The sequence below is a fragment of the Bos mutus genome, chromosome 6 (assembly GCF_027580195.1).
Source record: "Bos mutus isolate GX-2022 chromosome 6, NWIPB_WYAK_1.1, whole genome shotgun sequence".
Classification (NCBI taxonomy): Eukaryota; Metazoa; Chordata; class Mammalia; order Artiodactyla; family Bovidae; genus Bos; species Bos mutus.
In genome coordinates this window covers 25699352-25771440 of record NC_091622.1, presented here as the reverse complement: position 1 = coordinate 25771440, position 72089 = coordinate 25699352, and the positions used below count along the sequence as shown (strand labels likewise).

The 72089-nt window shown below is 36.8% G+C and overlaps 1 protein-coding gene across 1 annotated transcript; it reads right to left on the bottom strand.

Moving 5' to 3' along the window:
• Positions 1 to 28709: 28709 nt before the first annotated feature.
• Positions 28710 to 69632, bottom strand: EIF4E (eukaryotic translation initiation factor 4E). The gene is made up of 7 exons (XM_005898806.3): positions 69510 to 69632; positions 45637 to 45743; positions 39869 to 39964; positions 37017 to 37080; positions 36229 to 36342; positions 34008 to 34147; positions 28710 to 31961 (listed from the first exon to the last, which is right to left on the bottom strand). Exons 1-7 carry the CDS (start codon positions 69525 to 69527, stop codon positions 31847 to 31849), a joined length of 654 nt encoding a protein of 217 aa, XP_005898868.1. The 5' UTR covers positions 69528 to 69632; the 3' UTR covers positions 28710 to 31846.
• Positions 69633 to 72089: the final 2457 nt, after the last annotated feature.

Below are 72089 nucleotides of genomic sequence, written 5' to 3'. Positions count from 1 at the left end.
TTCTTGCCTGGAGAATCCCAGGGACGGGGGAGCCTGGTAGGCTGCCGTCTATGGGGCTGCACAGAGTCAGACATGACTGAAGCGACTTAGCAGCAGCAGCAGCAGCAACCTAATCACATGAGCCATATAAAAACATAGAATTTTCTTCAGCTGGTAATATAAATGGGAGTCAGAGAGATTCCAAATGTGTGAAGGATTGGACATGAGTTTCCTGCCTTTGAAAATGGAGTGGACCATGTGGTTAGGAATATGAACAGTCTCTGGAAGCTGAGAGCAGCCCCCAGCTGATAGCCAGCAAAGAAATGGGAATCAGTTCTATAACCGCAAGGAGCAGAATGTTGCCAACAACCTGAAAAGGATGAAAGAGGATTCCTCTCCAGAACCTCTAAGATAAAGCCCAATCCAGCCTATACATGAGTTCTTTTATAAGATGTTAAGAAAATCTCTACCAATCTCTTATGCTGTTAGCGTACTTTTAATCAATAATAGATGTCAAATTTTATAAAAATGCCTGTATATATCTGCAGAGGTACTCCTACGACTTCTCTCCTTTATTAATCTGTTTAGTTATTATTGTTGTTTTAGTGACTTTCCTTGCATTCCTGGTATGAACCCAGTGAGGGCATAGACTATCACTGCTTTATCGTGCTGTGCTTAGTCACTCAGTCACGGCTGATTCTTTGTGACCTCCCATGGACTGTAGCCTGCCAGGCTCCCTTGTCCATGGGAATTCTCCAGGCAAGAATACTGGAGTGGGTTGCCATGCCCTCCTCTAGGGGATGTTCCCAACCCAGGGATTGAACCCAAGTCTCCCACATTTCAGGAGGGTTCTTTACCGTCTGAGCCACCAGGGAAGCCCACATTATTGTGGTACGGTTTCCAGTTGTCCTATAAGAGACAACTTGGGTAATCTTGAGGAGAAGAGAAGGCTCATATCACTTCAGTCTCCTATAGGAAAACTCTAAAGGCACAGACAAGTTGCTGAGGTTATTTTATCATTGTTTTGTGTTTTTCTACTGTTCAGTTCAGTCGCTCAGTCATGTCTGACTCTTTGTGACCCCATGGACTGCAGCACGCCAGGCTCCCCTGTCCGTCACCAATTCTTGGAGTTTACTCAAACTCATGTCCATCGAGTCGGTGATGCCATACAACCATCTCACCCTTTGTCGTTCCCTCCTCCTCCTGCCTTCAATCTTTCCCAGCATCAGGGTCTTTTCAGATGCATCAGTTCTTCGCATCAGGTGCCCAAAGTATAGGACTTTCAGCTTCAGTATCAGTCCTTCCAAAGACTATTCAGGACTGATTTCCTTTAGGATGGACTGTTGGATTTCCTTGCAGTCCAAGGGACTCTCAAGAGTCTTTTCCAACACCACAGTTCAAAAGCATCAATTCTTCAGTGCTCAGCTTTCTTTATAGTCCAAGTCTCACATCCATACATGATTACTGGAAAAACCAGAGCTTTGACTAGACAGACCTTTGTTGGCAAAATAATGTCTCTGCTTTTGAATATGCTGTCTAGGTAGGTCATAACTTTTCTTCAAGGAGCAAGTATCTTTTAATTTCATGGCTGCAGTCACCATCTGCAGTGATTTTGGAGCCCCCCCAGATAAAGTCTGTCACTGTTTCCACTGTTTCCCCATCTATTTGCCATGAAGAGATGGGACAGATGCCATGATCTTAGTTTTCTGAATGTTGAGCTTTAAGCTAACTTTTTCACTCTCCTCTTTCACTTTCATCAAGAGGCTTTTTAGTTCCTCTTCACTTTCTGCCATAAGGGTGGTGTCATCTGCATATCTGGTTATTAATATTTCTCCCGGAAATCTTGATTCCAGCTTATGTTCTTCCAGCCCAGTGTTTCTCATGATGTACTCCGCATATAAGTTAAATAAGCGGGGTGACAATATACAGCCTTGACATACTCCTTTTCCTATTTGGAACCAGTCTGTTGTTCCATGTCCAGTTCTAACTGTTGCTTCCTGACCTGCATACAGATTTCTCAAGAGGCAGGTCAGGTGGTCTGGTATTTCCATCTATTTCAGAATTTTCCAGTTTGTTATGGTCCACACACTCAAAGGCTTTGGCATAGTCAATAAAGCAGATGTTTTTCTGAAACTGTCTTGCTTTTTCGATGATCCAGCGGATGTTGGCAATTTGATCTCTGGTTCCTCTGCCTTTTCTACCTCTCTAAATCCAGCTTGAACATCCAACATTCATGTACTGTTGAAGACTGCCTTGGAGAATTTTGAGCCTTACTTTACTAGTGTGTGAGATGAGTGCAATTGTGCGGTAGTATGAGCATTCTTTGGCATTGCCTTTCTTTGAGATTAGGATGAAAACTGACCTTTTCCAGTCCTGTGGCCACTGCTGAGTTTTCCAAATTTGCTGGCATATTGAGTGCAGCACTTTCACAGCATCATCTTTCAGGATTTGAAATAGCTCAAGTGGAATTCCATTACCACCACTAGCTTTATTCATAGTGATGCTTCCGAAGGCCCACTGACTTCACATTCCAGGATGTCTGGCTCTAGGTGAGTGATCACACCATTGTGATTATCTAGGTCATGAAGATCTTTTTTATATAGTTCTTCTGTATATTGTTGCCACCTCTTCTTAATATCTTTTGCTTCTTTTAGGTCCATATCTTTTCTGTCCTTTATTGAGCGTATCTTTGCATGAAATGTTCCCTTGGTATCTCTAATTTTCTTGAAGAGATCTCTAGTCTTTCCCATTGTATTGTTTTCTGCTATTTCTTTGCATTTATTACTGAGGAAGTATTTCTTATCTCTCCTTGCTATTCTTTGGAACTCTGCATGCACTTGGGTATATCTTTCCTTTTCTCCTTTACCTTTCACTTCCCTTCTATTCACAGCTGTTTGTAAGACTTCCTCAGACAACCATTTGGCCTTTTTGCACTTCTTTTCCTTGGGGATGGTCTTCATCCCTGCCTCCTGTACTATATCACGAACCTCCGTCCATAGTTCTTCAGGCATTCTGTCTATCAGATCTAATCCCTTGAATCTATTTGTCACTTCCACTGTATAATCATAAGGGATTTGATTTAGGTCATACCTGAATGGTCTAGTGATTTTCCCTACTTTCTTCATTTTAAGTCTGAATTTGGCAATTAAGAGTTCATGTCTGAGTCACAGTCAGCTCCCATTCTTGTTTTTGCTGACTGTATAGAACTTCTCCATCTTTGGCTGCAAAGAATATAATCAATCTGATTTCAGTAATGACCATCTGGTGACGTCCATGTGTAGAGTCTTCTCTTGTGTTGTTGGAAGTGGATGTTTGCTATGACCAGTGCATTCTCTTGGCAAAATTCTATTAGCCTTTGCCCTGCTTCATTCTGTACTCCAAGGCCAAATTTGCCTGTTACTCCAGGTAATTCTTGACTTCCTACTTTTGCATTCCAGTCCCCTATAATGAAAAGGACATCGTTTGGGGTGTTAGTTCTGGAAAGTTTTGTAGGTCTTCATAGAACTGTTCAACTTCAGCTTCTTAAGCATTACTGGTCAGGGCATAGACTTGGATTAATGCGATATTGAATGGTTGCCTTGGAAATGAACAGAGATCTTCTGTCATTTTTGGGATCGCATCCAAGTGCTGCATTTCAGACTCTTTTGTTGACTATGATGGCTACTCCATTTCTTCTAAGGGATTCTTGCCCACAGTAGTAGATATAATGGTCATCTGAGTTAATTCACCTATTTCAGTCCATTTTAGTTCACTGATTCCTAAATTGTTGATGTTCACTCTTGCCATCTCCTGTTTGACCACTTCAAATTTGGCTTGATTGATGGATCTAATATTCCAGGTTCCTATGCAATATTGCTCTTTATAGCATTGGACTTTTTTTTTTTTATATATATTTTTTTTAATTTTTAAAACTTTACAAAATTGTATTAGTTTTGCCAAATATAAAAATGAATCCGCCACAGGTATACTTGTGTTCCCCATCCTGAACCCTCCTCCCTCCTCCCTCCCCATACCATCCCTCTGGGTCGTCCCAGTGCACTAGCCCCAAGCATCCAGTATCATGCATTGAACCTGGACTGGCAACTCGTCTCTTACATGATATTATACATGTTTCAATGCCATTCTCCCAAATCTTCCCACCCTCTCCCTCTCCCACAGAGTCCATAAGACTGTTCTATACATCAGTGTCTCTTTTGCTGTCTCGTACACAGGGTTATTGTTACCATCTTTCTAAATTCCATATATGTGCGTTAGTATACTGTATTGGTGTTTTTCTTTCTGGCTTACTTCACTCTGTATAATAGGCTCCAGTTTCATCCACCTCATTAGAACTGATTCAAATGTATTCTTTTTAATGGCTGAGTAATACTCCATTGTGTATATGTACCACTGCTTTCTTATCCATTCATCTGCTGATGGACATCTAGGTTGCTTCCATGTCCTGGCTATTGTAAACAGTGCTGCGATGAACATTGGGGTACACGTGTCTCTTTCCCTTCTGGTTTCCTCAGTGTGTATGCCCAGCAGTGGGATTGCTGGATCATAAGGCAGTTCTATTTCCAGTTTTTTAAGGAATCTCCACACTGTTCTCCATAGTGGCTGTACTAGTTTGCATTCCCACCAACAGTGTAAGAGGGTTCCCTTTTCTCCACACCCTCTCCAGCATTTATTATTTGTAGACTTTTGGATCGCAGCCATTCTGACTGGTGTGAAATGGTACCTCATAGTCGTTTTGATTTGCATTTTTCTAATAATGAGTGATGTTGAGCATCTTTTCATGTGTTTGTTAGCCATCTGTATGTCTTCTTTGGAGAAATGTCTATTTAGTTCTTTGGCCCATTTTTTGATTGGGTCATTTATTTTTCTGGAGTTGAGCTGTAGAAGTTGCTTGTATATTTTTGAGATTAGTTATTTGTCAGTTGCTTCAATTCCATCACCAGTCACATCCGCAACTGGGTGTTGTTTTTGCTTTGGCTCCATTTCTTCAGTCTTTCTGGAGTTATTTCTCCACTGATCTCCAGTCGCATATTGGGCACCTACTGACCTGGGGTGTAGGTCAGTGTCCTATCAGTGTCCTATCTTTTTGCCTTTTCATACTGTCCATGGACTTTTCAGGGCAAGAATAGTGAAGTGGTTTGCCTTTCCCTTCTCCAGTGGACCACGTTTTGTTAGAACTCTCTGCCATGACTCGTCCGTCTTGGGTGGCCCTACATGGCATGGTTCATAGTTTCACTGAGTTAGACAAGGCTGTGGTCCATGTGATCAGATTGGTTAGTTCCCTGTAATTGTGGTTTTCAGTCTGTCTGCCCTCTGATGGAGAAGGATAAGAGGCTTATGGAAGCTTCCTGATGGTAGAGACTGACTGAGGGGAAACTGGTCTTCTTCTGATGGGAGGATAACCATAAGATATTGCAAAAAGTAAGAGGGCAGATTTCTAAGCCTAAGTCATGAGAGATGTTGTAGTTGCAGGCAGCCATGTTTTGAGGTCACACAAGCAGCTCAATGGAGAGGCTTACGTGGTGAAGAATTACTGTGTTGGAAATCTCCTGCCAACAGGCATGGGAATGAATCATCTTGGCAATGGATCCTCCAACCTCAGTGAAATTTCAGATGACCACAACTACAGCCAATATTTTGCCTGCAACCTCATAAGACATCTCAAGCTAAACCACCAATTAAGCCACTCCTTTACTCCTAACCCATAGAAACAATGCAATAATAAATGTTTGTTTTTTATGTCAATAAGTTTTAGAGTCCTTTTTTTACTCAACAGATAACTAATACCAAGTTTCATATACTTTGCTCCCAACACAATTGCTGAGAGGCACCTCTCCAAAACATTTCTCTCCCCATCATGGATCTTTTTTACTGCATGCTCAGTTTCTTCAGTAGTGTCTGACTTTTTGTGACTCTATGGACTATAGCCTGCCAGGCTCTTCTGTCCATGGAATTCTCCAGGCCAGAATACTGGAGTGGGTAGCCCTTCCCTTCTCCAGGGGATCTTTCCAACCCAGGGATTGGACCCAGGTCTCCTGCATTGCAGGTGGATTCTTTACTACTGAGCCACCAGGGAAGCCCCATCTTTTCATTAGTTTAACCATAAGATCATTGCCTCTTACCCAGACTCTGAAAGTTTTCATTTCTCTTCCTGAACGATGGTCTGCCCTCACCACTTGCCTAATGACTATTTTCCCAAATAATACCCATCCAGTGGGAAAAGCCCTGGCTCAGGAAAAATCATCCAGAAACCTAAATTTTAGAGTACTTATCATACTCCCCATGTGTTGCTGTGCTGAGTCACTCAGACTCTTTGCAACCCCATGGAGTGTAGTCTGCCAGGCTCCTCTGTCCATGGGGATTCTCCAGGCAAGAATATTGGAGTGGGTTGCCATGCCCTCCTCCAGGGGATCTTCCCAACCTAGGGATTGAACCCAGGTCTCCTATATTGCAGGTGGATTCTTTACCATCTGAGCCATGAGGGGTGGTCTCTTTTTTCCTCTCTATCAAGATATAAGTATAATGTGAATAAATTGTTAAAGAACAAATGTGCCATTATCCTTGGTTCTGGTACATAATTATACTTTAAAACATTTATCCCAATTGTTCTGAATAACCTAGAGTTTTATAAAATATAGGTCCTACGCCATACCCTAATGGTTCTGATTCAGTACATCTGAAGTGAGACCAAGATCAGTGGGGTTTTTTCAATTGCTATTCTAGAGCTCCAATACTCTGGCCACCTGATGCGAAGTGTCGACTCATTGGAAAAGACTCTGATGCTGGGAAAGGTTGAAGGCAGGAGGAGAAGGGGATGTCAGAGAATGAGACAGTTGGATGGCATCACTGACTCGATGGACGTGAGTTTGAGCAAGCTCCGGGAGATGGTGAAGGACAGGGAAGCCTGGTGTGCTGTAGTCCATGGGATCACAGAGAATCAGACACAACTGAGCAACTGAACAACAACAGTTATTCTGATGATCATCCACTGTTCGTTTTTTTTTAAACCATATGATTTCCTTATGTTTATCTTGTCTCCTCCCTCTGAAATATAAGCTATATGAAGTAAGATATCTTTGTTCCTTTTGTTCACTGATATATCCCCAGCAATTGCTACTATGCCTGGCACACAGTAGGTGATCAATAAATGTTGAATAAGTAAGCAACAATTTTAGTTGCTGAGCACTATGGAAAGAAATAGAACTGGAAATGCAACACAGAGTACTGAACGTACAGAATCGAGGATGGCAGTAGAGAGATAAGTCAGAACGTAAGCTGAGCCTTATTATTTATTTTGGTCACACCAAGTGGCATGTGGGATCCCAGCTCCCTGATCAGGGATCAAACCCATGCCCTCTGCAATGTAACTGTGGAGTCCTAATCATTAGACTTCCAGGGAAGTCCAGGCTGAGTCTTACTGAAGTGACTTCAGGAAAAATTTGAAGAAATAAATTGGATACAGTGAGGAAACACAACCTTTCTGAGCTTTGCTGAAAAGGGGAACAGAGAATGATTCAAGCAGAAGTTTTATGTTTTAAGTTGGTAGACATTATAGTGTCGTAATTATGTTGCTGTTATTCAGTCCCTCAGTTGTGTCCGACTCTTTGAGACCCCATAGACTGCAGCACACCAGGCTTCCCTGTCCTTCACCATCTCCCGGAACTTGCTCAAACTCATGTCCAGTGAGTCAGTGATGCTATCCAGCAATATTGTTCTCTGTTGTCCCCTTCTCTTCCTGCCTTCAATCTTTGCCAGCATCAGGGGCTTTTCTAATGAGTTGGCTTTTTACATCAGGTGGACAAAGTATTGGAGCTTCAGCATCAGTACTTCCAATGAATATTCAGGACTGACTTCCTTTAGGGATTGAGTGGCTTGATCTTGCAGTCCAAAGGACTCTCAGGAGTCTTCTCCAACACCACAGTTGAAAGGCATCAATTCTTCAGTGCTAGGTCTTCTTTATGGCCTAGCTCTCACATCTATACATGACTACTGGAAAAACCATAGCTTTGACTAGACAGACCTTTGTCATACTTTGCTGACAAAGGTTGTATTTATATGCTAATATAAATGACCCAATAGAAGAGAAAAAGTGCATTGGTGGTTCCAAAACCTGGGATTCTAAACTCTAGGACAGAGAAGTAAGCAGTGAAAGAGAAGAAGCAGAAGAGCAGGAAAAATTTGTGACTGTTAAAAAGCAGTATGTAGACATGTAGTCTCTGGCTTCAAATTGTGGCTATCAAAAAAACCCATTTCTCTCTGAATACCTGAGAGTAAGGCAGCATATCTCCATCCCCTTCCAAGAAACAATTATGTCAGAAGAGAACAGTTATCCACCAAGGCGCAAGACAGTTTGTCAACTTTAATCTCCATGGTTGTGTTGGGGTTGGGGGATGCTATGACCCCCCTAGTTCACATTACTGCCATTTCCTCCTTCAGTTCTTGATTTTAATTCTCCAGTTAACTGGATGTGATTTATCTTAACATTTAAATCCTACCTCTCCACCCTTCTGCAGCATATTCGCTAATCAAGGTACACACTGCCTGATTGCTGTCTTTATTTGCATATACCATAGCAGAGTTAAATGGGTGAGGTACTGACTCAAAGATCTTTCTTTTGGAGAAAGATGTGACCATCCAGATCAGGGGTTCCGAGTCTCTGCAGGCTGACAGTTTTTGGCTGGATAATCCTTTGTTGTCTGGTGCAGTTGTTCTTACATTCTTGGCCAGGACCCACTAGAAGTCAGAAGCACCTTCCTCTCCCTCCCACTTCCTGCTCCAATCATGACCAAAAGAATGTTTCTAGACATTGTCAGACATCCCCCAGGAGGTAAAAATCACTCCTTAGTTGAGAACCTCTGGTATAAATGTAAAGTTTCTCAATACATTATTTAATAAATCCTTTTGTGGTGTCAATTATAATACATGGGATAAAGCTGGGAACTTGTTACCTATATCTTTATTCTGTGCTTTTATCATAGTTAATCATTCTTAACCCTTCTTTTCTTACCACTAGTCTCAAAATGAACATCAAGGATCCAGTATAAAGTGATAACTTTACCCTCACTGTAAAACCTGGTACATTTCTATACATCATAGGAATGGGGAGTAGGAAGGAATGAGAACATATGTACTATGGAAACCTAAAATACTAGTGGTGAGATTTTGCCATCTAAAGTTTTTCAAAATATTTGCTCAAGCACCATATAGGGATTTTTTTCTATCAACTGATTGCTAATAACCTAAATGGGGTCTTATCCACATTGGGTGCATAAATATGTATTACTTTAAGGTATCAAAAAAATCAGAACCAGAAGAGCCCAGTTAAGCTTGAAAACAACATATTTAAATTCAAGAACTAGAACAAAGTTATAGTAGTTAAGATAGTGTGGGACTGGCACAAGATATACAAACAGACCAATGGAACAGAATAGTCAGAAGAAGACCTACGTTAATTAGGGCAGGTCTATGAGGAAATGATTTTTCCACTGGTCACGTATGGATGTGAGAGTTGGACTGTGAAGAAAGCTGAGTGCCGAAGAATTGATGCTTTTGAACTGTGGTGTTGGAGAAGACTCTTGAGAGTCCCATGGACTGCAAGGAGATCCAACCAGTCCATTCTAAAGGAGATCAGTCCTGGGTGTTCATTGGAAGGACTGATGCTGAGGCTGAAACTCCAATACTTTGGCCACCTGATGCAAAGAGTTGACTCATTGGAAAAGACCCTGATGCTGGGAGGGATTGGGGGCGGGAGGAGAAGGGGACGACAGAGGGTGAGATGGCTGGATGGCATCACCGACTCGATGGGCATGAGTTTGAGTGAACTCCAGGAGTTGGTGATGGACAGGGAGGCCTGGCGTGCTGCGATTCATGGGGTTGCAGAGTCGGACACAACCGAGAGGCTGAGCTGAGCTGAGCTAAGCTGATGAGGAAATGAATGGTTTCTCAGTAAGGGGTATTGGAACATTTGGTATTTTACAGACCAAAACAGAACTTGATCCCTATGAAACGTGACATATAAAATTTAATTTGAGATACATCACAATTGTAAATTGGTAAAACAATAAAGCCTTTAGACTAAAACAAGAAAGTTTTCTCATGACAGTCTTAAGTAGAATACAAAAAACACTAACTATAAAAGACTGACTTCATTAAAATTAATAACTATACTCATTAAAAGACAAAATTAAGCAGGGAAAAAAAGGCAAATCACAGACACAGAGATCTTCATGACATAAATTCAACATATCTAAATCAGTAAGAAAATGACCATAACTCAATTTTTTTTAAATAGGTAAAAGTCCTGAAGAGGTCTGTCACAAAAGAGGCCATTCAAAAGGCCAACAAGCATATGAAATGGTGTTTAATTACTTGTCACAGAAATAATAGAGTATAATGAGAGTGACTAAAATTTAAAGGACTATTACTGTCAAATATTATAAGGATAAAAAGCAATAGTTGGAACTCTCATATATTACTGATGGGCAGGTAAATTATTTCAAACACTTTGGAAAATAGGCAATAGAAAAATTAATGATACTTTGTAGTAAAATGAAACATACACCTACCCTCAAAGTAGCTACCCACAAAAAATGAGTGCACCTTTCTATCAGAATATATTTTTAAGAATGTTCACAGCAGCATTATTCAAAATAGTCAAAATAGAAGCCACCCATATGTCCATCAATAGAAGAATGAATCAAATATGGTAGAGTCTCACATGGAATACTACATAATAATTTAATTTAAAAACCCCAAATCTATTGATATTTGCAACAAAACAAATGAAGACTATATTGTATTAAGTGAAAGTAGTCACAACAGTACATACTGATGATGCATTTATATGAAGTTTAAGATTAGGCAAAGCAAATAACAATAGAAGTCAAAATATTGATTACCTTTTGAGGATGTGTTGAGTAGGAACAGGCATGAGTAAACCTTCTGGAGAGATGAAGTATTCCATAAATTTATATGGGTCCTATGGAACATACAGATAATTCTTTCGAGTTTTGCTGCCAAGCAGAGAATCAAGGCAGTATGTAGCAGAGAAAGTGGGATTAGAAATTTCTTAAAGGACAGGGAAATAATATATATATATATATATATATATATATATATATATATCATTGTCCTAAGCTACTGAGTTATTCCTTTGCTGAAAGGAATAACTCAGTAGCGAGGGACAATGATACAGAGAAAATGCTGGAGTAATGTCCTATGCGAGGTGGGATAAGATCTGATGAGAGCCTAGGAAGTTCTTTTCTGATTGTTTCCATCTTCTCAGAGAATTAGGAAGTGAAACTGGCAGAGTGAGGATACAGGAAGTGATTTGGAAGTAGGGGAAAAGAGAAGTGTGAAATAATCAGAAGGGTAGTACAGTGAATGGACCAAGGAGCTGTAGGTACTTCAACCGTGAGGTATGACTGAGGCCCATTTAAGGTTGGGGTGATGCATTCAGTTAGTGTGGTGTGTTCTCCACTTATGCAGGCACCTAGAGTAGAGCACTAAATTAACCAGCTTTAGTTTTCCCACAGAATGTCAGTTTTATGAATGAGATCATATATACCTGGGAATCTTATTTTACCAGTTGGAGTAACACTAGTTTTATTTTCTTTCCATGGGCAAAACTAGGAAATAATTCTTAAATATTTTAAAATGACTTCATAATAGTATTTATCATCATATTTGATATTATAGGGACTTTCTGGACTTTTGGGTTTATCTTTGTGTATCTTTTCTCTGGCAGTGAAAATCTGGGGTCTATTATTATCAGCAGTAAAATTACCTAGTGAAATTTCAAAATTTATCTGTGGTTCTTTTTGTCCTTAGAATATATCCCTTTTGTTGTTGTTGTTTAGTCACTTACTTGTGTCAGACTCTTTTGTGACCCCATGGACTGTAGCTCAACACATTCCTTTGTCCATGGATTTCCCAGGGATTCCCAAACACTGGTCTGGATTGCCATTTCCTTCTTCAGGGATATGTTCCATTAAGCATGTACAAATAGAGTATTAGATTCAACATTCACCTGGAATACTTATCTTTCTCTGTGTAGATTCTACCAAAATAAAAACAGGCCTTTTGATTGCTCAAGTTACATTTGGATGTTTGCATTTTATATTTCTTCTAAATGTAATGTTTACTATATGACACATTTGTAAGAGAAAATAAAAACTATATAAAAAGGTACTCATATATACATATGTATAACCGAATCACTTTGCTGTACACCTGAAACTAATATATTGCAAATTAACTATACTTTAACTTTTTAATGGCTTTTTAAAAAGGGGAAAAAAAAGTTATACTCAGAGAAGTCTTACTTCTGTCCTTCTCCTGTTCCTATGCCCCCTTCATCCATTATAGGTAACAATTTTTTCACTCTGTAAAGAATTAAACATTTATCCTGCCTTTGGGGAAGAACTATAACTTATATTTTGTTGACGAGGGAAAATTCTTCTTTACAGGAGAATGTCAGTTAATAAATGTAGAAGGAATTGTTTAACTGGAAAATCTTTCTGCAATTCTTAGTGAAATAATTAATTCAGACAAGATGTTAAAACCACTGGGTAAAAGGTTGTTGAAGATGATATTGGCACAGAATCAAGTATCACCCCACAGACTACTTGCTTATTGAAAAGGAAAAATGTATCTTACAACTGATTGAGCTGGCATTATCATCTCAGCCAAGTGACAAACTTGACATTATGTGCTCACTGATGGGATGCAATATTAAGTACACAACATTAACCATGAAGCATTCTTGCCAAAATACAAAAAGTTTAATGTGTTTCTAGCCAAACCTTTGAGCTAACCCTCCAGTTAATAGGAATGTGGGAGTTAAAGGATTAAGTTAAACAATCAGAGCAATCCAGAATATGCGACATCCTAGAAGACAAATGATCTGGTTTTGTCTAATGGCAATCTCAAGGAGGAAAACTGACAAAGGTGTTCTAGGTTAAGGGACTAAATAAGAATAGATTTTAAAATAACAATGATTCACAAATAGTAAGGCATTCACACCAGGTACATAAAGTTCAACACTTTGCAATATTAAACAACTTATTATTACTGTTACATTTCTGTATAAGTAGTTGTAGAAATAATAAATAACATGTAAAGTGTGTTACTGATTTTTTACATGAGCAACAAGATGGACATTGAACATTAGAATTGCAAGGAGTTTTATTTATAAAACTATTTAATTACATTTCATTACAGTTTCTAAAAGTTGTTATTTAAATTTTTATTTAAAATTGAGATAATTGTATTCATATTTGCCTAATTTTAATATTTTGAATATTTTAAGACTTTTTAAAATATAAAAATAATTTTAATATTTAATTTCCTTTTGATGAAATATTTAAATATTATATACCTAGAATACATTTTTTATACTTTACTGCCAATAGACATTGTGAGTAAATTCTTATAAGAATATAATCAATGATTTCATTAGAATTAAAGTAAGAAAAAAGGGAAAATTTTTTTAATTTGGAAAGATGAGAAAAAACAACGAATGAATATCTAAATATGTAGAGAATAGAATCAAAATAAGCAGTGTCCCTAAAGGAGAATACCAAAACAGAATCATTATTTAAAGGCATATGTCTTTATTACTAACCCAAACACTGCTGTTAAACACTCAGATATGTGCAATAATGAAATTCAGTCATCTTTGATATTTTACACTTTGTCATATAAAAACCATAGCATTGCACATCTTTTTCTATTTTATTATAATAATACTTTATCTGCCAAGGTAAGAGGATATTTTAAGTTTGTTATGATTCAAACATTTAAAATATTAGACATACGGATCTCCATTCAAACTCTTCCCTTGGGTCCTATAAACATCAGCGGTGGGCCTGACCGTAATTTCAAATACCAAGAATAATTAAGCAGTATCTATAAAGTGTTCAGAGAAAACTGCAATTCTAGAATTGCAATTCTAGCCATTTATATATATTCAAGTTTCCTTTAACATGTAAAAAGAAACCAAAAGATCATTTCAGATATGCAAAGACTGAGAAAATGTATCATGACTCCTTCTTCGAAAAGGTACATAAAGAGATGTCTAACAAGTAACCCAAAATTAAGAGTTCAAGACTGGGAAATTTCTGGGAAGACGGCAGTGTTAATGTATTTCCTACTGCTCAACTCTTTAAACTGCAGCCCAAATACCAACTACTTCTACCAAGTGGGCAGGTTGTGTGCATAAGTTAGATCTCAAATTTCCTTAGATCTCTTCTGAAGACAGTGAAGTCTGGACTTACCCTTTCAGGCCTGACAAAACCTGGGAGTCTTGTAGAAAGAGAAAGAGCCTTGGAGTAAGGACTGAAAAGTCACTGATACATGATCATGTACATGACCTGATCACGTACATGACCTGATACATGACCAGGTCTCAGTCCTTTCACATGTTTGGCTCTTAGGGATAAATGGGGAAATGACTCACTGACTGAATCCTTTCTGCCCCCAGAATCTGAGGATTCAGGCAAGCAGAGAGTTCTAAGTAGGGGATAAACAACCCTCTGGCTTGAGTGCCAGCAGACTGCAAGATAGAAAACCCACTGCCTCTCAGAACTAGTAGAGCTGCAGGTACATCAGCAGCAGGACTTGAACCCCAAGCAAGGGTGGAAGCCTACAGAGGCAAAAGGAACTAACAAGGCCCCTAATTAAGCAGCCAGAGTGAGGAAGAACAGAGCCACTGGAGGGCAAAGAAGTGACCTGAAACATACAAAATGAAAATGCTTAAGAAAATCTGATTACAGACCACAAACCATGGATTTAAATTTAAAAAAAATTTTTAATAGAGAAAAGTCACTGTTTAGACCTCAATTAATTAAAGGTCAGGTCAGAAGCCTATCTCAAAACATTAGCAAGCGTGCAAAAAATGGGACTCCAGAGAAAAGATGACAACTGAGCTGGACAGATCCAAAGGCATCTCTCATAAAAAAAAATCATGGAGTACCAGGAGAAATTAAGGAAATATAGATGAAGGAAAGGCAATAATTAACATGAGCGGCTTCATGGGGAATTCCCTGGCAGTTCAATGGTTAGCGCTCCACACTCTCACTGCCAAGGGCCCAGCCAGGTTCAGTCCCTTATAGGGGATCTAAGATCCCACAAGCCACAAGGTAAGGCAAAAAAAAAAAAAACCAAAAAAATAGTAAAAGAAAATGTAAACCTGTAGATTAAAGGGGTTAGGAGCCCCAGTTAAGGCTGTTTGAGAAAATCTACACACCTAGATTAGCTTCATAAAACTTGATTATTTCAAGGATAAAATCATACAAGCTTCTAGGATAAAAGGAAAAAAGATTGAGAGAAAGAAAAAGAATCATCTTCGCATCCCACCCCTTGAAAAAGATCAGTGTTAGATTTTCCTTTCCTAACAATACAAAATAAAATTAGTTTAGCTTCTTTCTTAGTTAAGTTTTAGTCTTTTCTTGAGTATTTTGCTAAGATGGTGTAGATGGCTGGTAGAGTTTCTGAATATTTCCCTATCTGGGATTTTTTTTTTCCACTAAAAAAATGAAGGATGACAGACACTTGTATAATACATAGTGTGCCAGACACTGTTCTACATAAAAGCATTAATTCTTTTAATGCTTACAACTCCATGAGGTAGATGCTATTATAATCCTTATTTTATAGATGAGGAAAGAAAGCAGAGAGGTTTGTCCAAAGTCACAAGCTGGTAAGTGGTGAAACCTTTTCTCTCTACTCACATCAGCCAATGTACAATATAATATTAAAAGTTCTAAGCAGGGACTTGCTCAGTGGTCTAGTGGTTAAGACTCTGTGCTTCCACTGAAGGGGGCACAGATTCAGTCCCTGGTCGGGGAACTAAGATCCTGCATGCTGCAAGATGTGGCTGAAAAATTTAAAAATAAATTAAAAAAAATTTTTTAAGTCATAAGCAAAATAAAAAGACACATTATAGAAAAAGCAACTAGTACAATGATCATAAATCTGTAAGCTCCAACAACACAAATAGCTGTGTCTTGAAAAAAGTTTACCTCAACTCCAGAAAAATAAACGACCCAATCAAAAAATGGGCCAAAGAACTAAAGAGACATTTCTCCAAAGAAGACATACAGATGGCTAACAAACACATGAAAAGATGCTCAACATCACTCATTATCAGAGAAATGCAAATCAAAACGACTATGAGGTACCATTTCACACCAGTCAGAATGGCTGCGATCCAAAAGTCTACAAATAATAAATGCTGGAGAGGGTGTGGAGAAAAGGGAACCCTCTTACACTGTTGGTGGGAATGCAAACTAGTACAGCCACTATGGAGAACAGTGTGGAGATTCCTTAAAAAACTGGAAATAGAACTGCCTTATGATCCAGCAATCCCACTGCTGGGCATACACACTGAGGAAAAACCAGAAGGGAAAGAGACACGTGTACCCCAATGTTCATCGCAGCACTGTTTATAATAGCCAGGACATGGAAGCAACCTAGATGTCCATCAGCAGATGAATGGATAAGAAAGCAGTGGTACATATACACAATGGAGTATTACTCAGCCATTAAAAAGAATACATTTGAATCAGTTCTAATGAGGTGGATGAAACTGGAGCCTATTATACAGAGTGAAGTAAGCCAGAAGGAAAAACATAAATACAGTATACTAACGCATATATATGGAATTTAGAAAGATGGTAACAATAACCCGGTGTACGAGACAGCAAAAGAGACACTGATGTATAGAACAGTCTTATGGACTCTGTGGGAGAGGGAGAGGGAGGGAAGATTTGGGAGAATGACATTGAAACATGTAAAATATCATGTAAGAAACGAGTTGCCAGTCCAGGTTCGATACATGATACTGGATGCTTGGGGCTAGTGCACTGGGATGACCCAGAGGGATGGTATGGGGAGGGAGGAGGGAGGAGGGTTCAGGATGGGGAACACATGTATACCTGTGGCGGATTCATTTTTATATTTGGCAAAACTAATACAATTATGTAAAGTTTAAAAATAAAATAAAATTAAAGAAAAAAAAAGTTTACAACTTGTGGATGAGAAAATATAGTACTTATAAAAGTATTTATAATGCAAAACAAGTAAGTTCATAGAAAACAACAGTAAAAAGCAACTTGACAGGAAAGTGGACTATAAATATAAATATGCAGAAGAGTAAATGTTAATAGGCAGATGAGTCAATCCAGACACCTAAGAAAATATTTTCAAAACACTAATATACAGAGAAATAAAGATGTATTACATCTATCAAACTGTCAAGAATTATGAGCCTCAGTTAACACCTTACGCAAGGTCTTCCTATGGCTGACTGGCTCGTGCTCAGTTGTGTTTGACTCTTCGCGACTCTATGGGCCTGTAATTCACCAGGCTCCTCTGTCCATGAGATTTTCCAGGCAAGAATATTGGAGTGGGTTGCCATTTCCTCCTGCAGGTGGATTATGTACCACTGAGCTATCAAAGAAGCCCCTATGACTGACCAGGCCTAACTTAGTCTAGACTGCCCCTTCTGACCTCTCTGCTTTCTTCTCTATCACTCAGCCACTGTCCAGCTTCAAATACATCTTCAAATGTAAAAAAACATTGCTCCTTCTGCCTAAACACTCACTCCTTAGATATTATCATGGCTTTCTCCTTCACTTACATCAGGTCTTTGCTCCAAAGTCAACTGCTCAGAAATGTGCCCTTATCACTTAACACAGAATCCCCCTCCCACAAAGCTTCCTCCGCTTATCTTACTCTATTCTTCCTTACATTTATCAGTTACCTAGTGTAACTGATTGTCTTATCGCATTTGTGCAATATTTATAGAATTGTATTAGTCGTTGTAATGTACTTGCTTATTGCTTCTCTTTCTCAGTAGACTTTAGACTCCAGGAAAGCAGAAACTTTTTTTCAATCTAGTGTCTAGAATAATGCCAGACACACGGCAGAAATATTCAAAAATTTGTTGGTGGAATGAACAAACATACAATGAACAACCACGAGTAAAGGTGCTAAGAAAATGGAACTCTTCTAAAGAAGGACATATGGATTCACACATTTTAAAATGTATATAAAATTATGCACATGTATGACAATATCTCCTTTTAACCTTTAATGGGTCAGCATCCATATAATCTAAGTAAAGTTTCAAAATTTAAGGACATATACATAAAAAGGATGTGTGTAATGATACTATTTGTAGAGGAGAAAAACTGGAGACAAGAAAAAAATGCTCACCAATAAGGATATGGCTGGATACAACATGGTACATAGACAGCAGAGACCATGTAAGCTTTAAAATAGCTGAAATTAGATCTGTGCCTATTGACAGGAGGATTTGTATTAAATAGTAATCAAGAAAAGCAATATTCAGATAAATGTATACAATGTGAGCTCATTTTACAAACCAATGAAACCTCCTCTCTGTATCTGTGTGCATAAATAGGCATGATGAAGGCTGAGGTGATAGATTTTAAATAATGGTTATGTGGGGTTTGAGTTTGGTAAGGAAAACAAGAATTCTTTTGAAAAAATGTCCACACCAAAATAAACACAAGATATGGCCACCTTATAAAGTTACAGATATGACAGATATCATTGGCTGTCCATCCAACAGCCCTCCCCTTTCATTCTTTCTTGCTATCTTTCTACCTGTCAATAGAGAAGCAGAAAACGCCAGAAGCACTCTTTCCCAGCCTCTCTTGAGGGTGAGGCATGGCCATGTACTCTGATCAATGTAAAGTAAAATTCTGCTAGGGTCTCCTAGGAAAGATTTCTTTTCTCCTTGAAAAGAGGGATAGGAGGAGAAACAGCTTATTTCCTGCTGTTGAACATAGTTATCTGAGGAAGTTACGGCTGGAGCTGTGAGAGCCATCTTGTGACTATGAAAGGAAAGCCAAGAAAATCAAGTCCATACAAAGTCTTGACTTTGGTAAACTGCTCTAAATCCTATAACCACCAACCTCTAGCTTTCGTACTATGTTATATTTAATTAATAAACCTCTATAGTTAGTATTACTTTTAGCAAAATATTTGAGTCAACTGTAGCCCTGTATCTTAACTAGCTCTGTGCTTATGTGGGTATTTATGAATACATGAAAATTTGACCATCAAAACATTAACATAGTTCTCATAATTATATAAATTGTTTAAATTGTTTGAATCTTTAATAAGCAAATATTTATATAGTCAGATCAAAATAATAAAGCTGATTTCACTATTTTTAAAAGTGATAACTTCAGGGTCAGAGATAAACATTAAAAATTGTAAGTGTGATTATGTAACAGTATAAATTATTAAAATTATTACTCATTGAGAAAATGCAGTGTAAAAATAATCTCACTAGCCTCTTAAAAAACTGAAAATTGTAAAACTTTAAGCATTATCTTAAATAAGAAGGGCTAAAAATATTACATGTCATGGAATATTTAACATTTGCAAAGAACACAAGAATGCTTTGAAAACAGAATATCCACTGCAAGAAGCAAAAATAAAATATACATTTTATAAAGACAAAAGCAAAGAAAACAGTTTAAAATAAACACTGAAAAAAGAAGTAGCAATCAAATATTGGGGAGAATTTTTATTTTTTGGCTGTAACAAAAAAATCTTGAGTGTGCACTATAAAGCTCTTACAATAAGAAGCCAACTAATGAATACAGAGATGACGGAAGTAGAAAAATCACCACTTGCCAATCGTAACTGAAAGTGAGACCATCAATGAGCATCAAAACTTTGAGGATATTTATGGAGAAACAGTTAAATCTGCTACAAGAGATTTAACTACTACAAAGGAAAATTCACAAGTTTATAATAGAGATACCCACAGATATCACCTTAATCAAGCAGTCAAAGTTACTACCACCAGTAATCGAACAAACTGATATCATGTGTTCCTTGGTTAAGATGCCCTGAGAAACGTATTTACTCTATACTTGCCCTAAGTTCATCGCCTGATTCTAATCATGAGCAAACATTCAAACCCAGAAAGAGATATTCTACAAGATACTGGCACATACTTTTCAAAAATGTTATCTTCTTAAACATAGAGGACTGAGGACTTGTTTCAAATAAAGAGACTAAAGGAATATTGATAGCTGAATGCAGGGTATAAATGGAGGCTTTCATTTGGTATCAAGGAAACTGTCCAGTAAAATGGTAAAATTTGAATAAAATTTATAGATTATATTACTGTGATAACCCTTATTTCCTGATTTGACATTGCATTATGGTTATGTAAGAAAATGTTCTTGTTTTTAGAAAATATACACCAAAACTTTTAGGAAACACACTGATGTGTTTAGGACAGAGTGGGACATCAGCTTATCCTCAAGTGGTTTAGAAACATATTTTAAATAAGTGGCAGGAATTCCCTAGCAGTGACTCTGTGCTCCCACTGCATGGGGTATGGGTTCCATCCCTGACTGGGGAACTAAGATCCCACATGCACCGTGGTATGGCGAAAAAAATCAAAATAAGATAAAATGGATAAAATGTTAACATCTGATGAATCTGGGTGAAGGGTATACGGAAATTCTTTATATTATTCTTGCAATTTTTCTATAACTTTGAAATTGTGTCAAAATTAAAAGTTTTAAAATGCTTATCTGTAGTTCATACATAGATAACTTTTATTGGTCTGAAATGAAATCTATTCATTTAAGAGTCAGATCTAAAGCTAAGTGGACCTCAGGGAGTAGAGAGAAGCAACAGTTCCTAGAAGCAAAAGGTTCTGGGCAGGTAACATCAGCGATGTCTACTGCAATGGAAAAATAGCCATTTCCCTTACAATAAAGCACAACGAAAACTGTCATCTTTGAGCATCAAGTAACATTGCATTGAACTGTACAAAGCAAAAACCGTTAGAAATGCATGTAGAAAATGAACATATCTACAAATCTATTATTAGAGCAAAAGCATCATTAGGGGAAGAGATTTTTGTTCTGTTAGTATAAACTAGTCTGGCATATAGCAACCATTTAGTAAGTGTACTTTCACACATTTACATAAACTCATGGATTATGATCATCATTAGGGTAGAATCATGTCTATTTTGTTCTCATGTCTATTCAACAGCAATGGCTGGCACATAATAGATGCTCAATCAATATTTGTTGAACAACTAAATACTGAATCTGCACTTTCATACTTGTGGGACATGGAGTAGTATCTTTAATAGATTAGAATTACAGTATGATAATCTAATGCACATATTCTCTCCACCTTCTAATTTTTAATTTAAGAAGCTGGTACTACACTTGGGTAAGACTAATACAGGCTCTTTTGCTATACAAAGTAAGTATCCATGTTGTTGCAAATGATTGGTTTACCAGTCATGAACCATGTGATCTTAAATAGCTGTCTTACAATGTAATTATTGTCTCACCATGTACTCTGAAGAAAATCCACATCCCACAGAGTACCTATCAGCACAAAACCATCATTACTTTGGAGAATGTCTAAACTATTTAACTGATTAAGAGTTAACAACGCCAAGTGGCAAGATAACTCATTCAGCCATCTAGGAATGTATTTTGTACTTGACTCTAATTAAAAATTAAATTAACCAAGTGTAAACCATCAATGGAGGATTTAGACTTTTTTTTAATGCCAACTGATATAAACTGCTTCATAAATTTAAAGGTTCACATTACTAGGGATACTTTTCATGGTATTTTTTCAAACTGCAGATTGTGAATATCTGAAAAGGACCGAGACCAAAATTTTAAAATAGACTAGCGTAGAAAAATCTCAAGATGCCTTCATTCCCTATGGTAGAATACAGCTGAGTGAAACTTTTGGTATATACATATATAAACAAAGCCACAACATAAAATGTTATTGTAGGCAACAGTAAGAAGTATACTGAAAAATGCTGTTCGATGCTTTAGAACAATCTCTCAGTAGAGCTAGACCCATCTGCAGATTTGATGACATTCCATTCAGGCATGTCTTTATCAAGCTCAACCTTCACAAGAAAAATATGAAACTCTGCTTCTAAAGTATATTTACTGTTGCTGTTGATCAGTCGCTAAGCTGTGTCCAAGTTTTTGAGAGCTCATGGACTGCAGCATACCAGGCTCCCCTGTCCTCCACTGTTTTCTGGAGTTTGCTCAAATTCATGTCCACTGAATCAGTGACGCTATCTAACTAACTATCTCATCCTCTGCTGCCCTCTTCTTTTACCTTCAATCTTTCCCAGTATTGGAGTGTTTTCCAATGAGCAAGCTCTTTGTTGGCAAAGTAATGTCTCTGCTTTTTAATATGCTGCCTAGGTTTGTCATAGCTTTCCTTCTTTCATCCTAATCAACAAGACTTTTTAGCTCCTCTTCGCTGTCATTAGAGTGGTACCATCTGCATTACCTGAGGCTGTTGATATTTCTCACGGCTATCTTTACTCCAGCCTGTGATTCATCTAGCCTGGCATTTCGAATGACATACTCTGCATGTATATTAAACAAGCAGGGTGACAGTATTCAGTCTTGTTATACTCCTTCCCCAATTTTGAACCAGTCAGTAGTTTCATGTCCAATTCTAACAGTTGCTTCTTGAGCCACACACAGGTTTCTTAGGAGACAGGTAAGACAGGTCTGGTATTCCCATCTCTAACAATTTTCCAGTTTGTTGTGATGTACACAAAGAGTTTAGCCCAGTCAATGAAGCAGCAGATGTTTTCTGGAATTCCCTTGCTTTCTCTATGATTCAATGAAGGTGAGGAATTTGATCTCTGGTTCCTCTCTTTTCTAAACTCAACTTGGGTATCTGTAAGTTCTTGGTTCATGTTACTATTGAAGCCTAACTTGAAGGATCTTGAGCATAACCTTCCTATCATGTGAAATAAGCACAACTGTATGGTAGCTTGAACATTCTTTGGCAATGCCCTTCTTTGGGACTGGAATAGAAATTGAACTTTTTCAGTCCTATGGCCACACTGCTGAGTTTTTCAAATTAGCTGACATATTGAGTATAGCACTTTAGTTCTTCAGATACCTGCCCGAAAGTAAAACTCACTGCTATTTGAAACTTGTTAAAGCAATGACAAAATGCCCAATATCTGAGCTATTGTTTTGAACACTGTAGATATAGATGTCATACAGTATGGTCCCTGGGTCACATTAATCACAAGATCCACTTACAAAATTTCTTAGAAATGTAGAATTAAGGCCTGACTCCAGCAATAATCTTTCAGACTGACCATCTGATTCATGCACACAATGCAATTTGAAAAGGATCGGTTCTCAAGGGACACAGGACCACTGACTACCATAACCAATAGAAATTTATGGGACACTTGCATTGTAACAATTATGGGTGAGGCACATCTGGAATTATTAGGGATGAGCAATACACAGATGTACACACCTAAGAGCTGGTATCCCAAATGACATTCAAACACCCTGCCAGCCATTCATGTAAAAGATTTTAAAGTCTACTTCTAATACTGAAATTTGAATCTAACTGTATTACCTAACATGTAACACCAAGTAATCTTTGCACAATTTTAATACACTGAATTTTCCAGAAATATTTTGTATAAGATGAAAAAAGGCATACTACCATTTCAGAGTAATTTGCTAACTTGCATTTAGAGTTATGTTCACACTGATACTGGGTATGTGTTCAAATATCTGATTACCTTCCTTAAATAATTACATTTGAGCTAAAATTATTTTCCTAAAAGCTTCCCTTTAATTTCCCGTCTTATTCTATTACTAGCTCTGTTATTCTAGATAGGGAATTTTTTCTTAAGTAAGTAGTAAGCTTCCCTGGTGGCTCAGAAGTTAAAGCGTCTGCCTGCAGTGCAGGAGACCTGGGTTCGATCCCTGTGTCGGGAAGATCCCCTGGAGAAGGAGAACCCACTCCAGTATTCTTGCCTGGAGAATCCCATGGACGGTGGAGCCTGGTGGGCTAGTCCATGGGGTCGCAAAGAGTCGGATACGACTGAGTGACTTAAGTTATATTAACTATGAATTTCACTTGAGGATAATGAGTATGCAATATATAACTGGTTTAAGAAATTACGCAGCCCCTACCATTCCCCTACTTCAGGGGTCCTTGATATGAGAATACAAGGACATTCAGCCCAAGGAAACCATAGTGGCTTCACAACAATAGAAATTCTAAATAATACAGCTTGATAACATACATCTAGCCATCCTGAGGGGTTAACACATAACTCTGTTCCACCCAAAACTGTTAAGATTAACAACTACTACATCACACCCTGAAACTATATACAATGGGCTGGATTATAAACTTGGATCTCAAAATGTGGTGAGGCCCCACACCCAATTTCATTTATGGAATTGCAATTTGCATCATTTTACCAGCCTACACTGGCTATTAAAAAACAATCCCATAAAAGCTAGAATTACTATAGAGTGTCAGTCACTGCATGATGTACACTACAGGAGTTTTTTTAAGGAAGACCTACAGAAAACTAAAATTCATTACAGATTTGCTCTGCACCAAGCACTGAACTATATACAACCAATCTTGTCTCACGACTGCCCTCTGATACAGGTTATCACTCATTTCAGAGATGACAAAAACCAGCTTAGAAATCTCAACCAACTTGACTAGGTCCATACATCAAATAGACTGCAGAACTAGAATGTGAACTGAGGCTACTGCTACTGCTGCTAAGTCGCTTCAGTCGTGTCCGACTCCGTGCGACCCCACAGACAGCAGCCCACCAGGCTCCCCTGTCCCTGGGATTCTCCAGGCAAGAACACTGGAGTGGGTTGCCATTTCCTTCTCCAATGCATGAAAGTGAAAAGTAAAAGTGAAGTCGCTCAGTCGTGTCCAACCCTCAGCGACCCTATGGACTGCAGCCTTCCAGGCTCCTCCGTCCATGGGATTTTCCAGGCAGGAGTACTGGAGTGGGGTGCCATTGCCTTTTCCGAACTGAGGCTATTGGACACCAAAGCATGTGTGTGTTTTCCAGAGCAGGTTGCCATGTAGTCTTCACCTCTACTGTAGAGCATCTACTGAACCCTGTCTTTGACTATCTAGCCAGCTGGATACTTAACACAAAAACTGTGTCCCACAAAAGGCAATGCCCAAGCATGACAGCATCACTGAAGGACTTGCTTCTCCATTTTATTTGGTTATTAGAATGGGCTTTATGGAATGCACTTTGGATGCTAACCTCACTTCTGGCTTAATTTTTTCTCACATTCTATCTTCATTTTTTCACTTCCTATAATAAAGCAAGAAACAAAGAAGCATAGCACATGCTGCTTTAGGTAATACAAAAAAATGTATTATTAAGACAGTCCTAATAGAGTACAAGCTTTGCTAAATGATGTAGAAACTACCGTGCAATCACTTTTATAGTTAAAATCCCAATTATCATTCTGAGAATAAGTACATAAGCTCCAGTATTTCCCAGTTACAGACCTCTGGTTACCTTGGCTGCTTTTCAGAAAGTAAAAGAAACCTTAACATACAGATAAACAATGAGCATTTGAGGATGTGAAAAAAGTAAAACAGGGCTCAGTGGCATGTCTTTAAGCTAAGAACCCAGACAATACCACGGACAATCAAGAGAAACTGCAGTGGACTCAAGGACAAGCAGAGAGGAAAAAACTAGATATCGAGGCAAATCACACTTTGTTAACTAAGGTCATCAGGTGGGAATGGGGTTAGGGGCCTGCTGGAAGTGCAAAGGAAATGAAAACAGGTTAAGACATTTAGATTTACTGACACCAAAAAACATTTAGAGTAAGGATCAGCAAACTTCTACAAAGGTCCCGAGAGTTGTATCTTACACTTTGCATGCCTGTCTTAGTCACAACTAGTCAACTCTGTCATTATAGAACACACATCAAAGGGGAAAAAAAAAAAAACCACACGTGAACAAATGGGCAAGTCCATGTTTTAATAAAACTTTACAGTAATTACAAAACAGAATGTATACCAAATATGACCTATGAGGTGTCATTTGCTGCCCTGACAAGAGGTTCAGCAGGCACGAAGAAACATGGATCTGAAACACAAGAGGGAGGTCGTGGCTAAGGACAGAGGTTTGGAAGCCACTGTCACAAAGTGACAGTAAGGATAACCTAAGAATAGTAAAGATGGAAGATATGAACATTTAAAGGCAGAATTCTTATAAAATAGCAACACTTGAAAAAAGCATGAAGAGAAGGTAAATGATTTTCTGAAAGGAGAAAAAATGTGTGAAATGGGAACTTATGAAAAACAAACATCCTTAAAATCAAGTGCCAAAAGAAACTTTTTATGACAATATAAAGATGCATCTGGGAAATATACTCAATTAAAAAAAAACTGCAAAGTTAAATTCAGTCTGAGGCTTGAAAACAAAACTAGGTCCTGTTATCAGTGCTGATTCAAGCTTTTTAAACGTTTACAAGCCTAAAACAGAATTAACAACTTAATGCTTATCCTTTGGAAAAAGTTTAATCTAGAGAACTATTTTACTTGTATTTTAAAACAATACTGGCTCATTAGAAAAAAATAAAACAGAATCGATCATAAAAATATCATGAGGACCAAAACTGAAAAACTTGCTAAGCAGCATTCTGTAGAACACAACTAGAACACTGAAGATGATCCTTTTATGTACATTAGAACAGTCTGGGTTTGGAATGCATAGAGACTAAGGGCCATTTAGTGCTAAAGAAAAGGGATTCCTAAGTCGCTCAGTGGTAGAGAATCTACCTGGCCAGGAGGACACACAGGTTTGATCCCTGGTCTCAGAAGACCCCTGGAGTAGGAAATGGCAACCCACTCCACTATTCTTGCCTGGGAAATCCCGTGGACAGAGGAGCCTGGCTGGCTTCAGCCCACAGACTTGCAAAGACTTGGACACGACTTAGCAGCTAAACAACAAAAAAAAAAGGAAACTGCTTTTATATCAAAAAAATTATACTATGCAAAGGTAAGACTACAACTTACACTGGGAAAACGTAAAGACAAAAATTTCAAGCAAGCAAGGAAGGAACCCAGTCCTTCAATAAGACATACATTCATATAATCAATCACTAGAATATAAAAGCTTTATATGTGTTATGACATGTAAAACTGAACTTTCCAAGATTATTAAATGAGAAAACAATGCTGAATGATTTGGGTCCAAAGAAAAAAGTCACACGTACCTACTGTATGCACAGAAAATTCTTGGACATATATAAGAAATTTGAGTGGTACCTTGAAAAAGAAAAGTACGATTGAAGATAGGCAATTGTCACCTTGTGTAGAAAGACTACCTTTCTGTAGTCAAAATAGGTATGTGTTCTGTCTGGTCAAACACTGAAAAAAAAACAAGTGACTAAATGGAGAATTGCTATCTACAAAACCACATCAAAGCAAACATAATCACATTTAAAATGCTTCAACAAATTCAAAAGTACGCTAAAACGACGAAGCTTTTTAAAAGCACAATCTCATAACTGAAAAAGAGCCACACCCACAAAACCACTTGGACAGTCATACAGATTTCAGCAATGTAAAGTAGAAGTTGTCTTGCAAAAGCTGTAATTTACACACGAGGGTTTGGTCCAGTCCTCCTATGTAGTGTGATCCATTTCGACTCACTCTAAGTTAGTGTTGAAAGGGTGTTTTATATTTACCTCTAGACTACTAATCCCTAGTAACAGAAACTCTAGTTCTATTACAATAATATAAGCTATTTGCAGAAACTGTGGAAAGATAGAATTATTTTGAATAGATATCCGCTTTTAAAAGTTTAGAGCAGGGACCAGTCTATTTTGTTTTCTTCTGTACATCCAGCATCTACAGCACAATAAACTGAGGTACTCAAAATGTGTTTTTTGGAGAAAAAGTAGGGGCATAACTTCTGTGCAAAACTATTACGAATTTATAAGCTCAGAAGTAAAAGAAAAAGGGGCAAGATTAAAAACACGGAATCTGGTTCCTGTGAATTGGGAAAGGCATAGCACATTTCATCTCACACCCAGTTTCAATTTTTTTGCTTCTGGCAGTAAAACAATCACATGAGTATTAAAACATGAAACTATCCAAGGTGTTAGGATGACTACCTCATGTCTACTTTGAAATTCACAGTAAGCAAGATATAACAAAGTATTATTGAAAGATGCCACAGACTGGGGCCGAAACTTCCACAATAAGTCAGTTAGTTGTGAGATGAGAAGTAGAGATAATAAAACTGGCTGGTTTTAGCAATTGATGGGCAAATGAGCTGATCCTGACTACTGAAGACAACCTAAGAGTGGTGTCTCTCCAACTGTATGTGACAAAGGAGCAGGTTTAAACCCCAAAATGCACACTCCTGTCACAAATATATATTGTATATATATATCACATACTTCTTCCCGAGTGGTGCTAGAGGGAAAGAACCCACTTGCCAATGCAGGAGACACGAGAGACATGGGCGTGATCCGTGGGTCGGAAGAACCCCTGGAGGAGGGCATGGCAACCCACTTCCAGTATTCTTGCTTGGAGAATTCCACAGACAGAGGAGCCTGGCAGGCTACAGTCAGATACAACTGAAGCAACTTCCACACACACAATGTCACAGCAATATCTGATTTCTGTAGAAGTTTCTAGATCCTCAATTTCTATACTGGTCTAGAGAGACACCTACTAGCACTACCTAGGGTTTTGTTTCTTAACGTCAATTTGATCTGAAACCTTGTATTTATCCGGGTCTAACTCTTGAGTGAGAAAATTCAGCTCTTTTTTCCTTCTACTCAGTAGATGAAGACCATCCAATCCAACAATTAGATAAAAAGTAGCACAGAGACTTGTCATTAACTTGTTTTAATTTTAAAATGTAAAACATCACATTATCACACTGCCTTAGTAAATTAAAATTATCCTTTTGAATGCAAACTTCAGCATGTAAGAATCTCAACTTGAAACCTTCACTTTATTTTGCCATTTATCTTAGAAGTTAACAGGACATAGATACTTAAAACCAGATATGAAAATATTCACTTGATCTATGTACCTCTAAACTCCTGTACCTTTGTTTCCATGTTCTCAGGAAAAAAAGCCGAATGATTGAGTGTGAACAGAGTACCCTCAGGGGATTCCCTATCTCTTATATGTTTCATTATCAAATGAAGTAAAATTTAAAATGTTCTGACCTATATACACTGACTACAATCTGGTACAATGTACTGTAGCCCATGAGGTAGGCTCCATACCTCTGAATCTGTATCATGTGCTTTACAGAATTTCTGGAACAAAATTTCCAGGACTCAAATCCATACTAAGTGACTTAAATTCTCACTGTTTCTGTTTCTTCATCTGTAAAAAGGGGATAAGAGCACCTACATCAAAGGGTTATTGTGCAGGTTAAAGTGCATGTGAAGTGCTTAGAACACTGCCTGGCATATAGTAAGTACTAAGTAAGGATTTTAACTTTTTGATTCTTTCATAGTATAACTCAAATCCTCTGAAGAACTAGAATTTTAACAATTAAATTGGTTAAATGAAATATGGCATATCCTTATGATGAAATACTAATTATCCATTAAAGATTATTTTAATAATCTATTATGAAAATATATTTAAGCTATAATATCCTGTTGAACAGAAAGGAAAAAGTAAATTAGAAAATCATGTACAATCTAATCTTATATTTAGAAAAGATGCTAATAGTTATAAAATTTGCAAGTTATTGTGATATTTAAGTGATATTTGCCAAAAGACACTCAGAATCATTCTACCCACACTGGAAAAAAAAGACTTAAAACCAATTGTGATTCTCAGCTGATAATGAGGAGGAGAATAAAATGCCGTAAATTAGGATTCTTCACAATTTAGAACTGTGTACATTTAATGCATTATTTCTTCTCGACTCTCAAAGGCTGATGCTTCTTAAAATGGACTGCATGCTAGAATTAATAAAGCACTGATTTCTGATACATTCCTCCAATGCCACCCACTGCCAACATACTAACACTACCACTGTTACTTTTAAGCAAGCTCTTGAAGTGCTCACAAACTACATATACCAAAAGACAATAAGTCACCTTAGCCAATCACCCAAATTTAAACAAGATATTATTAGGTACATATATTGAGATTATAAATATAAAAGACACAGTATTTATAGAATACTGAACAAGGGGTGTTGGTGGTATTGAGAGTACTCAGATGGTAGCTTGTGGTACCCTCTAAGCTGTTTTAAATTCTTCAATAAAATCAGTATTATTAATTTCACATTTTACATAGGATTCTTGTCAAACTTATCAGTTTTAAATGATTAATTCATAATCACCATCTAGAGACAAAATTTCCTCTCAACTAATGATTATTCTACCTACAGTTCAGCTCACTCTGTCTACAATAGTTATATTTCATTTTATCAAATCTGAAATATACAATTATGCATTACAGACAAGCTGTTTTCAAATTTGCTTAAAGAGTAGATCATGTTTTCAATTTTACATAAAGCCATACACCAGTTTATCATTAAAAATATGAGTCTTCATAACCTGTTTATTCCAATTCTCTTTAGACAGCAACACTAACAAAATTCTTAATGCATACACCCCCATCACCTACAAGTCTTTCCCTATGTTATTATTTTGACACTTAAAGAAGAACATCTCAATTAACAACCAAGTTTTATAACTACTATCCCTACCAATCAAATGGTGATGCATCTAGGTGGCAATTTTCATGAGTTTTAACATATTAAGAGTACATTATTTACCTAAGCCTAAAGGTAGCGCCTTATTAAAAAAAAAAAAGCCACATCAATTTAATTTCATATATATGATGCTACCTATTCAATTTATTAAAAATTAAAATAAACAAAATAACCAAACTAATGCTCCAAACTTATGCTGTTCATGTGGAAGACACTACAAGATATGACACAAGAGAGACTGCCTTGCAATAAGAAATACAAATTCCTTCTACAGAGATGGAGAAATAAAAGGACAATTCTAGTTGTCTAAAAGACAATTCACTGTACACATTTTATTTACAGTTTTGTACACTGTCTTAATACGAATGGGACCGCTTTTCTACTTGAGCCAATTTTTTAACCAAAGCAAAATAACCTAAGTAATACAAAGTGTTAAAATACAGCATAAAGATACAAAAACAGACATACTAATTCTAATTAGGAATGTAATTATGATGTTACATTTTTTATAATCCACAATTAAGTTTAGGAAATCACACATAGATCACTGATTTGAATGAAATGCATAAATTTGTAGCAAAGCATTGTAGTTTTAAGTTATAAAAAAAAAATTACCAAAGAATGCACAAAATTAATGTTTATTCCACCTTTGTGTCATATTCCTGGATCCTTCACCAATGTTACATGAGAAAGAAAAACTAAGCAAAACAAATGAAAAACTGAAATCAGAATCACTAATGTTATCAAGTAGGGAAACAAATAAATTAAAATCTAGCAGCCATCAGCAAGAGTACAGCACAGATAATGCTGTAAAAAGAAACAAAGAAAATTGCCAGAAAACTGTATGCATCATACTCTTTCAAACCAGCAAAATATGCTCCTGCATACAATGGAACGTAAACAAAATCATTCTCTTGTAAGGTATAGAAATACAAGTTCTTTTTTTTAATATTGCAGATGGGTCAAATGTGTTTGTAATGGTTATTTCTATTAAGCTATTACAGAGTGGGCCAGGAACACATGGATTCTGGGGATGATGTGTACTGTAATTCTTTGATTGAGATAATGGACACTCTAGCCAAAAAAAAAAAAAAAAAAAAAATACGAACACAGAAGTACAAGACAAAGGCGAATGAGACTTCTCTTATATCTTAGCAACATTTAGATGGAAATCAAATTTAAATGCAGTCCACTCTGCTTTTGAAGAGGCTTTGGTTCAGCTCCCAAATCTCGATTGCTTGACGCAGTCTCCTATAAGAATACTCAGAAGGTGTCTTCTTAAACAACAAACCTATTTTTAGTGGTGGAGCCGCTCTTAGTAGCTGTGTCTGCATGGGACTGATAACCAATCACTATCTTTGGAGGAAGTCCTAACCTTTCCTTGTATACCCTCCTATAGGAAGAAAAAGAAAAGTAGCCATTAATTTTTATTCAAACATACACCCCAAATCCAGCATTACTATTCTTTATTTAAAAAAAAAAAACTAGAGAGTGAAATAAGAAACTGCACATTTTCTTTTTAGCAAAATATACTCTTCCTTTTCACTACAATCTTGGTTAATCACTTAACCAATATTTGAGAATCTACTATGTACCAGGTACTGTGGTAATTATCAATAAATTAATAATAAACAAAGCAAGGACAGTCCCTGGGGTTATGGTATTTACAGTTTAGACTATTTGATTATTTACAAACAAATAATCACAAATACATATGGTGGAGCTATATCACATACAAAATTAATTTGTATAAAATCAATTACATGCACATATTTTAATTTTTTGATCTAAAATGCTTCAATTATATTTTACATACAAACTTTAGTATTTTATGTTACTGCAATTACATATTTACCTTATCTATTACTGACAAGAAAGCACACTCAAAAATTAAACACTTTGAAGGCAATTTGTAATATTTTCAAATCATATGTGATTCTATTTTAAGGACAAATATGATGAGTATCAAGGAGGGTAAGTACAGGGGCTGCAATATCATTAACAAGAAGGATCTAATCTCCTGGAAATCAAAGAAATCTCTCCTTTTAAATTTATGAGGTCAAAAGTATAATGCTAAGAGAATGAAGCACATCTGAAGGCTGAGGAATAAAAATAAAGCTCAGTGGCTACAGCTAGCAAGAAAAGTGAATATGAGAGTTAAGGCTGACAAGGTAAAACTGGGCACAGATCACCATATAATCTGAGAACATCATAGGTCAGGCTAGAAATCTGGTCTCTGAGAAGAGCAAAATTTAAAAATAAGCACCAAATGAAACAAAAATAAAGATATATATATTTTCATGGAGTGGAATCCTCCAGTATACCAGGAAAATTTATTCATACTGTACCCTCCAGAAGATTTCAGTACCTTCCCTAGAATAAGGTATTTAAAAATAATTTTATGATAACTAAAATTATAATTAATATCAAGTTGACATTAGGATACAATGTACCTTCAATTATACTTAATCACTAAAAATCCCAGAAAGCAAGAGCACTGAGCCATGCAGCTTAAACGGGTGGAAAAATATCCTTCCTTGAAAAACTGAAGTCAAATGTTTAAATAGAGATTTCAAAAATTGTTAACACTGACACAATTAAAAATCTTCCCAAGGAAAGAAATTCATATCTAATTTCTTTAATGCATTTTCAAAGAAATATGAGATCCTCACAATCAATAAGATTCAATGCTGACAAAAACATCAGGAATATGATGACAATCAATTATCAATTTTCTCTTATAGAAACCCTCTGGAAAATGAAACACCTTTTAATCCAGAAAGGAATCATGTTCATAGAATTCATACTGCTGGAAAAATCAACATACAAAGGGGCAAACCAAACATATTGAGACCTATGACCTGTACTTAATTTCAATATAAAATTTAAAGTTCAATTTTACTAATTTAAATTTAGTAAAAATTAACACTGACTGACATTTGAGGGGGAAAAAAAGGACAGGCAATTTTTGCAAATAGTAATATTTGCCAAAAAGTTTTAAAATATATACATGTAGGTTTTAAGCATGGAGAAAACCAAGCTACTGTCACTTATATCTCAATGTAAATTTCATGTAAGTGTACACATATGTGGCAAAATACACATATACCATTTGCCAATATTCACCAAACGTATTGAGTATTATACATAAGCACTGTGGTTTTTAAAGTACATTAAGGAAAAGACACATTCTCATTTGATAAATAAAATGTGACATGCTAAAACAGTGTTCCAGTGATTCTATACTCCATTGATAGGAAAAAGAAATTTTACAGAAATGAAAAAGGATGAACCAGACATAGAATACCAATACAGCAGTTCAAGGTTATAAAAGTGTTCATGAAAACAAGAAAAATAATGATCTACATAAACATATTTTTAAAAAAGCAGTTCTGCTTTTAGTTATCTATTTTAAAAGTACACAAACAGCAAAACTTACCCTATATGTGTAACAGCTTCTCTGTTTTCACATTCAGTAGTCCATATTGCTATTTTATCACCTTTAGCTCTAACATTAACAACAGCTCCACATACATCATCACTGTAGTCATCAAAAGATTCTCCAATAAGGCACAGCAGCTTAAAAGAAAAAACTGAATTTCAAATTACATTCAACAGGTTATAAACAGCTTCTTTAAGTTGCAAAATGTCTCATATATTTATATACAAAGCTAAAAAAGTTTTTAAAATAAAGAGTTTTATATATGTAGTTTTTTGTCCTGGCCTTTAAAAAACTGTTAGATTCTTTAATACCAACAAACAGTTTTGCTAACTTTTTTAGTAAACTGGGAAACTGATGTCAGGGCACAAAAAAGGTGAATTATTTTACTAATATTCATTTGCTCTGCTGCTGCTACACTTGCCAGTAAACAAGTTTTAATGGAATAAATGAAAAAGCTGCTCATGGATAAAATGCCTCTTGTTCCTGTTGCTTTTCATGAACTTTCCCTAATTTTTTAAAAAAAATATGGTAAATACATAAAATAAAATTTACCATTTTAACCATTTTTAAGTGGATGGTTTAGTAACATTAAGTATATTCATACTGTACCACCATCCATCTCCACAACTTTTGTCATCTTGCAAAACTGAAATGACTTAATAAAGAGTTCTAAAATGGTATTTACTGATAATCTCTCCCAAAAGAAAATTAAGTTTTTCCTCAATAAAAGCCATTTATTGAAATATTTTTGCTCAATTTAGTAAGTGCTAACCAGGAACTTCCCTGGTGGTCCAGTGGTTAAGACTCCATGCTTCCATGGCAGAGGGCTCAGGTTCGATCCCTGGTCAGGGAACTAAGACTGTGCATGCCATGTGGCACGCTTAATATGCTACCTACAGACCAGACCAGTGTTCAGGATACAAAAAAGACTATAATCCCTGATCTTAAAAGCCTGGGGTTTAAAACCTTTCACTAGAGAAAATGTGTATTATCTCAATTTAATAAATGTCGTATGAAGCCTAAAGTTCGAAATTATATCACAACATATAAGCTGAATGATATCAAGCTACAATTTCACTATTTCCTTCACGGATCTAAAAAGTTGAGTGCACAGAGCAATACTCTAAGGACTGTAAAACTTTGTATCATACAAAATGTGAAAGTTACCACAATTTTGAACTTAATGAAATGACTAGGATGACCTTATTGTGGAAAGTCAGTCAACTGCCAATCACTTTCTGGATTTGTAATATGTAGCAGGGCATTTTACTCTACTAGTAAAAGTATATAAGATTCGTTCACATGATAGAACAAAATTAAGTCCTGGCCTAGATTTCTAGAGTGGGCATCCTTATCTTCTCTTTGAGTAACCAATGAAAAAGGAACAAAGTTTTCTACCACTTTAATGGCAGAAAGTGAAGAGGAAGAGCCTCTTGATGAAGGTGAAAGAGGACAGTGAAAAAGCTGGCTTAAAGCTCAACATTCAAAAAAATGAATATAATGACATCTGGTCCTATCATTTCATGGCAAACAGATGGGGAAAATGTGGGAAACAAGAGTCAGATTTCATTTTCTAGGGCTCCATAAGCACTGTGGACGGTGACTGCAGCCACAAAATTAAAAGACACTTGCTCCTTGGAAGAACAGCTATGACAAACCTAGACAGCATATTAAAAAGCAGATATCACTTTGCTGGCAAAGGTCCGTATAGTCAAAGCTATAGTTTTTCCAGCGGTCATGTATGGATGTTAGAGGTGGGCTATAAAGAAGGGTGAGCACCGAAGAAGATGCTTCCCAACTGCAGTGCTGGTGAAGACTCTTGTGGTACTGTAGAAGATTCTTGAGAGTCCCGTGGACAGCAAGGAGATCACACCAATCAATCCTAAAGGAAATCAACCCTGAATATTCATTGAAAGGACTGCTGCTGAGGCTCCAATACTTTGGATACATGATGCAAAAAGCTGACTCATTACAGAAGACCCTGATGATGGGAAAAATTAAGGGCAAGAGGAAAAGAGGGCAACAGAGGATGAAATGGTTGGATGGTGTCACTGACTCAACGGATGTGAGTTTGAACAAACTATGGGAGATAGTGAAGGACAGGGAAGCCTGGAGTGCTGCAGTTCATGGGGTCGCAGTCAGAAACAACTTAGCAACTGAATAACAACGACAACAAAGTTTTAGTATCAAAAACAGCTTTATAATTGTAAAACCTTACTGTCTCTAGCCAAAAACGATCGAGGTCACTTCGTCTCTGCTGTTTGTTCAGTGTAATTAGCCATCGTCCTCCTCGTTTGTTTTTCTCATCTTCCCACATAGGCTCAATACCATCCTACAAGGTTAGGGATACAACAATATGAGACAATATTGTTAGTTTAACTTAAGATAATGACTAAAAACAGTAAGCAACAACCGTGTTGTTTACTTTATACTCGTAAAACTGTTATTGAGGTAGTGGGAAAGCACACAAAACAAAGCTAGAGGCATGGGATTGCAAAAACAGAGCCTTGACTAGGGTACTTACTAGCTATCAAATCTTGGGTTTGACTTAATTTGGAGGTTCTAAAGTAACATACTTTGGAGGTTCTGAGTAACATACACCTTTGAGAAGCTATACACATTTCTATATCTAAAAAATACATATGAGAGAGCTAATGACTGTCCCACCCACTAACAGCTGACAAAACTCATAAGTATCTCAAGGACACACATACTCCTGACAAACTCTGCACTTCGGTCTGCTCAAGTATATAAAGAGGAGTGGATAATCAAAGCTCTCCTCAAAATCAATCACAGTATGTGCCCATACAGCCAAATTCTCACTTAATTTCAATTATTTATACTAAAAGAAGCCAAAATATACTTATGCTAAAATATGGTAAAGCTAATGTAATTATTCTCCAAGCATCACAACATTAACTATTTCTAAGTTCGTGGTAAGATTTTAATGAATACCTGAATGGTCCAGTCTTATAATAAATATATGAAGTCACCAATTAAGCATACCTTAAAAAGTGAGTAGTCACAGCCAGGCATTAAATTACTAGACAACTGGATATGGTTGTACAGACTAGGTAAAAGAAAAGAACAATTATAAACATAGAAAATGTAGTGCGGAGTTTAGGTGTTTATGTGTACATTCAGAGAATATGATAAAAATAAACAAGATAAAAAACTCATTTACTTTTTTCCCCCCTATGGAGTCAATTTCTGAAACAGACCAAACAGATCTTAATAAGTCAGCTTTAAGAATCAACATCTGATGATTTTTAGAAAATATCTTCAGTGATTTTATCCTGACAATTTTGGTGTATTAGTTAACTTAATATATACACATTATTATAAGAAACTAAGAAGAGATGTACCAGATGGCTGTAAGTAAAAAATCCATGAGGCTAATAAGCCATTTTAAACATACAAAAAGACAAATCTAGAGAAAGAAAGACAAAACTCCCTGATCATCAGGATTGCATGACTAAACTAGGTCAACATTATTATTATTTGTGAAAGTACCCAAGAGTGGAAAAGATCAATAGTTCCCAAACAACACACACCATTACTAGTTTAAGTGAGCAAGCATAATAATCTTTGGGGGAGCTTTTAAAGACAGAACAGTTCCACATCCTACTTCTTAGAATTTTAAGTCCTTAAATATAGGCTGGAACCACAGAATGTGTATTTCTAAACTATTTCCCAAGTAGCAATGTAACAGATTAACATTTGGGATGAATTAGGTATTCCACTAGCCTGAAGGTAGAATGCTAGATTGGATCATTTGATCTTGAAGTCTACCATAGCAAAATTGTTATAAAACTGGCAACAGAGTAAGAATGCCTTGCCTGTCTCCAGTATTTTATACAGAAGTAATGATCTTATACGACTAGCAATAATACCACATGGATGGTATTATTTCCCTTAGTAAGATTTTCTTACTGCTATTTTAACCCAGTCTGTGAGTATTTCATGTAGAGTTTTAAGAAAGAGTCAAGGATTCTTTGGATGACATCCCACAGTTTAACAACAAATCCAGTTTGAATGAGAGAACATTAAAACAGCATACAGCTTGTTGGGTTTTTCTATCTAATAGTAACTCTTTCCAAACTAGATTATCACTGACAAGATTCCACTAGGCAAGAAGAGAGACATGCAAACTAACAGTAACTACAGAATTAGAACCACCATTTCTATACAATTAATGTCTAGTATGGAAGGGACATTCTTCAATGGCATTCAAAGTAGAAAAGACCAACGCTTCTTTCTGCCGCCTTCTTTCTCCTTAATCATGCTCTAAGGTCTCTTACTAAGTTTACAATTAGAATCTGTAATGGCACACTTAAATAGAATCCTAATGCTACAGACAAGACTAGATTAAAAAAAGAAAATCTCAATAGCTGTTTCGTTAAATTTGCCCCCCAAAAGTGAGAAACTAAGTGACAAAGATAGAAAGCTTAAGGGTTTATCTCTCAATTATGGCATAATAATCCACTAAGCAATAACACTTCTTACAACATACCTAAAAACTGTGGCGTCATGTTCTAATTAGAGGTCACTTAGATATATAATTATGTAAAACTGGTGACAGCCAAACAAACTTAGATAAATGCAAATCTTATTCAGTGGGAGAATGGCTCAGGACTCTTGCTCTCCCTTCCTCCACAGGATACTGGAGACTATTATGTTTCAGAAAACTCTTGAATAAATACAATTAGAGAAGAAAAACACTCAATGTTTTGATGAAGGGCAAAACAGAACCATAATTTAACTAGGCCTATGAATTACTGGGAGTTTCAAATGTAGTTCATTCAAAAATTTTTTTTTCACTAAATTTTGTTTTTTAAAAAAAAGCCCATAAGTTCAATTAAAAGTGACCCAAGTGATCTCAACATAGTTTTCTTTCATTATCCTATGCTTTGTTTTCAGTGATTCAAATGCATACTAAATGCCTAGTTTAGTATGCATTTGAAGTATACATCATATGTATAAAATTTTAAATCATAATCTATTAATTTATAATTTTCTAACCACAATCTATCTGTGTGATACACCCAAGTATTAACATTAAAACATAGGAATCACATCACTGCTATGATCCAAAATACACCAACTGAACAAATTAGAATACTTAGATAACTGCTCGATAATTTATAGCTCTTAAACACGTTTTTAATAAACTGTATCTTTCATGTTCTCCAACAGTTTCTCTCTATATATTTTTCAAGCAAATAAGACATAACTAAATAAACTGTTTTTAAAGAATCAATATTCCAAAACTTCTTGCAAAGAACTTTATAGCTCTAAATTAAATTATACTGCTAAATCTGAAACAAAATCTCAAAAATATTTCAAGTATTCTTAAGTTGACCACTAAGTGTAATAAAATTATCTATCATCACAGATACTGTCATTCTTTGACAAACCCTGATTTATAAGCAGTTTGGCCTTTGAAATCTCAGAATCTTTATCACAGGAAATCCACAGTTTATACTAAAAAGAATCTGCAGAAATGCTAAGAAAAGCATTCTTTTCCTAAGAAAGCTCTGGAATAAAAATAGAGCAAATATGCGTAGGTAACCAAGAAAGGGGACAAGGTCCTAAAAGTTGTCAGAAGTTCCAGTGACAATAAAGGATTCTCAATGAATGACATCTTAGGACAAGGAATAGAGAATAGGCAGAGCTAAATGATGACAAGATGGAAGCTTTCTAAAACTGGTGAGAAATAATCACCAATTCTAACAGTTGTGAGAAGATGAACAAGCAAAAAAGTAAATATTAACTGTACACCTTACCCTTCTTTTTGCGAATACAACTTAAAATAAAAAAGTACACAATAAAACAAACATCCTAAAATGGTTACTTACGCCCAAAAGTCTTCAACAGTATCAAACTTAGAGATCAATCGAAGGTTTGCTTGCCAAGTTTTGCTTTTATCATTTTTAAAAAACCAGAGTGCCCATCTAAAAACAGAAAGTCAGTGTCAACAGAAGTTTTACATCCATGTTCAAAGCAGCAGTGAGTTTCACTTACTAATAAAAATGTTGTCTGAAGACAGTTTTCCAAGTAGACATACATTTTATAACTTTATGATCAATGCTTGATAATCTCAGACACAAAAAATGAGATGCATTTCAACACCTACTTGGTAATTTGTATTTGCCAACCCCTGATCAAGGAAAAAAATATTTTGAAAAAGCAAAGGCAGAAAAACTATTAAACACACAGTATCAAGTACTGTACCCTGGATTTCTAAAACTAATTCAGTCTTTCCTGAAAAAATTAAAAACAGAACTACCATTTGATCCAGCAATTCCACTTCTGGATATTATCTGAAAAAACGAAAATACTAACTTGAAAAAGATATATGAATCCCCATGATTAGTACAGCTTTACAAGAGCTTAAGATACAGAAGCAACTTAAATGTTCATCAAGGAGTGAAAAAAGAAAATATGTATGTATGTATGAACGTGTATATTCAATGGATTATTCAGTCATAAAAGAGAAGGATGGACCATAGGACTTTGTAACAAGTTAAATAAATCACACACTAGACAGGAAAAACAAATACTATATGATTTTGCTTATACATGGGATCTAAAAAAAACTTTAAAAAAAGGAGAAAAACCCAGCCCAAGCTCACTGATACAGTGAACAGATTTGTGGTTCCCAGAGGCAAAGGGGTGGGGAAATGCATGACCTTCAAGTGGTACAAACTTCCAGTTATAAAATAAATCACGGGGATGCAACGTACAACATAGTAACATAGTAAATATAGTTCGTAATACTGCATTGCAAATTTGAAAGTTGTGAAGAGACTAAATCTTCAAAGTTCTCATTATAAAAGAAATTATAAATATGTATTGTGATAGATGTTGATTATGATCATTCCACAATACATACAAATACTGAATCACTGTGTTGTACATTTGAAATTGTTATACCTCAACTGAAAATAATAAAATTCCATTCCATCTTTTAAAAAAAAACTTGCAGTCAGCCACCAAACTCTTGAGAGTCCCTTGGACTGCAAGGAGATCCAACCAGTCCATTCTGAAGGAGATCAACCCTGGATTTCTTTGGAAGGAATGACGCTAAAGCTGAAACTCCAGTACTTTGGCCACCTCATGTGAAGAGTTGACTCATTGGAAAAGACTCTGATGCTGGGAGGGATTGGGGGCAGGAGGAGATGGGGACGACAGAGGATGAGATGGCTGGATGGCATCACTGACTCGATGGACGTTGAGTCTGAGTGAACTCCGGGAGTTGGTGATGGATAGGGAGGCCTGGCGTGCTGCGATTCATGGGGTCGCAAAGAGTCGGACATGACTGAGCGACTGATCTGATCTGATCTGATTAAAGGTTTATTCTAAGAAAATGGATGACTAAGCAAAAATATTTGTCCAATAATGTTCTTAAATTTGGAAAACTGGAAACATCTTAAGTGCCTATCAACAGTTCTTAGAATGTGGTTTACAAGTCCCCGTAGGCATCCTAAGACCCTTTCAGGAACACTGATGAGTAAAAACTACTTCATAAAAATCCTAAGATATTTTATTTTTCACTGTGTTGACATTTTCACTGATGATGCAAAAACAACAGTAAACCTAGCAGTGATGCACATAACAAGGATCATACAGTGGCACCCATGTCTACCATTTGTCACTGTTCTGTATTGTCACCAACTCTCAGAAGAATAACTGTCAGTTTCAGTTAAGAATGCCACTAATGAAACAGTAATAAAATACTTGTTTTATTAAATTTCAATCTGTGCACATGTTTTTTCTGTACAAAAAATACTTCTGCATACCAAATGCAATGCTTAGACAATTGAGTTGTGAGGAGAACTAGTCGCTTTTTCAAAGAACACGGCTTTTACTTGGAAGAACAGACTGATCAATTATGGTTACTTCTTGAAAAATGAACAGAGTGAGCATGTTACCAAAATTTAAGCTTTCAGGAGAAAAATCAGAATTTTGGCAAGCCTGCAAGTGTCACTGAGCACGAAAATTTAACAAAACTTGGGTACATTTCTGAGGCATTTAGTAATGATAATGTTATTGTTTTGATATCATATAATGAAAAATGTCAATATTTAGATCTACAAACTCACTGAACCAGTATTTTCTAAATGACCAGTGGTATGCATGAGTGAAGAAGGATATATTCCAAATGCAAGACAGATGAATGGATTTTAAAGTAACAGAGTAGAAAAAAGTTATTGGATGTGGTTTCAGATTCTACATTGCAACTAACCTGCAAGAAACCTAGTATCAAAGGAAGGAGCTATTCATAATTATAAAAGGCCATTAAAATTTCTCCTTTTCCAACTATGTATATTTGAGGTCATATTTTATCCTTGTACTTCCTCTGAAACAACGTTATCTCCAAAGACTTGAAAATGCAGAACCAGCTATGAAAACCTAGCTGATTTCTATTAAGCCAGGCACTAAAAAATATTTACAAAAATGCTGTTCTTCCCACTATGTATTTTTTATTTTGAATAAATGTTTCCATAAAAATCATTTACATTAACATGCAATGGGTTAAGTACATATGTAATTTTATATTTTTTGAGATTTATTTTATTTTCTAATATAGCAAATGAAAATAGATGAAAATCTACATAACCTGTAAAACACTGTGGAATCCTCAATAATTTTTAAGAATGTAAAGGGGTCATGAGCCCAAAGAAGTTGAGATTTAAATAATAACAATAAATAATTTTAAAAATATAATAAACATAATATATACATGCAAGAAGACTTCTAAGAATGTAAAGGGGTCATGAGCCCAAAGAAGTTGAGATTTAAATAATAACAATAAATAATTTTAAAAATATAATAAACATAATATATACATGCAAGACTTCTAGGCCGCTATTAAATGTGTTAATTGTGTGGGTTAAAAAAAAAAAAAAGGATAACTGTGTGGGTAAAATTCTCTTAAGACTGACATGAAACCCAGAAACCATGGAGGAAAGTTGGTATTTGATTATATGAAAATAAAAAACCTTTAAAATAACACAACTCTTTAGACAATGTTAAAAGACAAATGACTTGGAAGTGTATTTCAACCTAATCCCCCCTTGGATGGGTTAGCATCCCTAATGTACAATGCTTGGAAATAAACTTGAAAAGATAACCAAAAAGAAAATAACAAACAATAAGAACTGAACAGACTTCTCACAGGTAAAAACACAAATAAACAATTGTCTTGAACAAAACTGTTTGAAACTTCAATAGAAGAAATGCACATTTAAAACAATAAGACATTGTTTTCGCAAGTTAGGCTAGAACCAATCTGACAGGCAATTAAATTTAAAAGATTGATGGTACCAGTTGTCAAGGATGTAGAAATCAGTAAGTCTAAGCAGATAAAGGAGGATAATTTGGCAGTGTCTATAAAGGTAGATAATGGGCAGTCTTAAGCCTAAGAACTCGGAAATTTTACCATATAGATATACCGTACTAAAAAAAGAAAGTATATATATATATGTACATTGAAAGGTTTTGGAAAAATACAAACCAAATTTTTAACACTGATTATTTTGGGGAGTGGAGCAAAACAAAATGGGGAAGAAGGTATCAGAGAAAAACAGAAAACTTAACTCTTTGTGCCTGGCGTGCTGCGATTCATGGGGTTGCAAGGAGTTGGACACGACTGAGCGACTGAACTGAACTGAACTGAAAACTCTGTATACTTTGTGCCTCAATGATTTAATCATTCTTATAATGCTATAGCGATTTTTTAAAAAGAAAATATAATTCCTTACAAAATTATTTACAAAAAGTAAATAATGAAGAAATTACCAAAATCAGAACCAAAAATGTCTCAGAACAGTTTTTAATTTCATATTATTTTACACAAAAAATAGAAATTATAGAGAAATTAAAATCCTCAGACTTCATTTTAGGATTTAATCAGTTTGTTCACTGATAAGAGCACCTTTCAGGAATCTCAGATTTCATCTTAAGCTATGATGGATATATGCCTTGATCTCCCACAATAACAGCGACATGAACTGTGTTCACAGACAGAAGACAGTGAGCTTTTTATACGATACCACTGAAAAGATGGGGGGAAAATACTTTAAAGGTTTTAGTACTGCTGCTAGGATGAACTATATAAAACTGCCACTAATCAATTGTCCAACTTAGTATTACTTTGGCACAATCTTTCCTGAGGAAGAATTTTTTCCTTTTATCAACTATTTGACCTTTGATATTTCACACACTGGCTGACAATCCACAGTATCTAGAGAACTGATTTGTTCCTCCCTGGAGGGTATGCTGAATCACCCACCTCCTACGAAAAAACTACTAAAGCATATTTGGACTATTATTTCAGGAAGTCTACAATGATAATGAAGGGGAAAAAAAGGACATAAAGGGACAACACATTTTTCAGATAAATGAAACCTAATTATAGACTTGTAGGGTGTGGGAGAAGGGGAATGAAAGGAATTAAAGATCCTCGAAAGTTAATTTATCCCATTTACTTTCCTCCAGATTCTTACAATGTTTCTGAGTGTTCCCACCATCAGCTCTCAGTGAATTAAAGTTAAGTTTTATCAGATAAACCAGAAAGATATTTAAGTAAAAGCACAAACACACTGGGAAGTGGTAGGGTGGAGGTAGGAAAAACCATATACTGAAGTGTTGAACTACTACATTGCAACTATGAAAACTTAACTCATCCTAAACTCTCTTTTCCTCTTCTAAACTTCTCTTAAAATACAAACCAACCAATATCCAGACTCCATATACCCTAGGCTCTTTCTCCTTCACAGACCATCTGAACTTTCTCCTTCAAATTGTCTATTCCTGCTCTATACATTTGTATATTTCTATTCACTCTTCAAACTACGCCAATCTTTTCTATCATCTACTCTACTAAACTTTCTCCAGTGTTAGCAAGGACTTATTGTTCAATCCAATGAATATTTGACCTTTTTGGGGCATATATGCTGTACCTTGTCCTTAAATCATTTTCTTGGTTTCCATGACCAACACTCTGTCCTAGTTTATATAGTATATATTTCTATACACTTCCATAGGCATTTTTAAAAAAATTTTATTGAAGTACAGTTGATTTACAATGTTATGGTAATTTCTGCTGTACAGCAAAGTGACTTAGCTATACATATGTATATATATTTTCATATTCTTCTCCATTATGGTTTATTATAGGATATTAACTACATAGTTCTCTGGGCTATACAGTAGGACCTTGTTGTTTATCCACTCTTTATATATAATAATTTGCTAACTCCAAACTACCAGTCCATCCCTGCCCAACCCCCTCTCTCTTTGTACCACGTCTGTTTTCTTCATAGCCATTCTTACCCAAAAAAATCCCCATGTGCTAATATTCCTAGCCTCTGTTGTGAGTCAAATTCACTTAAGAGAACTCATTTACTACTATGGTTTCAACTACCATTCAAAGTTCTACTTTCTGAGCTCAAGATTCACATATAAAACTGCTTGCCAGACGTGGGTCATCCAAGTGAAAATGGAATCCTCAACCTAACATACCTAAAACTAGTCTTATCTAATCTTCCCCTCCAAACCTGTCCCATTCACCATTTACCTTGTTGCCCAAGTCAAAAAATCTATGTGTCAGAAAGCTTACCTGTTCTGTAAAGGGTGTTTAATATAGTGTTCTGGGTTAGCAACCTCCTGATTAGATTCTGTTTTCTCTTCTTCTGTAGGCGGGGGATTCGGAGTAGGGGTGGTTTCCTAGTGGAAAATAATTAAACATTATAAACTTCTTAACATGAAAAAATAACATTAGGAAATTTATTTGTACATTTTTATTGAAATACAGTTAATTTACAATGTTGTGAAAACTTAATCTCTATGACAGCAATAGTCTAAATAAATCTGAACCAATACTGTCCATAACGTTTTTTTAAAGAATGAATTATAGGAGAAGCATTTGATAAAGTAGACCACTAGCCAAACTCTGAGAAAAGCACCAGACTCTTCTAGCATCTCTTCATTAAGAGCAAAACGTTTCTCAAATTTAAAATATATATTGTTATCTTCCACTTACACATTTAACATAAGATTGTTAGACACCATGCAAAATAGGAAAACGAAGTATCTTTCTTTTAACATCCCATTAAAGTGCTGTGCGTGGCAGGGGTGGTTAGTGGGGAGGGCCGGTTCAACTAAAGTTTGGAGAGCATAATTAACTTTATTACATGACACAAAAAATCTTTATAAAATGAGTAAGGCAATACTACACAGATCCTTGCCCTCATGTCACACTGTTATGATATATGGTAACTTAAAGTTGAGCAACTTCTGTCATTTTCAAATGACCCTAAGGAAAAAAGCTGGATACCAGCTTGAAGTGAAATGTTCTTAATCAGGAAAGGTGTACATCAAGGCAGTATATTTCCACCTTGCTTATTTAACTTATATGCAGAGTACATGATGAGAAACACTAGGCTGGATGAAGCACAGCTGGAATCAAGATTGCCGGGAGAAATATCAGTAACCTCAGATATGCAGATAACACCACCCTTATGGCAGAAAGTGAAGAAGAACTAAAGGGCCTCTTGATGAAAGTGAAAGAGGAGAGCTTAAAAGTTGGCTTAAAACTCAACATTCAGAAAAATAAGGTCATGGCATCCAGTCCCATCACTTCATGGCAAACAGATGTGGAAACAGTGAGAGACTTTATTTTTTGGGCTCCAAAATCACTGCAGATGGTGACTGCAGCCATGAAATTAAAAGATGCTTGCTCCTTGAAAGAAAAGTTATGACCAACCTAGACAGCATATTCAAAAGCAGAGACATTCCTTTGCCAACAAAGGTCCGTCTAGTCAAGGCTATGGTTTTTCCAGTAGTCATGTTTGGATGTGAGAGTTGGACTATAAAGAAAGCTGAGTGCCAAAGAATTGAGGCTTTTGAACTGCTGAAGACTTGAGAGTCCCTTGGACTGCAAGGAGATCCAACCAGTCCATCCAAAAGGAGATCAGTCCTGAATATTCATTGGAAGGACTGATGCTAAAGCTGAAACTCCAATACTTTGGCTACCTGATGTGAAGAACTGACTCGTTGGAAAAGACCCTGATGCTGGGAAAGATTGAAGGCGGGAGAAGTGGACGACAGAGGATGAGATGGTTGGACGGCATCACCGACTCAATGGACATGAGTTTAGGTAAACTCTGGGAGTTGGTGATGGACAGAGAGGCCTGGCGTGCTGCAGTGCATGGAGTCGCGAAGAGTTGGACACAACTGAGCAACTGAAGTGAACTGAGACATAGTTATCATCATCATTTATATATTTATAAACATATATATATAAACATTTATATAGTTATCATCATCATCAATATGTCATGGAAAAATGGAGCCTGAGAATAATGCATATTCTCCACATTAATCTATGTAATTCTTCACCCTACTTTAAATTGGCACCAACAAAAAGATAGCTAAGAAAAGGGACCAGAAGCTGAAACAAGTTGATAAAAAAGAGGAGGGCACTGCAACAAGGGTTTGGATATCAGATTTAAACTGAACCAGAAAAATAAAGATACATATTCACATTAACATTTTATAAATCAGAAATGTATGATCTAAAAGACTTCAAAGCAGACAGATGATACATATTTTACAAAATAAAATTCATTTTTCTAATCAAAAAGACACTTTCAGGAACTACTTTTTACTAGCCTATGAAGTCACTCACAGCAAGGGCTTTATTTTGATTTTGCTCACAATTGTAATGCCAATGATGACAATGCTACACCCAACAGAAACTTACTGGCTTGATTCCTTAAATTTTAAATGTTTATACAGAATAGTTAAGGCCCTAAAATTTACATATAGTAGCCAATGCCTTAATATCACCATTTTTACCAGCATTTTCTCATCACAATACATTTAAATCTTCAAACAGATGATCATTACCAAATGCCATTCTTCACTAGCTTAAAATTAATGATGGCCTGCAAACAGGGGCAGTCTGAGTGAATAGAGAAAACAGGAAACAATTAGGGACTGATAAGGCAGGTGGGTTTCAGGAACAGTGGTACCAGAGAAAAGGGAGCTGCAGGAGTGAGACTCAAAAATCCATGTATAAATCTCTCAAATCCTTGGCTGTGACTCCTGAACTGAGGTGTTCAGAGTGCAACTCTGGGCGGCCTAGATGAGAACAGCTGAGCCAAGACTTCAGAGGCTGAACAGCATTTGGAAGACTAAGTTCAGATCCAGCCAGAGTGGATGGTTGAAAATCCAGCTTTCAGAAGAAATCCATATGCCTAGCAAATTCTAAAAGTAATCCCTGACAGGATCAAGGTAATCTGATAAATTAACTGCCCCACAAGGACTGAACTCTCTATTCTTCACAGGAAAATGACACAAGTCTGAGCCTCTATGAATATTATCAACAATATATAGCAAACAATCGAACATTATCAAACATGCAAAAAAAATCTACAGCAACTGATGATCAAGAGATTAAACTGTCTATAGAAAGAGAGCTAGATAACATACACAGGATCTAGATAACAGGACTAGCAGACAGTCTTAACTTTTTTTGTTTAGTTGTTGCGTCTGACTCTCTTGTGACCCCATGGACTGCAGCCCACGGGGCTCCTCTGTACCACGAGATTCCCCAAGCAAGAATATTAGAGTGGGTTGCCATTCCCTGGTTGAGGAACTGTGATCCCACATGCATGCAGCATGGCAAAAAACTTTTTAAAAAAAAGATACTCTTCCTCTCAAAGTTAAGAAATACTGCAAATTCTCTTATTTACCTAAAGGACAATGATTAGTAAAATGTACTCATGACTTCAAAATCCTCATTACAATCCACAATTGTAAAATTCCAGTGTTTACATCTTTTATCAATACCTCAGCAGCACATAAAAAAACAATGAATTTACACTAGGAGTAATAACAAGTTTCAGAGGATACAAAATGTCACTTCCTAAGTAAGTACATTCTTTTCTCCTATTTCTACTCTTTTCACCATTAGCAGAATGATGGAAGACTTAGATGGTATCAAAAGTCTCTAAATATTTAAGAACAAAAACCAAATACGTTCACTTCCTTAAAAAGTGTTCCTTTAAATTGAAAGTTCTATTTTAATTGAAATTTTAGTCTTTATATTAAGAATATACAATTCTGGAGTTTTCCTATAACTGAAATAAAAATAGTGACTAATCTTTAAATAAATGTGTATAGGTATGAATAAGTATACTATTTTAAAATCTTTCATCTTTGCTTTCAATATTACACAAACAAGCTAGATTTTAAGACAAATACTCTAAAATGCTTTGAAAGAAAATGTTTATTAACCACAGACAATCTTTTCAGTATTTGACGTTTTTTAATATAATAAGCCTTTTCCCCTCCTTGGCCACACTGACCAGGGATGGAAGCTGTGCCCCTTGCAATGGAAGTACAGAGTCCTAACCACTGGACCACCAGTGAATTCCTGCCTTTTTTAGCCTTTTAAGCTACTATCTAGAGTCTGATAGATGTTCAGATTTTTAAGCTTATTTGAATTTCTCAAATCCTAATAAAATGATTAATAGCCAATTGTTTCCATGACACAATAAAAATTACTCAAATACTCTACAAAAATATGGCACAGACCAGATCTAGTAAGAAATCATTTTCATGATGGAAATTACTTATGAAAACATTAATCAAGGACATATTTTCTCAGTACAAATTTTCTCAGGTCATGTTGTGCTATGGCCATCTACTTATCACAACAATTCAAAGCTTTAAAAAGCTTCAATCAACCATTCACCCTGAAAGTTTCTTGATTCTACAACTATGTTGTACATTATTGCAAAGGAAAATATTTTTGTTTGAGACTGAGACATGCTCCATTATAAAATCATTTTCTGTTCATTTCTTTCAACTTACTGTTTTATTTTTTGCTTAAAATCTCTTAACTTTAATATAAATAACCAGGGTGCATTTTTTCAACTTAGATAAAGCAAAAAAACACACCAAAGTATAGCCATGTTTGATGTTATTTTAACCTTTATGATTAATTCCATGGCGGTGGTCTGTTCTATGGGGAAGCTCCAATATCCTTTTTTTTTTGGCTAGACCACATCTTAGCTACAGCGATCTAGTTCCTTGACGAAGGATCAAACTTAGACCCTCAGAACTGGGAATGCAGAATCTTAGCCACTGGACCACCAGGGAAGTCCCTCCCCTAACTTTTAAATCTGTGGTAGTACATATAATGAGAAGTAATGTCCAGAATGATGGCCATGCTGTATTATTAAATTCTTTGATCAAAAATTAGTTTACAATTATAGTTGTTGTTCAGTTGCTAAGTCATATCCGACTTCTTGTGACCCCATGGACGATACAGCACACCGGGCTCCTCTGTCCTCCACTATCTCCCAGAGTTTGCTCAAATTCTTGTCCACTGAGTCGGTGATGCTAACCATCTCATCCTTTGCCACCCTTTTCTCCTTTTGCCTTCAATCTTAGACATATGCCAAATTAATTACAGACATATACCAAAAAAGAATTAAGTAACATAATTCATAATTCAAAAGAACCCTGAAAGGGGGAATTTCCTGGCAGTCCAGTGGTTAGGACTCAGTGCTTCACTGTCACAGCCCAGGTTCAATCCCCGGTCCAAGAGACTGGACAGCCAATGTATTTCCTACATCCAATTTAAAAACAAAATTCTCTATTGCAATGTCCTGCAACATCCCTCCAGCTTGGTGACCACCCAGCTTGGTGGTCACCCCACAGAAGGAAATTTCACTGAAAATTACATTTTAAATATCCCAGAAACTACCCAGACAAAACCAGGAAAGGCTAATTTTAAAGACCATGGCCACTCTCAAAGTAATCAAATACAATTTCAACCTAAAAGACAATCTGCAAGTGAAAAACCACTGTATAACACATTTCAGGTGGGTAGAAAGGTGAATAAAGCCGTGAGATGGTACAGTGTTTTCTCTAGAGATAGTAAGGAAGCAGGGAGTCTAAAGAGAGCATTTATGAAACCAAAGATAGAGTTACAACAGTAGACTGGAGCAAGACTGTAAAACGCCTCAGGCTAAAACTGTATCTTTCCACATGGAAGCAGCGGAAGCCAATAATTGACAGGTCAAATTTATTAAACACAACAAGTAAGGCAATAGAAGAGACAACCAGTTTAAGAACAAGTTATTAAACCTGGTTTTGGATTTGCTGAGTTTATGAGATTCAAATTAAAAATATATGAAGAGGGCTTCTCTGGTGGTCCAGTGGTTGGGAATCCACCTGCCAATGCAGGAGACTCAGATTCAATCTTTGGTCCAGGAAGATCCTATATGCCACAGAGCAGCTAGGCCCAAGCACCGTTAACTACAGACACCGTGCTCTAGAGCTCACGAGCCGCAACTTCTGAAGCCCTCACACTCTTGAGCCCTGTGCCCTGAATCAAGGGAAGCCACCGCAATGAGAAGCCTGTGCACTGCTCGCCACAACTAGAGAAAGCCTGCACACAGCAACGAAGACCCAGCACAGCCAAAAATAAATAGGTAATTTTTTAAAAAATATGGAGAGGGAGAGTAAGAGCTTTCAATTAACAAACTACTATATATAAAATAAACAAGGTCCTACTATACAGCACATGAAACTATATCTTGCAATAACCTATAGTGGAATGCAGAGAAGTACATATATTAATACATAACATTATATGTATATACATACATTAATAAACTGAATCACTAGGCTGTACACCAGAAACTAACAGGATGTTGTAAATTAACTATATTTCAATTTTTAAAAATTTAATATACAGTATTACAAATTTATCATTTGACTCAATGGACATGAGTTGAGAACTCCAGGAGATAATGAAGGACAGGGAGGCCTGCTGTGCTGCAGTCCATAGGGTCACAGAGTCGGACACAACTTAGTGACTGAACAACAACTACCAGCTTATTAACCCAGCACTTCAGTAAACTGAAAGCACTACATATTAAAGATAGGAAATAATGAACAGAAGGGTAAGCAAAGAACAGAAAAGGACAGCAGTGCTTTATGACTTTTCAAGTGGTAACACCAATCCTCACACTTGTACCAAACTATGAGTTTTTTTACATGATAGGTAACATTTACTAAGCAGTCACTAACAAGCAATAGGCTACATTTATATACATTATCTCCATATAGGGAAGGAAGCCCTATAGGGCCTATAGGAAGCAATATAGGGCTTCCCTTGTGGCTCAGCTGGTAAAGAATCTGCCTGCAATGCAGGAGACCTGGGTTTGATCCCTGGGTTGGGAAGATCCCCTGGAGAAGGGAATGGCTGCCCACTCCAGCATTCTGGGCTGGAGAATTCCATGGACTATATATAGTCCATGGGGTCACAAAGAGTCAGACATGACTAGGTGACTTTCACTTTCATCTCAATCTTTACAATATATGAAACTACTATTCTCTGCTCTTCAAACTTAAGCCGTGGACACTAATATGTACTGTCTATATGTACACAGGACTAGGTGACTTTCACTTTCATCTCAATCTTTACAATATATGAAACTACTATTCTCTGCTCTTCAAACTTAAGCCGTGGACACTAATATGTACTGTCTATATGTACACAGCAGGACTGTCAGGATTCATAAATAGGGATACTATGTCTCTAAGTTTTACCTGTTTGTTGTTTTAGCACAATTATTATTACTAGAGCCCTTGTTCACTCTCACAAGTGTCCAGAACGGTTACCAAGACACTCGTTCCAGGTGGTATAACCCTACAGTATATATTAATACCATGCTTTATACCACAGCCTCAGGTTCCACACCTTCACTCTCTTCCACGTGCATGCCACAAAAAAGACAGGAATAGTACACTTCACTCTTCCAACACACACACACACTCCACTAGGAAAAAATATGTAAATACCAATGATTAATTATAGGGATTTGATATTATGCAAGATAGTATACTAAATACCTATATGATCAAAATATCTTAAGAGCTACAGGTAAACATAAATAAAAGCTCTTTTATGGATACAAATAATTAACTCTAAGAATATTATTATTTGATATAAGTAACATATGTAAATAGACTTCATGATTCTTTGACTCTTCCTTTTATTATCCAAACATTCAGTTCCCAGGTCTCTTTTTAGCAAAGATGCATTCCCCACAGACCCTCCCATATGTAAATTAGTACAATTAACTAGTACACAAAAACAAATAGCCTCATCTGCCTTATAAGGAATGAAAAATCCGGTATAAACACTAAAAACTGCCACAAATAATTAAACCAACTATTTTTGGGTGTTAGTTTTCAACTACATTATCCATAGTAAAGGAATACCCACTAACCTGGCATCACTCATCAGAAGTCTAACTATAGATTTTTCAAGTATTCCCTGTCTGTATCAAAGGATCAAATTGGTGACACCTTCGTGCCACAAACTAAAAAGCTAGAGAAGATAAACAATAAATGTTGATTTAGCAAATACAAATCTTCTAGAGTTTAAAACACTGCTCAAATAGATAATTTTTTCATGTAAAGGACTGTGAGAGCCTATATATTACCTCTGATTCCAGATAGTACTTTTTAATGTTCTTTTAAACTAATTTAATATGACACCTAAACTGAAAAAAATTGAAAATTGAGGTATAGAGGGAAGAACTGTGACCATCTGCACAAACTGTACTGTGTCCCAAAATTACTGCAAAATTTAATAACTGTTCAATTTAAGTTATAATAACTATCTAAAATTGAAGACTAGCACTAGATTTTTGAGTTTAATTTGCTGCACTATAACTAAAAAATAAGTATTTTTGGATAGTCAGCAAGCTACATCTAATGACATTTTACTAACATAAAATAATTCCTATAGGTCCTACTTGAATTTCTGATCTTCTAGAACCTAATTTTTAAAACTAGAAAGACTTGTAGCCATTTAAAATAAACTAATTTTTAAAATAGCATTAATATTTGTCAACCAAATTATTCTGCACATCTTGGACAAGTCTACCAATTCAGAAAGTGTGGTAGAGACTAAAGAAATAACAAACATGTATGATCTAGAATAAGGTTAATAATAAAATTTAAATGTTAATGCTACTTAAACCAAAGGCAACCAGAAGACTCAAATATTCTTTTTAGTTTTTATTGGAATATAAAACAATGTTCTGCTGTAAACCAAAGTGAATCAACTATAGTTGTGTTATTCAGTCGCTAAGTCATGTCTGATTTTTTGCAACCCCATGAACTGCAGCATGCCAGGCTTCCTTGTCCTTCACGATCTCCTTGAGTTTGTTCAAACTCATGTCTATTGAGTCAGTGATGCCATCTAACCATCTCATTCTTTGTCTCTCTCTTCTTTTGCCTTCAATCTTTCTTAGCATCAGGATCTTTTCCAAATGAGTCAGCTCTTTACATCAGGTGGCCTCAGTATTGAAGTTCAGCATCAGTCCTTCCAATAAATATTCAGGGTTGATTTCTTTTAGGATTGACTGGTTTGATCTCCTTGCAGTCCAAAGGACTCTCAAGAGTCTTCTCCAGCACAATTCAAAAGCATCAATTCTTCAGCATTCAGCCTTCAGGGCTTCCCTGGAAGCTCAGCTGGTAACCTGCCTGCAAAGCGGGAGACCTGGGTTCAATCCCTGGGTTGGGAAGCTCTCCTGGAGAAGCTCTATCCACCCTAGTATTCTGGCCTGGAGAATTCCATGACTGTCACAAAGAGTTGGACGTGACTGAGCGACTTTCACTTTCAACCTTCACTATGATCCAAGTCTCATATCCATACACGACTACTGGGAAAACCATGGCTTTGACTATACGAATCTGAAAGCAAAGTGGTGTCTTTGCTTTTTAACATGCTCTCTAGGTTTGTTATAGCTTTCCTTCCAACAGCAAGCATCTTTTTAATTTTATGGCTGCAGTCACCATCCACAGTGATTTTGGAGCCCAAGAAAATAAAATCTGTCTAAAAAAGAAGGGATATATGTATAATATAAGCAGAATCAGCTACACATATACATATATATCCTCTCTCTTTCGGATTTCCTTCCCAATCAAGTTGTCAAAGAGCAGTGAATTTCCTGTGCTATCCAGTAGTTTCTCACTAGTTACCTAGTTTATACATAGTAGTGTATATGTCAATACCAATCTTCCAATTCAAGACTAATTTAAAAATAGCTATGGAGAAATTTATGTAAGCTGAACATTATATAAAAGTAAAAATTAGTGTTTCAAATAAATCAGTAATATTAAAATGTTAGGACAAGCACCTACACTGCACAAAATTATATTGGTTCCAGTAATGTAATAATTTATATTTCATTCATTCTTTAAAGTTTTATAATTATAATTTGAAAGGCAAACAGTGTAAAGAATTTAACTGCTGCTTCTTTTAAACTTTATTCCTGGACATCCCTGGGGATCCACCTGCCAAGACAGTAGACACAGGTTCTATCTCTAGTCTGGGGAGATTTCACATCTCATGGGGCAACTAAGCCCATGTGCCACAAGTACTGAGAGCCCATGCTCTAGAGACCATGAGCTACAGCTACTGAGCCCGAGTATGCACGCCCTAGAATAAGAGGAGCCACTGCAAGGGAAAGCCTGAGCACTGCCAACTAGAAAGGAGCCCTCACAAGCTGCAACTAGAGAAAGCCCGCATACAGCAATGAAGATCCAGCACAGCAAAAAATAAGTAAAAAGATTTTTTTAAAAGTTTATTTCTTTTAATTTGAAAAGCATTACTCAAATGTAACAATACTGATTAACTGTTAGTTTAAATAATCAATTTTAACATGTCACAGTTAAACAAGCAGTTGAATTCTTTTTAAATTCCATGCGTTAATTTTAAGTTCTATAATGCTAAATAGCAAGGGGGTATAGCTTTGTGTAAACTCCAGGAGTTGGTGATGGACAGGGAGGCCTGGGGTGCTGCAGTCCATGGGGTCGCAAAGAGTCGGACTCGACTGAGCGACTGAACTGAATGCTAAATGTTAAAATTTTAAATTTCAACGTTAAAATTTCTTACTAAAACTATGGTTTTAATAAGAATATTACATTTATCCTTTTATTCTCTGAGTATCTGAATCATCTTTCCAAAGAAGTCAACCTGTATTTCTTTAAAAATTAAAAAACAAGGTACTACAGTCACTGTTTCAAATGTCCCCAGGTTTAGAGAGTTTGGTTATATCCTTTCACTTAATGAACTACCCAAACTTCCAAATATAAAAACATCTATAATCTTTAACCCAGTTATACTTTAAATTCTGTATTTATTCAAAGGAACTCTCAGGATAATAGGAGCTTTATATATTTTATATTAGCAAGCAAAAGTAGAGTCAAAAAAGATACAACCAAAGGTAACAGATAAATCAGTGTTTATGATATATGAACTAGTTTCGAAAAATCATTTTAAAATGCTAACATAAATGCGGAAAAAGATTTCAGGACTGAATAAACAGAGAATTTTACTTTTAGGGGGCTGGGAGCCACTTTTTTAATTTAACAAGTCCTAAATATATTGTGATACCTCCAGACAATAGAATATTATTCTACAATAAGAAAATAAGCTATCAAGCTGTGAAAAGACATGGAGGAATCTTAAATGCATACTACTAAGTGAAAGGATCCTTAAAGGGTACGTACAGTTTAACAACTATATGATAACAATCACATTTCTGGGAAAGACAAAGGATAGTAAAAAGATTTGTAGTTGCTAAGGGTTGTGGAGGAGGGAGGGATAAACAGAAGACTTTTAGGCAGTGAAACAATTTGTATGAAACTATAATGATAAATGGGTTATGTCAAGTGTCCAAACCTACAGAATGTGCAACAATAAGAGTGAATCCTGATGTCAACTACAGTCTTCAGGTACTAATGATGTGTCAATGTAGGTTCATCCAGTGTTAACAAACGTACCATTCTGGTGTGGAATGTTGATTGCACGGGAGACTGTGCATGTTGGGGCAGGATGTATGTCAGAACCCTTTGGACATTCCTTTCAATTTTGTAGTGAACTTAAAATTGCTCTAAAAAAAGTCAAAGGAATAGGAAAAGGCACAAAGGGAGACATGGTGGGCAGGGCGGGAGGAAGAGTCCACAAACAAGTAAACCAGAAAACACATTGTTAGGATTGCAGATGATTTTTTTCTTCATACATATCTAAATGTTCCAAATTTATTATGACAAAATTAATATTGAAGCCCAAATATATGTAGTGTCTACTTCTGGACTGCTCAGTCTGCTCCAGAAATGTCAGTCCCCACTTGCACCAACATCACATTCTTAAAAGTACCTTTGTTGAATGTTTTTTTTCTCCTTGCAGGGGACATTCTTCTTTCCCCTTTTCTCCTCCTTTTCAAAAATTTAATGCCATTTTCATTTGTTTATTCTTTCAAATAAACTTACAAACTTTTTCTTTAAATGGCCAGAGAATAAATATTTTAGGCTGGGAATCTGATCACTTCTTCATTGTTTTGTTTTACAATCTTGTGAAATAAAAACCATTCTTAGCAGGCCACACAAAAAAGCAGCCCTAAGGCCAGCTTGTGAACCCCAACATCAAGTGTAGCTTCCACTGCACTAGCAAATATTTTGATTCAGTTTATATGGAATGTACACATCAACTTTAGGAAAAAAACAACATCTTTCCAACAGTAACTCTTTGAAAAGCAAATTATGATTCTTCACTTACTAAAGTCCTCTACTGTATTTCTCACTTGATTTATGAATCCTGCAAACTGTTAGGATTTATAATTTCTAGGCACTTAAAGACTCTGGTATTTGAGCATATGATTGCTGCAAAGAACTTCCTAGGTTTGTTATTATTCCTGGCATTTTTGGCCTACTTATATAGAAAAATTGTTAACATTATATTCTATAATCAGAATGCAACAAGTTACTTTTTAAATGTCACAGTAAGTATTAGTTCTTTATTTCTCTTCTATTCAGTAATCCAGTATCTCGTAGGTTAAGGGAGAGCTGGGTTAAGCACTCAAGAGTGCATGGCACATGATAGGCACTTAAATGTTTGCATAAATAAACGATTCTAATTTTGTTCCCAGTCAAAACTGCACTAAAACTACAGTGAATTAAAAAAAAAAAAAAAGAAGGTCCACAATCATGGGGAGAGCAGGAGGAAAAAAAAAAGAAAGAAAAGTGGAATGTAGATGGACAAGTGGTAACTATCAGTATACACCTTAAAGTCTCCTGGCAGCACCTTTATAACTTGGAGTGAAGGGAGTAAATTAAAAAGAATTTGGAGAGGGCTTCCCTGGTGGTCCAATGGTTAAGAATCTACCTTGCAACAAATGAACACCAGTTCAATCCCTGGTCCGGGGAGATCCCACATGCCGCGTGGCAACTGTACCCCAACTACTGAAGCCTGTGGGCCTAGAGCCTGTACTCCACAAGAGAAGTCATCTCAATGAGTAGCCTGCACCCCACAACAAGGAGCAGCCCCCACTTATCACAACTAGAGAAAGCCCATGTGCAGCAACAAAGACCCAGCATAGCCAAAAATAAATAAATAAAAAGAATCCAGTGAAAGCTGTTTCGGAAATAACTAGGTCTCTCCATCCCCACTGGAGAAGGCAATGACAACCCACTCCAGTACTCTTGACTGGAAAATCCCATGGACAGAGGGGCCTGGTAGGCTGCAGTCCATGGGGTCGCTAGGAGTCGGACACGACTGAGCGACTTCACTTTCACTTTTCACTTTCATGCATTATAGAAGGAAATGGCAACCCACTCCAGTGTTCTTGCCTGGAGAATCCCAGGGACGGAGAGCCTGGTGGGCTGCCGTCTGTGGGGTCGCACAGAGTCGGACACAACTGAAGCGACTTAGCAGTAGCAGCAGCTCCATCCCCAGCCCCACCCAACCACTCCAGGTCCCCAGGACTGCTGCCATGAGTTCAAGAATAAAAAGAAAAAAAGCAACTCGGAGAAAATAGTCAGGGATAGATCATGCCTTTAAAAATATGTACCTATATACGTCCTCCAAAAGTTATTCAATTCAAAAGCATACAATTATTCCAGGAAGCTATGAAAATGAGCATTCAGAAGATCAGAGAGACAGAGAACATCTGGAAATTTAAATTATGAGACAGAAAAGGTTTGAAGTGGTAAAGAACCTGCCTGCCAATGCAGGAGACACAACAGATGCAGTTTCAATTGCTGGATTGGGAAGATCCCTTGGAGGAGAGGCATGGCAACCCACTATCACCAGACTGGATATATGGGTACAATAAAAATTATATTTCAGAAAGTGAAATCGCTCAGTCGTGTCTGACTCTTTGCGACCCCATAGACTGTAGCCTACCAGGCTCCTCCTTCCATGGGATTCTCCAGGCAAGGGTACTGGAGTGGGTTGCCATTTCCTTCTCCAGGGGATCTTCCCAACTCAGGGATTGAACGCAGGTCTCCCACATTCCAGGCAGACGCTTTAACCTCTGAGCCACCAGGGAAGCGGTATCTCAGTGTAGTTTTAATTCAGATTTCACTTATATTATGAGTAAGGATTAGAGTCTCTTATGTTTTATGCCTCTACTTCCATTTCAGGGCTTCCCTGGTGGCTCAGATGGTAAAGAATCCACATGCGATGCAGGAGACTGAGGTTTGATTCTTGGGTCGGGAAGATGCCCTGGAGAAGGAAATGGCAACCCACTCCAGTATTCTTGCCTGGAGAATCCCATGGACAGAGGAACCTCGCAGGCTACAGTACATGGGGTCACAAAGAGTTGGACACAACTGAAGCAACTTAGCACACACAGAAAACAAAACAAAAAAGAGATGGGAAACGAGAGCAAAATTTATATTTAATTTAGAGAGCACACAAGAGCATGTCAGAGCATGCAGACATGAACGACTCAGTGAACTAGTGACTCCAATATATAATTAACTGTTTCAAAGAGAAAAACGGATAGGAAAATCACCAATAGATCTCTCAGAAGAGATGGATATATTTGCTATATATGGATAAGAGTTACTATATTTAAAAAGTTCAATGAGTACCCAGCACAACAGATAATATTCATACTAAAGTATGTCACTGTGAAATGGGGACAAGGAAACTCGACAAATTTCTGGGGAATGGAAAGGGAACTAGTCACGTTAAAAAAAAAAAGTCATCAGAATAATTCCTGAATTAACAATTATGAGAGAAAATGACCATGGGACTTAAAAATTCTGAACAAAAGACTACACCCAGCCAAACTACATGTTCAATACGCATGGTGTCAAAAATCTTTCTCGTGCACCTTTTCTCAAAAATTTTCTGGAAGATGTGATCCACCATAGTGAAACAACCAACCATAATCAGAGGAAGAAAAGAGATACAGCAAACAGAGGGGTGCAACACAGAAGTCACGAGAACAAATCAGGAACATAGTCAAGAGGGATCCAAGCAAGACAGGTGTGCACCAGATATAGAGAACAACAGTCTAGACTGGAGCAGTGCGATTCAGGCTACATTCATTTTGCATCTGTTATGACCAAAGGGCTTACTATGCTACCTTCTATTAAAAAACAGATTGACATGTGTCTGGCCTGGGTGTTTATATACACTTAACTCAACTTAAACATAGGCTAACAAAGCTCCTTTCCCCCTCTTTTGTGCCCTACTCCCTGGAACAGCTAGGAATTTGACACCAAAGTTAACCTATTCTTAAATACAGAACAACTCATTCCAAGAGACTTCTTTCTTAACTGAAGGTTCTCTGCCTGGCCCATTTCACAGCCCCACCAGGTAACCATAGAGTCCTGTGTTTCACAGAACATAATCTTACCCATTGGTTTTCCCAAGAGGAGCTCTAGTGGAAATTTCAGGAAGTTGAAACCAAGCTATTAACCCAGAAGGTGTGTTCAACTACAGTAGCAATACTGCGCTTTCCTTATACATCATCTAAGTTTTTAGTTTTTCAAAATTAAAACAGCTGAAAGATACACAGACTGGATATTAAACTCTAAAGATAATTAGACTGTTCAAAAAAATCAAGGAAATGATTAACATGAAAGTCAGGATAGTGAATAGGTAAGGAGGCAAAGAAATGAAAATGTGACCATGGAGTAAAAAGCTGAAGCACTGATGATGTCTTACATGACGGGTCTTCAGTTTATTACTCTAAAACTTACAGACACATGTATATTTTTTCTACATATAAATATCTCAGTTAGAAAGGAATTCTAAAAAGAAAAAAATTGTAGCCTGATAGCCAACTACAGTAACAAAAGTGCTTTATCAGAGGAGTTTTTAAATTTTCAATTTGTTGACAAAACATTCACCCTACAGATATACCACCTCATGTATAGAATACAGGTAAGAGTTATTCATCATAGCACTTAACTAGCAAATGGTTGGAATTCCAAAGTAAGTTACATGGCTAAACTGGGGATGTGAAGTAGGGTGGGAGGTAAAGGATGTGTGTGTATGACAGGAGGGGAGCTGTAGACTACTCAAAAGTATGGCTACATGGATACAGGGAGGTATGATTCTTTAGGGGGCATAACTAACAATCTTCTACACCTTTGAATTTTCTATTGCCTTTCTCAAATAATCACAGTAGTTAACCCTGGTGGCTCAGATGGTAAAGCATCTGCCTACAATGCAGGAGACCCAGGTTCAATCCCTGGGTTGGGAAGATCCTCTGGAGAAGGAAATAGCAACCCACTCCAGTACTCTTTCCTGGAAAATCCCATGGACGGAGCAGTGTGGTAGGTTACAGTCCATGGGGTCGCAAAGAGTCAGACACGACTAAGCGACTTCACTTCACTTCCCCGATCTTTCTTTAAATTTAGGTATGGATAACACAGCCAAACCAATAAACACAAATGGTACTATAATTCATCCCCAGATTAACAATCACATTCCCTCTTATAATCAATTCAGGATTATACACTTTGATATACTGATATGCCTTAATTGGACCCCAGGAAGTGTTCATCAATATATAAATAATATGTTTTAAGATCAAACCATGTAATATATATCATCAGAAAAAAAAAATGAAAACTTGATTGTTGATATGAAATGCTCTAAAAGACATAATAAGTTAAAAACACAAGAGGCCAAAATAGTGTATGGAGTTGGCTACTACTTATTTTTTGTAAAGGATATACAGTTGATCCTTCAACAATGTAGAGGTTAGGGGTACCGACCCTATACAGTCAAAAATCCACACACAACTTTACAGTCAGCCCTTCTCATCCAAAACCTGGCATTTGCGGACTCAAACAACTGCAGATCATGTAGTATCACAGAATGCATTTAGTGAAATTAAAAAATCCATACATAAGTGGAGCCCCACATTTCCAATATCACATTTGCTTGTGTATACATATAATATAGTGTGTGTGTGTATATATATATATCTCCTTCAGTATCTGTGGCAGATTGGTTCCAGGACCCCCTAAGATACCAAAATCTACAGATGTTCAAGTCCCTTAAATAAAATGGCACAGCACAGAGAGCCCTCCAAAATTTGACCAGTTGACTGAATCCTTGGATGGAAATCCGTGCTGAGGGTGGGAGGGACACTGAATATACAAATCTCCACAGAAAGATAAGAACTGACCATGCTGGTTGCCCCTAGAAGTGATCCATCTGGATAGGAACAGCCTGAGCAAACCTCATTGTACACTCTTTTGTACAAAAATTGATTTGTGGACAATGTAAACAACAACTGGCTATTCACACACACATTTTCTTAAACAGCAAAACAAGGTCATATGACAATTTGTCAAGACCAAATAATTATCTTTGCAAGTTGAATATAGAAAAAAATTAGAAAGATGTCTTCCTAGAATAAAATTAAACAATAACTTGCCCAATGAAACTGGCATTTGTTGTATCCAGTTATTCCTTACAAAGTTGTAACACAATATGTGTTTGTATATACCAGGATATATCTAGATTCTAGAGCCACTGTCCAATTCAGTATCCATTTACTACATATGGAATTAAATTACAAGTAATTAAAAATTACATTTAAAGTTTAAAAATCATTTCTTTGTTGGATTAGTTTTATTTCAAGGGCTCAACAGTGCAGCTAGTGGCTACTGTATTAGAAGCACAAATACAGAACTTTTGATCGTCACAGAAAGTTCTCCTGGACAGCATTTTTTCAGAAGAATCCTCAAAAAAGCCAGTTAACATCTGAATGCTTTGGAGAGAACTAGGTGGTTGGAAAGAACAGGAGATATCTCACACCAGTAAGATAGGACTTGGCCTGTGCCAGGCAGCATCCTTAATGTTTCATGTTAACAGTTTTAATCCTTACTGTACTTCAATTATTTTCCTTTGTAATCCTAAGTATTAATATTTTATTTAATGCATTTAAAAACAGTATTCTGATAATGAGGTCACAGGCTCCAGCAGACTGGTAAAAGGATCCATCACCTTTAAGGAAAAAGTAATTAAAAAACCTAAAATAACATTAAAAATTAAGATCCAAGCGTGATTTTACTAATACTGTTTGAGAATACAAGTTGTACAAGTTCAAAACAAAAAAATAAATTGTATCACTCATAATCCCATCATGCCACCACCCATACATCCTTTCAGATTTGATTTTATGTTTGTGTGCGAACTATGAGGCATTCTATCCTTAAGGTAAGAGTTTTTCTTAAAGGTAAAGAGTTGGACTTCTGAGTATTGGTTGAATTTTAGTTTTTCTAAGTGTAGTAATAAAGCCTGTAGACAGAACCTGGGTTTGAGTTCCAGCGCTCTCACTTAGGAACTCAGTGACCCTGGCAGAAATTTTTTTTTTAGTTACTTGAAATGTGAATGTCTCACCAATAAAAAGTATTTATCCCACAACATTAAAATTTTTTTAAAAGTACAAGAAAAAGATGTGTATTTTCTCTCTACTGAAGTATTTCTTGCCTTAGTTAATACTTTAAGTTATCAGACTTTGTGGTTACATAAACTGTTATCCTAAGATGACCCATGGAAAACCCCATAAGAATTTTTTATAACAATTTAGTTCACATAAATACTAAATTCTTATTGACTGTCATAATAAGCACAGCATTTTACAGTAACAAGTTTAAAATACATAACTAAAGAAATTTTAGCTTTATAGATTACTGCAAAGAATTTGCTGCAAAGATTACTCAGAGAAATCTTAGTCATATTACCACCTCCGCCAAATAATTCAGCTTTTAAGATGAGTGACATATTATAACTGAAACTTTTTCAAATGGCAGACCTTTCACCAAAATTACTAAAGTACAAAGGTAGCTGAGAACAGATTTCATATTTGCAAATTTTTAAAAAATTTTACTATACTGTTTCAACTAGCAAAATATTTTACCTGTCAAATCATTTGAATTGACAAGGTCCAGAAATCAAATGAGAAGGGGGAGAAGGGAAGAGATCATTCACTTTCTTTAGAAATCAACCCACAAAGTCCTAGACCATTTACTGAAGAATGAACAGTATAACTAACTTGTTTAGTCCTCAGACTTTGGACACTTTGCTATTTCCTTAAGATTTTTTACTTTGGATATCAGCAAACACTGTAGTACAACAGAAACTAAAAAAGTCCACATATTTTCTTTTAGAGCTGTAGCAAAATATCTATTAAGTTTATCAAATTAATCTTTCCAAGTCACACAAGGAACACGCATTACATGCCTGTTGGAAAGACAGTGTCATGTTTAACACACTCTGGAACTTGGCTGCCTTAGTTTGAACTCCACCCCACCACTTATTAGCTGTGCGATCTTGGGGAAGTTAGTCACACAAAGTTACTTCATCTCTCTGTGCCTTGGTTTCCTTATCTGTGAAATAAGAATAATACCTACCTCATAAGGCTGCTAAAAAATTCAATGAATACATGTAAAGCACTTAGTAAGATGCCTGACATACAGTAAGTGCTGTGTTAACTATTATTAAGCTATAAAGACTGCTTAAGTTAAAATTCACTATTACAGACTATTATTTAAAAGAACATTTCTATTAAGTCAGTTGCTTAGAACTTTAAATCTGTAGCCCAGGAAATGCAAAGCTGGTTAGATCTGTTATAATTCCAGACTCTTAGTGAACACAGTGCGCAAAAACTACAGCTTCCCATTGTTTCTATGAAAATGTATCAAAAGTTCCAACTGGGGAAAAAAAATCTTATTTTTCTGATCACATTCTCAGGTTCTAGAAGTAAGAGACTAGAAATGACTACATAGTACTTAAGAGACAAAAGTCATCTTTTTTCTCTAGACACATATAGGAACTTTTAAAGAGAACACTACTGATTTTTACTGTAAAGAGAAGAGTATCAGTTATGAGTAATAAGTTTTGTATTTCTGAATAATGGCAAAGAAAAGATAAAAATAAAGTCAGTTATGTGAATCTCCTAGCAAAGAGAGGAAAAGGTAAGCATACCCATGCATGAATGCACCTGCATGCAGCACATCAATGGAATATTAACTTTATCTAGTTCTTCGTAACTGACGAATTGTCATCTCTGAATATTGTATTTGAAAATCAAAATCACCGTATCTTATTCCCATTTTTCAGCTAGCCTTAGAAATTTCAAGGTCACACAGATATTAAAATTAGACTGTAATTCAGGCTCATTTCCACTTCTCAAAAAATTCTCGATGACAAAGATGGAGCAACTCCAAAACAGCAAGAAAATTTCTAATAGAAGCAGAGAAGGAAAGGAAGAAATTACCACTGCTATAACTACTACTTCACAGGTTCCTTGTTACATCCAGGACTGCAGGTACTTCTATATTCTTAATCTTATATAAATTAAATAGGATACTTAAAAAAATTTTTGTGTAGAATTTTCTATCCAAACTGGATTATGGTTACATAATTCATTAAATATTTTATTCTCTGAAACTCTGGAGTACAAACTATGTTTCTAAGCTGGACTGCTCTAAGTCAAATAATTAGGCATAATATTAATTCAGAGTAAAAAAGTAAAATGTAAAATATAAACACTAGAACCAAATTTCTTTGGCTGATGAATGAACTCTGATAACACTATGTTTTCTTAAAGCAAAAACACGCGTATTAATATGCAAGATCTGCTTGTCAATAGTCTTTGTTTAGCAAAAAACATCGCATTATATAACATATTTGTCACATGAATTTAAGATTTACTTTTTATAAACTCTCTGCAAAACATGTTTCTAAGGGATAAAAAAGGAAACATTAGATTAGCTGACTGTCCAAGTGGATTCCACCTATGTTAAAAAAGTTGAAAAAACACAATGTAAAAGCAAGTAAAATTACATACCTTCAGTTTAACTAAAGAAATAAAAATCTCTTATCTTTAAAAGAATTACAAGTCAAAAAACAACCCAATAATGAAGAAAACAGAATGAAGATAAAAGCTACCAAAACAATGTCCCAATGGAGGCAAGATGGCCTGCCATTTTTATCAACTGGTATTAAATCTAACTTTGATCTACTCACAAGCTCTAATTCTGAACTGGCCACAATTCAAATGCCAAGAGTAACAGGAGAGTATTGTTCAAAATTTTCCCACAGTACCTGTTAAGATAAATGGTTCCAATTTGCCTATCAACCTGCTTAACAAATTTAGTATCATTCAGTATCCTTTTGTGTGTCCATGTGTTCTGTCCTGGGTGTTTTTTTAAGTATCATTGATTTACAAAGTTGTGCTAATTTGAGGTATACTGGCAAAGTTTTAAATACACACACACACATATATATTAACCTTCTTTTTCATTATAGTTATTATAAGGTACCAAATATAGTTTTCCCTGCGTTATAAAGCAGGTCCCTGTGCTCTGTTTTATATATCATGGGTTTCTGTTAATCCCAAATTCCTAATTTATCCCTTCCTCCTCCCTTTCCCCTTTGGTAACCATAAATTTGTTAGAATTCTGTGTCTGCGAGTCCATTCTTGTTTTTAAAGTAAGTTCATTTTTATCATGTTTTTTAGATTCCGTCTAAGACACATCTTAATTTAACTGATCTCACACGCACACGCTTGATAATCACATAATATCAAATTGACAGTGACTGATATTTTACATTATTTCAGAGACAAAAATTCCCTGAATGTCTACCAAGGTGGGACAAGCAGGAAAAACTTATGACTCTTTAGGTGCTTATGATTATGCCCAGCAAAAAAGGAATAAGGAAACTCACAAGCTAACTGAAATAGCAATGAATAAACACACTTTTTTGTAGGCTTTACAGGGATACTTCAATTGCAACAAATACTAATCAGCTGCTTAAAAAAAAAAAATCCGACTATTTAAAATTGCGAAAAAGAATTCTAAATGACTAATCTGTGGACAAGGGTACATTAAAAAAAAAAAAATCGCATTTTTTACACTAAAAATGAACTCTTTAAAGTATTTTACAAGCATCCTCAAACTACCATAGTTTCAATCTGGCTTTCGACTTTCACAAACCAGATTTTTAGGTTCCCTACTCCCCAAATTTAAATGCAGTATTCAAATCTCCCAAGGGTCAGCAACTAGAAGGAATACTATACTGTATCACTGACCAGGATCATTAGAAATTAAGCTTCTAAAAGTTTACACTGAACAAGGTATAAAATCCCATTTTATATAATTTGTATCTTCAAGAGCACCTGGTACAAACTCCTAAACATATCAGGGGCTATAAATAAACACTAAAAACTAAAACACTCCTTCAACACTTTGTGGTTTTGCTCCCTGCTTTTGAAACAAAACAGCATAGCTTTGCAAAACCCAAAGGACCTAAATGTTACTGAAACTTCAGAGAATACATTATTGTTTTGTTTAGAGGGTTTAGCCTTGCCCTTATTACCAGCTGTAATGCTTTTAACTGATGCTAGTACAGAGGGCAAGAGAGTTGATCAGTTGTAAGTAATACCAGAACCCATTAAAGGGTTTTAAGTTAAAGTTTACACATTTATCGTTTAGCTATTTAACATCAATGTTCTAAAAATCAGTTAATTGTATCAGCAACTTAAAGAGAGTTCTGTAATCAATCTAATTTCCAGGAAAATAAACACATACTGGTACCAATAAAAGAAGAAATAACCAAGCTTTCTGCCTTTAACTCTGGCAGGAAGCTAAGGATAGTTTACATCAATGTAATGAAAAATAAGCATTTGTGTATTCTACAGACCTTTCTATACCTAGTTTTCAAAGTAGTTATAGAAATCTTTAAAGAGTCAAAGCAAATTGGGAAGCCATTATCAAAATCACAAACTACCATTAAAGATACACGAAAACATCTGGCAACGAAGGTCTGGAATTGGTTCCAGAGTATCAAAGGTTTTCTGGTGAATGTATTACGCCTCTAAATTATCACTTAGATGCGACATTCCTAAAACGGCAACATAGGCCTAGAAGTTTCAGTGAGCCAGTGCAGGCAAAACCAAACTATGACAAAGATACTCTCTCCTTTGAGCGGTAACAATCAACTTTGTGCTCTGGGATCAACTTGCTTCAGAGAAGTCTAAGATGGTACCTAAATTGGGAGGGAAGCCAGTAGAACGGATAAAATCAAATGAAAAATGAACTCGAAAAGTTAAGTTTCTATTTCCAATAAACTGCGTCTGTGAAATCTTCCAGACGATAAAGACTCGGTAGAACAGACGGATCTAGACCCAGACGCATTCTCTGAGGCGTGCGCACAGCGCGGAAGGATGAATGAATGAAGACAGGCGCGTGTGAAATGCAGCTGGTCCGGCCGGCAACCAGACCGGCAGCAGCTCTCCGTAGGCCTCGCTCCTCCCCCTTCCCTCCTCCATGACAGCCCGGTCTCGAGCACGGAGGGGCGAGGACAATGTGGTCCCCCTTCTAACCCCCCCCCACTTTCATCCTCCTCTCAGAGGTTTACCGCGCGGCACGGGGTTCCCCTCCCCACCCCAAACCTTTCTCGCCTCCCCTGCCGCCAACCCCGGCAACTCTCCGAGGCGCTGGAGTAACATGCGCTCGCCCCTCTCGGCTCCCCTCGGCGAGGTCGAAGCTTCTACGCGCGTGCCGCGGCACCACTCCCGCCCAACCCACCCTCTGGCAACGCGAGCCCACCGGCCTCCCGGCCCACCGATCTAAGGAACCCCGGCACGCGCGCCGCACCCGAGTCCCTGGGCTATAGAGAGGCTCGGGAGGGAGAGAGGGAAAGGTTGCCCCGGGGCGCCCTCCTCCATCTCATTCCTGGCCGGCTCGCCGCCCACCCTCCCTGCGGATCCCGATGCCTGCTAGGAGCCGGCCCCGCGCCCTCCTATCCCGAAAACACAATTCTCACAACCCTAGCCCAGGGCCCCGAACACCCTCCATCCTCGTGGTCTTAAGGCTCCGCCGGAGGCGCCGCCCCTCCCCCACTCCTCTCCCCGAGCTCTCGGGCCCCACCAGAACGTGTGCTCCACACGCCGTAGCGGCCAACCTCCGGGGCGCCCCCAGTTGTCCGCGGGGAGGTCAGGCCCAAGAAGAGGGGGAGGGGGCGGCAAGGGGTAGCATGCGCGCCGGGAACGCCGTCCCGCGGGGTCCCCCAGTCCGAAGGGAGACAGAGCGCGGGGACCAGTGGGGGTGGGGGCCAAAGGCAATACTCACCGGTTCCACAGTCGCCATCTTAGATCGATCTGATCGCACAACCGCTCCTGAAGGGGGGTGGTGAGAGGAAAAAAAGGGGATTCAAACCGGATTGGCCGGCTACTGTTCACGTGACGGACGTGTCCGTTTGGCCCTGGCGGCGCCTGCGCAAGACTGCGGCTGCGTGTTTAACGAGAGGCTTCTGGGAAGTGAAGTCTCTCCCGTTCCCCCTTTTTTTTTTTCTTTTAGGCAAAGAAGTTTAAAAAAAAAAAAAAGAACCGGTCACGTGGTCGATGGGTACGGTTCCCGCTTCTCGGCGCGGGGGACACTTGCGTTCTGCAGGGTGGTTTTCAGTCCTCTGCTCTTCCGCCTGGATAGATGCTGTCGCACTTACTGCCAGGCATGCCTACTGTGCCGTTTGTCGCCCTGTCCTCCCATCTTCCCCGGAAGGTTGGGAACCGAAGGCTCAGCACGCTCAATAAGGCTTCATTTGCTTAACTGAGGTCCTAGGACGAGTTGCCTGTGTGTTTATTTAATTTTCTTTTGACTTCTCACCATTTTCTCTTAGTTTTAAAAAGAGTTGGCGTTGGAGAATAGTTGTTTGAGCAGTCAGCCCTCCTCGGTCCCTTGGCTCCGCTAACACTGGTGGTCACTCATTGCCATCACTGCGAAAGGGGGTGGCGGAACCGCCCACAGTACCCACTTGCCACAGGTTGGGGGAGGGGGAGTGCACCCGACAGCTTTTCCTGTTCCAACTCCTGAAATTAAGACTTCAGGGTTAAATCTTGCGTGGAAGTAAAAATGATTTGCAAGTTGTGTCCTCTCGCTTCCACTGTTCTGCTTTAACGTGAACGGAAACCGCCCAAGTCCAGGTGCCAGCCAGGGAAGCCACTCCGGCCCCCGCTGACTAAGCCCTGGACTGACCGTCAGGAGTCGTTAGGCCAGGTCAACTATGACTCTTGACGTTGACTCATTCTCGTTAGGCAAGTGACTTAGTCAGTGCCTCAGCTTTTTCATTTATGAACCACAGATAATAATACACTTACCTCACAAGGGTTTGCTGAGCTAGTGATTGTAACCAGTTTTGTAGATGCATCGGACTCTATAAATGCTTCACTATAGGCAACCTCGTGTCTTCCTAAGGATCAGCGGCTTCCCTTAATGTTTGTTTTTTTTTAAACAATTAAAAATTTTTTTCTTTTGTGTACTTTGTTACATTATCATACACACCAATGCAATTTTAAAGTTTCAAGACAAGCTCCGCCCCTCCCCCTTTTTTTAACTGTAGCTACCCTCCACAGAAGACTTTAATGTTCAGGAAAATATTGTTATATTCACAATAATCACTGGCAATTAGAAATTCATTCCCACTATGGCATCCTACATTTCCTTTCCATGTAAGATACTGTGCTGTCATTTCTCAAGACAGTGTTACTCTGCACGGTTATGAACAGAGGTAAAGATATCTAGTAGAGTGCTACTCTAAGGTTTAATGAGGAAGACATAAGTTTCTACTTTCCATGCTTTTTAAGAATGTTAACACCAGAAAAAAATAAGTATAAGCAGGTTGCCTGTGCCTGCCTGCTTATAGTGTTGCTGATGTTCTTAACTGTGTCATACCTATTATTGAGTACATAATGGTTGCTTGAGTTGACTAACACATAATTGAGGCTGTAATAAGAACTCAAAAACCATGGCCTGTTCATATGCTTTGGTTTACCTGGATGTCAGAGACAATTAATGAAAGCTTCTGACCAGTCAGTTTAGCTTTAGTAGGTTTAAAATAGAATTCTGAAAAAATAAATGGATAATATGGATTTCTATTTACAGAGACTATCTACTTTTAGCCTATCCAAAGTAATTACAGTCGATCTCAGTCTTACTTTCTGTTGTTTAAAATTAGTATCCTGTTACCTGCTCTGACTATATAGTATAGATGTATTCTTTTCCCAGTTGTCTAGATAACAGAACAAAAGAGATTTAAAATTTAAAGAGATTTTAGTCCCCATGTGGGATTGATAACCAGTGATGTTTTAAAAACTTGTTGTAATGATAGCTTCCATTTTATTAGCTTTTCTCTTGATAAAACACACCTCACTTTGGTCAATCATCCTAGTGCTTCTACAATATATGTGTATATACTCCTATTCTTTGCAGCTAATTTCTATTTTGTATGAGCTTTGTTGCATGTGTTTTATGGCACATTCATATGTCTTTGCCTAATATCACCATCAGATTCTGCCATGTCAAAGACTTGGTGATTAGGTTTTTAATCTATGTATCTACATGGTGGTTTTGTTTTACCAACCTGAAATACACAGAGCAGAAATTTTATACTTTATCTTTTAATCCACATAAAAGTATATTTTTGTGCTTGTACTTAAAGAGTAATAACAGGATATTTATTATGGGATATGGTATTAAAATACTTTTATACTTACTGGAGTTATATAATTAATACATAACTAATGACCCAGCACAGTATCATGGTGAAGTGAAGTGAAACTATTATTTAAAAGCCTGGAATAATTGGCTATCATTTAACATCTGTAATTAGTCATGATCTTTTCTTTGCATAGTATATTCCTGACGCTGATACAT

Bases quoted from the DNA above. Each gene is read 5' to 3' on its own strand.
- EIF4E (XM_005898806.3), bottom strand. The intron at 39,965-45,636 runs GTAAGCTTTCTG...TTCTGTTTTTAG, and splicing joins AAACACCCTTTACAGAACAG to ATGGGCACTCTGGTTTTTTA. The intron at 34,148-36,228 runs GTAAGGTTTTAC...TTTTCTTTTAAG, and splicing joins ATCGTTTTTGGCTAGAGACA to CTGCTGTGCCTTATTGGAGA.